The sequence below is a fragment of the Phaseolus vulgaris genome, chromosome 9 (assembly GCF_051622355.1).
Source record: "Phaseolus vulgaris cultivar YP4 chromosome 9, ASM5162235v1, whole genome shotgun sequence".
In the NCBI taxonomy this organism is placed as follows: Eukaryota; Viridiplantae; Streptophyta; class Magnoliopsida; order Fabales; family Fabaceae; genus Phaseolus; species Phaseolus vulgaris.
Window position 1 is genome coordinate 15874211 of NC_143506.1, and position 60948 is coordinate 15935158.

At 31.6% G+C, this 60948-nt stretch overlaps 5 protein-coding genes across 22 annotated transcripts; 1 reads left to right on the top strand and 4 right to left on the bottom strand.

The window, feature by feature from the left end:
- The first annotated feature begins 856 nt into the window (after window positions 1-856).
- KCS10 (3-ketoacyl-CoA synthase 10) lies at window positions 857-6860 on the top strand. Its single transcript, XM_068623935.2, has 3 exons — window positions 857-1584; window positions 3541-4169; window positions 6040-6860. Exons 1-3 carry the CDS (start codon window positions 1174-1176, stop codon window positions 6602-6604), a joined length of 1605 nt encoding a protein of 534 aa, XP_068480036.1. The 5' UTR covers window positions 857-1173; the 3' UTR covers window positions 6605-6860.
- Window positions 6861-11693: 4833 nt separating this feature from the next.
- On the bottom strand, window positions 11694-20803 carry LOC137821010 (hydroxyproline-rich glycoprotein family protein). Its single transcript, XM_068625397.2, has 3 exons — window positions 20488-20803; window positions 13075-19573; window positions 11694-12030 (listed from the first exon to the last, which is right to left on the bottom strand). Exons 2-3 carry the CDS (start codon window positions 14178-14180, stop codon window positions 11982-11984), a joined length of 1155 nt encoding a protein of 384 aa, XP_068481498.2. The 5' UTR covers window positions 14181-19573; window positions 20488-20803; the 3' UTR covers window positions 11694-11981.
- An 11918-nt stretch (window positions 20804-32721) lies between these two features.
- Window positions 32722-35372, bottom strand: LOC137822015 (F-box only protein 13). 2 transcript variants are annotated; one of them, XM_068626888.2, is made up of 2 exons: window positions 34565-35372; window positions 32722-34028 (listed from the first exon to the last, which is right to left on the bottom strand). In XM_068626888.2, exon 2 carries the CDS (start codon window positions 34015-34017, stop codon window positions 32773-32775), a length of 1245 nt encoding a protein of 414 aa, XP_068482989.1. In that variant the 5' UTR covers window positions 34018-34028; window positions 34565-35372; the 3' UTR covers window positions 32722-32772. The 2 variants fall into 2 exon arrangements, with proteins under 2 accessions (XP_068482989.1, XP_090150881.1); XM_090294755.1 differs by lacking the exon at window positions 34565-35372 and adding an exon at window positions 34114-34507.
- A 6394-nt stretch (window positions 35373-41766) lies between these two features.
- Window positions 41767-51089, bottom strand: LOC137822001 (DNA polymerase alpha catalytic subunit). 17 transcript variants are annotated; one of them, XM_090294762.1, is made up of 22 exons: window positions 50713-51089; window positions 50144-50216; window positions 49502-49615; window positions 49344-49416; window positions 49197-49235; window positions 48968-49060; window positions 48427-48549; window positions 48292-48333; window positions 47999-48053; window positions 47817-47898; window positions 46994-47102; window positions 46444-46514; window positions 45553-45588; window positions 44816-44902; window positions 44148-44174; window positions 43956-44017; window positions 43675-43863; window positions 43488-43546; window positions 42933-43114; window positions 42382-42513; window positions 42136-42303; window positions 41767-42044 (listed from the first exon to the last, which is right to left on the bottom strand). In XM_090294762.1, the coding sequence occupies exons 2-7, from the start codon at window positions 50167-50169 to the stop codon at window positions 48445-48447; spliced, it is 450 nt and encodes a 149-aa protein (XP_090150888.1). In that variant the 5' UTR covers window positions 50170-50216; window positions 50713-51089; the 3' UTR covers window positions 41767-42044; window positions 42136-42303; window positions 42382-42513; window positions 42933-43114; window positions 43488-43546; window positions 43675-43863; window positions 43956-44017; window positions 44148-44174; window positions 44816-44902; window positions 45553-45588; window positions 46444-46514; window positions 46994-47102; window positions 47817-47898; window positions 47999-48053; window positions 48292-48333; window positions 48427-48444. The 17 variants fall into 17 exon arrangements, with proteins under 17 accessions (XP_090150888.1, XP_090150882.1, XP_090150887.1 ...); XM_090294756.1 differs by having other exon boundaries at window positions 43451-43546; XM_090294761.1 differs by having other exon boundaries at window positions 43451-43863; window positions 44816-44897.
- A 1529-nt stretch (window positions 51090-52618) lies between these two features.
- LOC137820275 (ubiquitin carboxyl-terminal hydrolase 18) lies at window positions 52619-60668 on the bottom strand. The gene is made up of 11 exons (XM_068624260.2): window positions 59964-60668; window positions 59569-59770; window positions 59102-59190; window positions 58931-59016; window positions 58686-58848; window positions 58444-58567; window positions 57791-57948; window positions 56403-56487; window positions 54429-54641; window positions 54252-54313; window positions 52619-53531 (listed from the first exon to the last, which is right to left on the bottom strand). Exons 1-11 carry the CDS (start codon window positions 60239-60241, stop codon window positions 52808-52810), a joined length of 2184 nt encoding a protein of 727 aa, XP_068480361.2. The 5' UTR covers window positions 60242-60668; the 3' UTR covers window positions 52619-52807.
- Between the last annotated feature and the right edge of the window lie 280 nt (window positions 60669-60948).

The following is a 60948-nucleotide window of genomic DNA, read 5'->3' on the forward strand; positions in this document are numbered from 1 at the left end:
AATACATGGGACACAAATCTATATATTATATAATTATGAATTATATAAATCGCCAATAAAGGTTTATGTGTACAAGTATGTTTTAGATTATTTTTTGGAGTAGAAATAAGTTTTTCATGATTGATTCACAAGAATTTGTTTCTTATTTTTTATAATCATAATAACAATTTATAGAATAAAATTTGATTTTTTAGAAAATTAATATATTTTTTCTTTTTAAAATTGTGTTAGAACCGTAATAGAATTGTCAGAAATCTAACAAATACTTTTTGAATTGGACACTTCACGGATACATATCCTACAGGTGTCATACGAGTGTCGGTGTCCGATACGATACGTTATTTATGAGGAGTGTCCGAGCTTCATAGATTTTAACTGATGGATAAAAGAGAATGAGAAATTAGGTTAAGGAAAACGTCAACGAGAAGTCACGTACAATTTGTTTGTACTTAGGCAGAGAGAAGGAAGAAGAAAACAAAACTAGTCCAATGATCAAAAGTGAGGAGGACACATGAGTTATATACGAAAATCCAAGAAGAAAGTAACATGAGTTATATTTCTGATAAGTTACTGTGATGAAATTATACAAGAGAAGGAGGGTGGTGTCAACATCTATGCTGAGTTTGTTTTGCATAAAGGTAAGTGACGAGGAGAGGAGAGGAGAGGGAGAGGAAGAGAAAGAGAAGGGTATGGTAATGAAGAAGGTAGGCTAAACTGCACCAACTGCATATGTTTACACGTGGAGGGCCAGTTCTTCCAGCTGGTGTGACCAATTAGATCTAACATTCATTGTTCACAAGAGAGTAGAGAAACAAGTTGATTGATATAAATGTAACAAAATTTCCCTTTTCATTTTGTTTTTGTTCCTTGCACAAGAGGAAGATAGAAAGAAAGAAAAAGTTAAGAAACAGTAGTGGATACAATGACCCCTCTGGTTTAGGACTGTAACTGAGGCACCCACTTACATTAAATGAAGAAATTAAGGCCGTTGAAAAGTCTCAACTACACAAACATCAATTAGGTGCTGGCATTAACTCTTTTTCACCCACCTTTTCTATGATCAATTTCCTACTATAAATATAAATACATGTACACACAATCACAATCCCACATAAATTGTGAGTATATATCATACATATATATACTCACAATATTGTACCATCTCTCTTAATCATGGCCAGCGAACGTGATCTCTTCTCGGCGGAGATTGTGAACCGTGGGATCGAATCATCTGGACCAAACGCCGGCTCCTTGACCTTCTCCGTTAGGGTTAGGAGGCGTTTGCCGGATTTTCTTCAATCGGTGAACCTCAAATACGTGAAATTGGGTTACCATTATCTGATAAACCATGGCATATACCTGTTGACCATACCCGTTCTTCTGGTGGTGTTCAGTGCTGAGGTTGGAAGCCTGAGCAAAGAGGACCTGTGGAAGAAGCTCTGGGAAGATGCGCGTTACGACCTTGCCACTGTTCTTGCTTCCTTTGGCGTCTTCGTCTTCACCTTGTCTGTTTACTTCATGTCACGCCCACGCCCCATTTACCTCATTGATTTTGCATGCTATAAACCCGATGATGAACTCAAGGTAACTAACACTTTCAACCATCTTTTTGCTTTTCTTTCTTTGGATTCATTATCACCGTGCTTGTTTCATTCATAAATGCTTGATTATACCCAAAAGAATTTTCAGCACCATTGGTCCATTGATTCACTACCCTCTCTCTTTTGGTTTATCCAAACACAGTGCTCTCATTGGTTAGCTTAAATTCCTCTGGATCCGTTTTAAATGTTGTCTCCCTAATAATATATACTTAATTTGTATTTCATTATTATAAATTTATTATTTAGTTAGTATATATATTAAAATAATTACAAACAACTTAAGGTAATCTGAATATATATTGGTACCATAGTATTTAATAGGTTAATGCATTTTATGTCTAACCAAAATCACAAGAATTTATTACATTTTTGTGGTAGGTGAAGAAATAATTATCCTCTTTAATTATCTGAGATTTTTAAAAACATGATCATATTTAAAAAAAAAAATTAAATTTTACCCAACATGTTTGTTTTATTTTTTTAGAATATTTATCATTTTAATTAGTTAGATTTATTTGTAAAAGCAAACTCATACATAAGGATGAATAGGATGTCTACATGATTTATTTTTTAGTTTATATGATGTTGTTTTATATTGGATTTGGTTTTGAGATATATAGTCTCTTTTTGTGTATATTGGTTCGAATATTCTTTAAAATATTCTTTTTCATTTAATTTATTTATTTGTCAATAAAAATATATTTTTTAATAAAAAATAAGGTTAATCTCAATATAAATATTTTTTACCTAGTAGTTTGACGTTTCTAAATGAATCTTAGAGATTTATTAGAATTCAAAACTGAAACAACTCAAATAGAAATACTTACACATTATTCATTAACAAAAATATTTATACTAAGAGGAGTTGAACTCACCTTCTTTTGGAATATGAGCTTCTTTCTTTACCAATTGTATCGACCTTTATTACTTATTGTTTTTTCAATTTGTTTTTCTTTTTATAAAAAGTTGTTTTTCAAAGGAAAATATTTACTAGTTTCTCTCTCTCTAGTGTACAAAGACACATTTTAGCTAATAACATCAATTAAAAAGTTAGTTAAATAACATTAAATGTATTAAGAAAGTTTTACTTTCATAACATTACCTTTAATATTATAGGGATTCATCAGATCACTCACTCTTTCCATTTAAAAACTCAGGGTGCTTAATCTTTTCCAGGTAAATTAAAACTTGTTTAATTTATTTCTTTCATACTGTTTCAGTATTTCTAACTACTTGATTTATATTTTCATGAAATAATTTTATATACTACATAAGTACCTCGAAAACAAAGTACCGATACTCCGCTAAAAAAAAGTCTCAATCACTCAACTAAGTACAATTTCAAAAGTCTTTATATTGAAAGTCTAACCAATTATCTTGAAACAAAAATCAAAAGTTTTAAGTGGTAAAAACGATTAATTAACTTTTGTTAGTCATTTTGAAAAATACTTACAAGAAAAAAAATTAAGATTATATTAAGAGTTTATAATATTTAATGCTTATTGACTGTAAAAATTACAAAACAAACAATACTACTTTGCTAAAAAAAAGTAATGTAAGAGATAATATACTTTAAAAAAGAAGACAAAAAAGACTTATGAGAAAGAATCGCGTAAAAGTTGAAGTTAATACTTTAATAATATATGTTGATTTTTAAATCTTTAATAAACTGCATGGTTTTATCAAAATAAAACTCAAATTTTGATGAAAAAAGAATATATTACAGAAAATGAGGAATTGGAGATATTTTAGAAACTTAAAAATTATGGTTTTTTAAATTAGTTTTTATTATTGATAAATAGTTTTTTTAATTAATATCTTATTATTAAATTTAGAATTTTAATAATTAGTAACTAATTTTGTTGTAGTGAATGTTATTTGAGTGAAGTGAGTGTGAAAAATATGAAGTAACATTAGTATACGTTGCATGGCATGGCAGGTGTCAAGGGAGGAGTTGATGGAAGTAGCAAGAAAATCAGGGAAGTTCGACGAAGGGAGTCTCAACTTCCAAAAGAGGATGTTAATGTCCTCCGGCATCGGAGACGAGACCTACATCCCCAAAGCCGTCGTAGCCTCCACCGAGAACACCGCCACCATGAAGGAGGGTCGTGCAGAGGCCTCCATGGTCATGTTTGGTGCCCTGGACGAGCTCTTCGAGAAAACTCGCGTCCGCCCCAAGGACGTCGGCGTTCTGGTTGTCAACTGCAGCATCTTCAACCCCACTCCGTCGCTCTCTGCCATGATCATCAACCACTACAAGATGCGGGGGAACATCCTCAGCTACAACCTCGGGGGAATGGGGTGCAGTGCTGGAGTCATAGCCGTGGACTTGGCTAAGGACATTCTGCAAGCAAACCCTAATAACTACGCGGTGGTGGTGAGCACTGAGATGGTCGGCTACAACTGGTACCAGGGGAAGGACAGGTCCATGCTCATTCCTAACTGTTTCTTCCGAATGGGTTGCTCCGCCGTCATGCTCTCCAACCGCCGCCGGGACTACAGCCGCGCAAAGTACCGTCTTGAGCATATTGTTCGGACACATAAGGGTGCTGATGACCGTAGCTTCAGGTTCACCTTCTCACTCTTTTAATTTTCACTCTCAATACTTGTTTAAACAAGATACCTTCACAACACAAAATTAAATTAGATTATAAAAAAAATAAAAAGAAAAATAATCTTTTGATTATATAGGGAAATATGGGTCCATGTAAAAAAATGAAAAATTATTAAAAAATTGTATGTTGATGTATTTGATTTTAGAGTTGTCAAGGTGTGATTTTTTATTAAACAAAATAGTTATAATTATGGGAATGGAATAGTTTTGATCTAGTTGGAAATGCATAAAATTTTCAGTTTTTTAGGGTATTAGGTTTGGTATGTTGATTGAGTTTTCTCCATGTCAGATTATGCAGGAATTACTAACTCGTATGTCATGATATTATCTCATTGTTTTTTGTTGAATCTCATAACCTCAATATTTGGTGTGATAGATATTGGTTTGGAAATTTAATAGTATATTCACAATCATGTTAATTATAGAATCAATTAATAAACACTACATTAAAATATTGTTTACTGACTTAAATTTTACTGTTATTAATTGTATTATTAAAAAGATATTTCCTTTTAGTGATTAACTTCATAGGAATGATAACTTACACTAGTTATATTGACACTAATAAATTATTATTTTATTATAAATATAATATTTTATTTTAAAAAATCCTTGTTTTTCTTATAAACTTTATTCTTATTTTCAAGTTGCTGAATTGTGTGTTTACCTTTTTTTCCAAACCAATCAAGAAGAAAATCTCCTTCTCTTTTTTCACTGGAAAAAGTAACCTTTTTACTTTTTATTTCCTTTTCTTACTATGATAATCACTCTTTTTCGTCTCAGTTTCCTCTCTTATACTTTCTTGAAAAATAAAATAAAATTAATCAATAGCACATAATATTGTTTGTTGGCTTGTGCTATGACACATAATTTTCGCATAATTATAGTTTTTTTTGTTTATTTTTTTACACATACACAATATATATATATATATATATATATATATATATATATATATAAGATTACTGTGCCATTTTCCAAAAGAATGTTTTCAACTTTTATCTAATCACGACTCTTTAATATAACTTTGTATATTCTTTTCACAAGTCGTTATGTTTTGGCTAACGATAAAAAGATATTTTGCAAGCCTTTTGTGTTTAAAAAATAAATATCATTACAAAAATTTATAAACATATATTCCAATTTAAAAAAAAATCTTTAAAAAACAAGCAAAATATGATAATTTATTTGATTAAATTGAATTTTTGGAAAATACACTTACTTTCAATCTGGAGCCATGAATAGAAAATGCCCAGAAGAGATGAACTGAAATTGCCGAGACAGAGGGTTGTTTGGATATATCATTAAGACTCTGCCGTCTAAATTTGGACTCTGAAGAGCTTCTATAGTATTTAATCTTCCTTAGGAGTCACAAATTCCGTTTGTTTGTGTTGACCAATTCTAGATAACTCGTTACACTGGACTTATGAGTAGAAAGTTTCGGGTAATTTGCATCCCATATTAAGTTCAACATCACCATCATCGTACACCAATTCTGACTGAAAATGGAGATTGAAACATGACCAAACTAGTGGCTTGAATAAGGTTGAGCAAAAATATGTCGTAGATCATTAGATGTCGTAGTGTATTTTTAAGAGGGTTGACATTTTAGTTCCATCCTCCAACCGTCTAATAATAACTGAAGGGACACATTGGACCCCTCCTTTAAACAAATTGTCCCACAAGGAAAATCCACTTTAATGAAAATGGAAGACTTGCCAAATTGTTCATCCTAATCAATAATCATCATTCCTCAACTATATCAGCATTGCTTTTTTAATTTAGATTTTGGTGACTTATAATAAATATCTGTCACATAATTAGGTGTGTGTACCAAGAAGAAGATGAGCAAAAACTAAAGGGACTAAAGATCAGCAAAGACCTGATTGAGATTGGTGGTGATGCTCTAAAAACCAACATCACCACACTAGGACCCTTGGTGCTACCCTTTTCTGAGCAGCTTCTCTTCTTTGGCACCCTTGTGTGGAGGCACCTATTTGGGAGCAAAACTGATGGGAGTTCCCCATCAATGAAGAAGCCATACATTCCTGACTACAAACTGGCTTTTGAGCACTTTTGTGTGCATGCTGCAAGCAAAACCATTCTTGATGAGCTTCAAAGGAACTTGGAGCTGAGTGACAAGAACATTGAGGCCTCAAGAATGACACTGCACCGCTTTGGCAACACCTCTAGCAGCAGCATTTGGTATGAGTTGGCTTACATGGAAGCAAAGGAGAGTGTGAGAAGAGGGGACCGTGTTTGGCAACTTGCTTTTGGGTCTGGATTCAAGTGCAACAGTGTGGTGTGGCGTGCCATGCGTAGAGTCACTAAGCCTTCAAGGAACCCTTGGCTTGACTGCATCAACAGATATCCTGCACCTCTCAACTGAAGCCAAATTTGAGGGCACTGGTATCATGAATCTATCAGTGAGGTCATGCATGGTTAGGATTAATAAGGGTAGTTCTAAGTTGGTCTTTAAATTTTACAACTACTTTCAGTTTCTTTCTCATTTTATTATTCCTCATTAGGCACATGGCTGCCTCCTTGCTTAATTTCTATGTCTCCTCATAGGATGATATGATTGATATCAAAGTTGATGGATGACTTTTACTTATAGTCAATGCAACATTGTTCCATGCTTTTAATTAGTTTCTCTGCCTCAACTTCTGAGGATAATTTGAAAACTGATTGGTAATACCTTTTAAAAGTTCAATGGTTATGCATAGTTACTGTGAATGACAATTGATTCAAAATCATAGTAAGCATACATATATATAACTCTTGAAGTAGTCATGATCAAATCAATATGCATACACTATTTTCTATGTATCAAGTTATGCTACACAGATCATGAATTATAGAAGATCCTATCCATTTGTGATGATATATAGATAGTGTTTATTAGTCAATATTTTAATTGGGTGATTGGACAAGGAAGCATTATCAGTTAACTGTCACCATGCAGGCTGAAAGTGAAAGCACCTCTCTTATCTGTTCTAGAAGACTTTGTTGGTGTTGTTATAATAAATGAATGTTTGGACTTTCACCAATTCAACTCTCCAAGCTCAATTCCAATTTGACACAAATCGTAATCAATTAATACCATCCATGTGAGTTGAGTGCAGAATCTGTAACAGGGGAATGGATTTTTTGGTGGATATATCTTCTTGTACTGCAAAGTAGTTGTAATATCTTCTGAATTGAAAGCTGGTTTTGGAAGGAAATAATTTGTGTTTAGGACTTTAGTGTGTGGAAACTGGATAAGAATAACAAATTTTTTTGTAGGATATGACAAGACATTTTAGTGATGCTGTGAAACATAACTTCAACGAAAATATCTCATTGTATTGATTAATATAACAAAGTATGCAGGGAGAAGTGTTTGCATATTCTATTTTATTATTAATTGTTGTCAACAACAAATAAACATTTCTAAAACCTAATTAATTCATTGATTAATTTCAACTGACTGATACAACTAAACATAGCTGATTAATATCTTAACTTCTTTTTTATTATTAATTGTTGTTTTGAAGAGAGCTTTGGCACACTGGGGCAACTTGCTTTAGATGCCATTATTATCATAACCATAGGTGAAGTTATTAATGCTAAATTGAGCCTTAATGGGTTTGACCCCAATGAAACATTAAAAAGCTTAGGAAATGTGTAAAGGAAGAGCTGGTGAGAAATTTATTCAATTTATGTTTAAAATTTATGTATTCTTTGACAATATTTAAAATTTATTAAGAACTGTCAAATTGTGAATAAAAAATAACATGTAAATGACATTCTAAATATATTTGTATCTCATTGGATTCGGCCCAACTCAGAATTATACGATCCAAAAATATATTATAAATTCTATAATTTAAATTATATTTCTTTATTACAGAATTGAAAGATATATAATGGATTGTAACATCGATAATACATTTTTAAATTTTAAATTTGAAAATCTAAACTATTTTTCCAGCATTCAAATTGTTTACTGCTTACAAAAAGATTTAAACTTTTTTCTCCATAGGGTTAATTCTTCCTACATCATATCAATTCAAATCCACACCAACACGCAAAATGTCCGTTTTATCCTTAATAATTTTAAATTTTTTATTTTGTGAATATTCATATCTGTAAGTCAAATCATAAAGTACTGGATATATAAATTTAAAACTAATATGTCACTTCCAGATTTTGTCACCTGGAAGTTTATGTGGACAACATAAATGACTTCGGATATCAAGATCCGTAAGCAAACATAAATTAAATCCGGATCTTGATTCTTAGTATTATTTATAACACACCATTCTGGATATGAAAATCCGAAACTTATAACTTACTTCTGGATATGGTCATCCGAAAGTTCAAATGAAGTACGAAAATGACCTTATGGATATCAAAATCCAGAATATATAATAATCATTTCCAGATTTCTGCATTCGTAAGCAAAAATGAAACCAAAGATAATGTTGGGTTTTAAACTTTTTGTTGGGTGCATGTCTTAAATAATATATGGTGGGCAATTTCTTCCTACACCATATCAGTTCGAACCTACACCATATCAGTTCGAACCTACACCCTATCATTTTTCAAAATAGTAAAAATAAGAAAAAAATACATTCCAGATAAAAAAAAATCCAGAATGCAAATTAAAAATGAATTTCAGATAAAAATTTCCGGAATTCAAAAATGTGTTATGGATATCTAAATCCAGAATATTTCCAGATAAAAGATCCTGGAAGTAATTTTTATTTACACCCTTATTTTTTAAGGTTATTTTCGTCATTTTGAAAGGGCGGTTTTGACATTTTTAATACTAGGTTGGGTGCATGTTAAAATTGATATGGTGCAGGGAGCATTTGTGGTGGACAGCTTCTTCCTGCACCTCCATTTCTTCCGGCACCTCCATACTAAATAAACATTTACTTTTATACCCTTCAGTAAAAATATTAAAATATTAATTTAACCTACTTTAATCTCACTTTCTCTTTCTCTTTCTTACCTTCTTTGATTTCACTTCTCAGCAGTCGCAGCCCCAGTGCCGCTCCCACCCCCTCCCACCTCTTTCACCTTTCTCCTTCCCCAATACGTTTTCCTTCACACTTCCATTCCATCTCTGTTAAATTCTCATTCTCCATCATTAACGATGCACAATGCTCTCTTCATAGGTGAGTAATTTTACTGATTTTAATTTTAAAATGTAATTTGGGAAGCATTTGAAATGCATGTATGTTCTTCACACAATAGGAATCGGATTAATTCGGTGCCGAATTACGTAATCCGATAGGTTATGGGTTTTTCAGAAATTCTGAATTACATAATCCAGTAGAGTTTTTGATTTTCAGAAGTTTTGAATTATATAATTCGGTATAATAGAATATAATGAGTTATAGATTATGTAATCCGGTATAGTTTAATTTCAATGATTTTCGGATTACGTAATCCAGTGTGTATGATTTGAGTTTCGGATTACTTAATCCGGTAGGTTTGTTTTATTAGGTTCCGATTTGTGCTAATCCGAAAGTTGTAATATTGGTGTTTTATTGAAGGACAATTTTGGAATTCTAAAATTTTATGGAGGTGCCAGAAGTAAGCGGGTTGATCCGATTGGAGAAGAAAAAAAGAGGTGCAGAAAGAAGCTGTCTTTGTGGTGAAGGGAGAAATTGTCTTTCCATAACTCTAATAAAAGGCCTGACATATATATCTCAATGGGCCTAGATTTTTTGAGACCGAAAATGCACAGACAAGAACAAAATATAATATTACTAATTATTTAAGAACTGAAGAGAATAAATAAATTAATTAAAGTTTAAATTCACTTTTAGTTATCAAAGAAGTGAGTTTTATTTTAATTCTTATAAGAAAAAAATGGCACAATGATTCTCTTGATCTTTGAAAATGTAAGCTGCAAGTTAATTCCTTAATGTTAATAAATTTAAACAAAACTAAAAAATAGTTCTTGTTTTATACATTCATTTATTGTTTTAAATAGATCTTTCCATACACATGGACCAACTTGCATTTTAAAAATAATATACAATAACTAAATTATATATTAATGATAATATTATAAGAATTAATCTGAAATTAAATACAAATATAAAATTGGAATTTATTTTCAAATATTTTATTTAGATTTATTTAAATTTTTAAAAAAAAACTAACTTGAAACTGCCATGCATTTTTAATGACCAAATATACCCTTCAATGAAAAAAGATTCTTTGAAACTCAGTCACAAAACCAGATCATTTTTTTCCTAATATGTGAACTTGTTAAACTACTTTATGTGCATATAATATTTCAAAAAAATATTTTTAAACTGTTAAGGTAAATATTATTTATCTATTTAAAAATCAAAAATAATAATTTCAGATTTAATGAGGATAAAAATCAAGGAGTTCTGTATATGCACTAAAACTAAGATTTATTTATTTTATAAAAATTAAAAATAGTAATTTTAAATTTGTATTAAAATGAAAAATGAGATGAGACTAAAAAATAGAAAATGAAAAAATTGAGATCTAGTGGAGGGTAGTCATTTGATGAAGAGTTCCCTCATTTAATATGCTAGCCATTACTTCTCCAAGGTCCCCTACCTTGCTCATATTTCAATCATTTTTTGGTTTTCTTTTTTCCATTTAACATTTTTTTTAATTTGGGTAAAACTATGAATATTATTTAAATTTATCATATAACATAAACATTTGTATACCTATTTTTAAAAACTATGAGAATAATATAGGATAAATTTACAAGGTATTTTCTACTTATTTTAATAACTTCTGTGAATTGAAAGGTCTAAGCAATTAATGTTTGACTTTATAAGGTTCGCTTATCAATTTCAGGTCTACATCTCTTTTTTCTCAACCATTAATTTCTCTTGGTTCATTGAGTATTCATGGTGTACTGGTATTCTGCACAAGAACTTTCAGAAAAAAAAAATAGTAAAAAAAAAATTATTTTTATCAGGTTAAAATTAGATTATATAAAAATTAATTTGTAAATACTCCTTTACATAAACTGATTGTAATTTATAAAAAAGGTGAACTTCATTTTTTATATTTTTTCTCCTAAAATTTCTTATGGAAAAACTCATTCAGATACACCTACTAGAAAAGTCTGTTTAAAAGTTTTCTTTAATAAAACCATTTATAAAAGCTAAAAAAACATAATATGTTTAAGTCAATTTGCGCCTTTAAATAAACTAACAAACATATTATCTTATATGTCAAGCTATTAAGTTAGAAAAAAAAATTCTTTCAAATGATTTGACTTTTGTAACAATAGACAACTAGCCTTGTTAGCCTGTATACTGCGTTTGTCTCTGTTCCTATTGCCTCACTTTTTCTTTTTTTTTTGTTAATACTTTCTTTTCACTTGCTTTTGAAGATGTTGCAGAGTGGTCCCAGGGGTAAGATTAATGCTGTCTGTAACAAACAATTACACTTTCTAAAGTAGAAAATTAAGAACCAAGTATCTGTTTCACTAAAACATTTCACTTTCTTTTACTTGCAAATTAAATAATAGAAAGAGAATCACACATACTGATACTGTTCAATACTGAAAAATACAGTGATTTAAGAGCAATGGGTGTATAAATGTTCTTCACTCAAATTGATGGTACCTGCCTCAACTGATATTTTGGAAGCTTTATTACTATCCAAAAGAAAAAGCAGTGAGATGGGGCCAGGAGGGGGGCTATGGAAGAAATATGAAATTGAGAGCATCACATAAATTGACTCAATGAAAACAACTAATCCTTGCAGTGTCACGCTAACCAATCGTCGTCCATACTGTCAAAATCTCCAATATCCATGCTGTTTGTAGCATTGTCAAGAAAGAAAGAAGAAAAAGAAAAACTATCAGTATGAAGCATATATATAGATTGGAAAGTCCAACCAAATCAAAAAAGGCATGCATGCACTATTTGAATTGTCGCCGCCACAATTCACATAAATAAGAACTAGATATACTTCTAGCCAAAATAATTATTGTGGTGGGCAAATCAAACCTGTTCATCATAAAGACTAAAATCAAACTATAATAACAATTTTTTTTAAAAAAAATACCTTTTAACATTAACAATAGTAACATAGTATATAACATGGACTACGACGTGCATCAAGAATGACTGGACCATGCCTCAGATTGAGAGATCTACAAGGCCTACCAGAAGCCCAAAAGAAGGGAACATACCATAAACATGATAGCGTTTGCATGACCAAGAAAATGGTACACTAAGATACAGAGAAAATTGCCTTTAAGGGGAACAATTCTATATATCATTTGAAGGTTTCACATAGGGCTGTAAAGCCCTCGAAGCTACTCGAGTTTGGCTAAAGATGAGAAAATAACTGTTTCAAAAGAATCAAAAATCGAATATGGGGGATTGGCAGAAAAAAAAAAGATATAACTATCGGAATTTTGACTGACTCGTGCTCCATAACCAAGTTTAGCACAAAACCGACCAGGATAATTACTATTTAATTGTATTGTAGTGAAATTCAATCAACAGTTCAGTCTGAGCAAGCTAGATCACATCACAATCTAAGTATCAGTTGGAATTAGCATACAAATATCTCTGTAAGATCCAAAAGAAGAAAAAGCATAATGAACTAATATACAAAATTATCCCACCAAGAATAAAAATAACAGTAACATAGATCTCTAATTCTGTAGGAGTAAAGAATGAATCTTTGTGCGCAAAGAAAGGTGAAACCTAATTAAATTTCCCTAAGAAACACTCCACCAAACTGCAAGCTGCCCTGATCCTTTTCCTCAGTAAGAGAGGTACAGACAAAAAACACTTCACAAACAAAATTCATTTTTTTCAAAAATTAAGAAACTTATCTTCAGCTTACCGAGGCAAGGAAGAATCCTGAAAATAATCCACAGAGCACTGCTCTAAGCAGCTCTCGTTTAACCAAGCTGGAAACTCCAGAAGTTGGTCAAAATTATGGTATGCATCATCTCCGTTCTTGGCTTCAGGTGCCCTATGTTCCATGTTTTTCAAGAACTTGAACCAACAAGCTGATTTGACCAAATTCATGGTGTCATTCCATTCCATTTGATATTGCTCTCCCAACGATCTGATCTCTGCCATACCCTCATCATCCATGGCTGTGTGTAAGCCTACAGTTACCTGTGTTGCAGCATTGGATTCAACAGTATCCCCCATTGAATAAAACCCCTCTCCCTGTGATATTCCAAGGGAAGGAAGTTCCTCTGGAGGAGAAGACGAGGTTGCAGATGAGTTAGAGGATGATGATGAGTTATTGAGGAGAAAGGTAGCATCTAGGTTGTTGAAATCTTGAAAGTTGAGATTCAATCCCAAAGTCTGATTTGGAAGTATGAAATTGGGGTTTTCAGCCATAAGGTGTGGTGGAGTGATTGGGGAAGCAGAAGGCCAGGTGTAAAATTTTGGAACCGAAGGAGGAGGTTGGGATAAGCATGAATAGGATAAATCATCCTTGTAGCCTGAAAAATTGGACGTGCATGCAGGATAAATTCTTTGATTTCGCCTGGACTTGAATTTTACATCTTGGTCAGGCCGGAGGGATACTGATGCCCTTCTCTGCTGTTCTTGGGTCTGTTTCTGCTGTTGCTGCTTCTGTTCGCTTGCTTCTTTCATAGCTGCCCTGTGAAATTTCAAGGCAGTGACAATCTCCCTCCGAGCCTCTGCCATATTCAAAAGCCTTTCTTGATAAGGCCTACTGGTGTGGAGTCTCCTCCTAACTTGTTTTTTATGTTGTTGAGGTTGTGTGGACTGTGTGGCCCGACAAGCATCTGCAACTTTTCCATGTTTTGAATTATGACCGTGAGAAACCCCACCGTTCACAACAAAATTTTGGTCTTTCGGATTCACGGAGACTTTTGTTCCAGAGGTGGTTAGTTGTTTCACTAGGCTGCGGATGTATGCGCTAGGGAGAGGAGGTTGTTCAAGCTTACTGAGCTTATCTAATTCCATTCCTCTTTTTTCTTTTTTGCTTCTTACTTCAAAGAAGATCGGCCTATCTATGTGTGGCTAGGTATCAACTTCACTAAAAAGATTTCAGAAAGGTAATAAATTGGAAGAATCATATGGGTCTTCTCCTACAATTGTGAGGGACAAACAAAGTACACAATGCAGTGGCAGATAGTGATCAGAAGGAAATCCTGGTCCTCCTGGATGGCTAATGAGCATTATAAATAGTTGGGGACAGCCTAGTAGGGCCTTTAAAATATTTTGGACTTTATTTACAAAAACAAATGTTGGACTTTTCCTTGTTTTGGCAAACTACGTTTATTACCAATTTATAGCCTGCTTTAAATAAATTTTAAATGAATTCTTCTGAGTGTTGGTCTCATCATGCCATATCTTCAACAATAATTCTAACTCGTTTCACTTCCGTGAATAGCTACATTGCTTTTTTCTTCTAGAATAAATAAAGGTCTTTTTAATAGCTTACAATAGCATATCAGCGTAACGATCAAGTTTTCACATTCCATTGGAAGAAGATATTTAGAAAAATTACCACACGAGAAAGATAAAAACAAAGAAATAACAACCACTTATAAAAGGACAAATAAGGGCTCTTAACAATGTATGTTTTCCTTTTAAGCACATGCACTAAAGATGAACATAAACATAATATTACTGTGGTTTGAGCTTCTAAAATATATCATGAAAAACTTTCAAAATGGAACGACACGAGTATTTTCTAAAATCATAAAAATAAAGCAAAGCATGATAAAAATGGAGATTTCAAATGTAACTTTCATTTTTAATACAAATTTTCCTTACTATGAAATCATATAATCAAACAAGGATGATCAAAATTAAAAGTCATATACACACTTTATATGTCATGTTTAGTTTTATTTTAATCTTACCATTCAAATCCAATCTAGTAGTCTATATTTATATTTAACAATACTCCACAATAGGAATTCTTTCTCATTTGTTACACTCCTTTGTTGTAAGTAGGACATGTTAAATATTAATTACTAATTGTGCTAGAGATATGATTCGATTACGTTAAATAGGGAGATATGAATGATTTGATAGGGAAATATCTTACCAAATATTTCCCATTATTGGATATTGATTGTGTTTCTTACTATTGTATTCCTTCATTATAAAAAAAAAATCTATGTGTCTACACAACACACGAAATTCAATATAATCCTTCTTGGTTTCTATCTTCTCAACATGGTACCAGGGTGGTATCATCTTCTATGACTTGTTTGGTCACCAATCCATAGAGTCTAACGAGAAGGGAATTCCAAATAAGTTCTTTCCCTATGACCCAAAGCTCATAGGAGTAAATGTTAGAAACCGTAAAAGGTTTCTAGATTTTTTTCCCATGTCATCACTACTCACATTGATACACATTGTTCAATGTTACTCTCACAATTCACCGACAGTCATATTGTTTACCGCCCACAAATTTATAGATAGCCTTTTCTTAGCATTATTGTTTACCATAGACATTATTCTGACGAGTATCTTTTGTCGTCAATGTCTTTTCAGTGAGTCAATGACATTTTTCTAGCAAGTACTATTAACCACTAATTTTTTCTAGCAAAAACTATTTGCAATCGATGTTTTCTAGTGAGTACGATTTATCATCAACGATTTACTAATGAGTTTCTTTTTCTATTCGGCAAACTATTCACTACCTACGTTTTTTAGTGAGTACTATTCATTGCCGATGAGTTTTTGTTTTCTTTTTTTTTGGGCAAGCTTTGCCAGTCAAATACCGCCACCAGTGACATCACCTTATTGTGACCCTATTTGCTTTTTGACAGTCGTCACACCTTCTAAGCATTTTTGCTTACCAATGGTTCTTGTCTTATGAGCAATTTTACTTTCCAACAGTTGCCTTGTTCTATAAGCATTTATTTTGTTTTTCGACAATTGTTGTGTTCTCAAAGCATTTTTGCTTTCTAGCAATTGTTATGTCCTCTTATCAATTTTGCTTTCAAGCAACCCCCTTGCTCATTAAACATTTTGTGTTTTCTAGCGGTTGTTGTGTCATGTTATTTACCCATTTGTACTCTTCGATAATTGGCATGCTCTCTGACCATTTTTAACATGCTTGACTCATGATACATTTGTTTCAACTTGGAGGGGGTATTAAAGATATGCTTTGAAAATGAAAAGTCATGTTTAGGAAATATCCACCAACTTTGCCATTATTTACTTTGTCAGCTCCGACAACCAACTGATTAACATGTTCACTAAGTCTCTTAAGGGGTCTTGTGTCAATGACATTTGTAACAAACTGGTCTCATATGATACATATGCTTTGGCTTAAGTTAAATCATTAGAGATATGATTTGATTAAATTAAAATAGGGAAATATGATGTGATTTGATAGGGATACCTCACCAAATATTTCTCTTTATTAGATATTGATTTTGTTCCTTATTGATGCACCTCTTCTTCATTATAAATAAGAATACTTATGTGTGTACACAACACACAAAATTCAATATATTTCTTTTAGATTTCTTTCTTCTGAACATGGTACTAGAGCGATACCATCTTCTGTGACTTGTTTGGTCACTAATCATTTCAACAAATTACATAGAACATTAATATTCTAAAAAACAAAATGCAATAAATGGATAAATCTACCCCAAATATATGAGAACCTATCTTAGAACAACCCTTACATGAGTAAGAAGCAATAAGTATGCTACATTTGCGAATCAACAATATGTTAATGATAGTAATCTTATGGTGAAACATCATTTTCCAAATGAAAGCTTTTACTATAGTGGCTTCACATTTTCATACATGATCTCAAGAAAGAACATCTCTTAATTTGGAAAATGAGTATGAAACACAAAAAATAACACTAAAACATAGATCAAGACTCGAATGATTAAAGGACATGAGTATATACAATAAGAGAATAAATTATTCCAATTCATTCTCTCTATATATTATCCTGTGGAGAAGGTTCGATTTGTTTTTTTTTTTCCAATCTAGCAACTCATAAAGAAACTGAAACCTATAAGTAAAAACTCAAACACTTGGTGTAAAAAAATTTAGGACGGTTAGAAATCTCACATCGACTAGGAATTAGGCTAGATTATAATATCTAAGTGGGGTGCAATCCTCACCTTACCGACCGGTTTTGTGAGATTGAGTTCGACATAAACCCATTTACTAAGATGGTATCAGAGCCTATCCTAGTCAAATTCTTTGGGACTATTATGTTACCGTTATCGGGCTCCAGTTAGACCACCCATAAATATCTAATTCCATGCTTTAGATATTCATTTCTCGGCATGAGGGAGTGTGTTAGAAATCTCATGTTAACTACGAATTAAGCCATATTATGATATATGAGTGAGGTACAATCCTAACCTTACAAGTCGATTTTGTAAGGTTGAGTTAAGCATAACCTCACTTGCTAAGACAAAATTGATATATTGTTTAAACACCAATTCTTTAAATGCTATGTTAGTAAGTAATATTCTTTTGAAGCACATATTACTTTTACTAATGATTAAATAAATTTGAAATAATAAGAATGGTAGGGTTTAGATCTCCTACTATAATATTTTATATAGTAAATGATTTATTAAGAACAAATAATTTCATGACACGCACCTTAAGCATACCAAATTTAGCTTCCTTGCGGTTCTACTCTATTGAGCAAAACAATGCAAGAAAAGACTAAACCGATATGGGTAGGTGAATGTTATATAACTTTAAGTGCCAACCAATAGATCCTTCATAGCATCAAATATCACGTGTTTCTACAACAAAGATCAACCCTCTTACAAGATCAAATCTCTTGATCACGTTGTATTAAAGATCAACTCTCTTTATCACATTGTATTAAACTTCAACTCTCTTAATCACATTTTATTAAAAATCAATCCTCTTAAAAGCTTAAATGGTTTGATGAAGAATCAATAATAACTTCATGATTTACATCTAACTTAATGGTTTGTTGTCTGAACTACAAATTCCATACTTAAGCAAGAAAGAAAAGTCTATACATGAACTAGAATGGAATAAGTAGGATTTGTGAATTATTCATGCAATAGTCATAGGCATGAATTATTCAATGTGTGTACCCTAAAAAATGTCAAGGAATATGAGAGAAATCTCCATGACATGCCACAAGTGAAGTTGAGACGTTATCCAATCCAAAACCTTGAGACATTAGGTTTGCATGTCCTTCTTACTTACAAGGGCTCAACTTGTTTATTTCTTCCCAATATAGGACTTTTTCTTTAACACTTGTCACTTCAATAATTTGTCCAGTATGTGAGTCTCTTGAGGATATGTTCTCCCTCAAGGAAAAGTTTCATAAACACTAGAGAGATCTCCATTAACAAGTCACAAGCAAAAAAAACACACAAATGAAGTTGACTTTCCATCAAACCCAAAGCCTAAAGGCATTATGATTGTGAAATCCTCTAACTTTATAAGTTCTCAACTTGCTCATTTCTACCCCTCGTAAACTTCTTTGTTCACACTTGTCACTCCAACCATGTTCCCTTTAATTGAGTCTCTTCCACATGGTTCTCCCTTCCAAGTTTCATAATTACAAGGGACATCATCAATAGACTACAAGAAAGCCACACAACTGAATTTAACATCATATTTAACCCAAAATATCTTTACATTATACTCGAGGATCTCTCTCACTTATAAGTTGCTCAACATGCATATTTCTACCTGATGTGAGACTTCTTCACTTACACTTGTCTTTCAAACAAAAAATGTCCACTCACATAATCAAACAAAACAATCCTACCAAAATACTTTTCAAATCAAATGAGAGAATCCTTGTTTTAACTTTAGTAAGAATTTTGTCATCAATCTAATTATTGTGACATTCCCAACTACATTAATATAAAAGTTTAAAAAATATGAAAATTATCTATACCGTTAGGAGTAATCAAATATTATTGTATCCACTATGGATACAAGTTTGACGTATTCGGTTACTGTCTTAAAGCTACCATTTTTCATAAAAGTGAAATGGTAGAGGATAGGCAAAGGCATAGGGGTACTTAAGGCGTTGAACAATTATTGGCATTTCGGTGCCTTGTCCGCAACTGCAAGTATTATGGGACCAAGCTTCTAAAACGTCAGCAAGGCCTAAGCAGAATAAGTGAAGAATCTTCATCACTGCTGCAACCTTGTCTTGTATTTTCTACATATTGCATGGCAAAAGGAGGGAAACTCCAATTTTTCTGTTTAATCAAGTTGAACACCATCTGTTTAAGGGAACAGAGTACAATGACAAACGCATAGGTTAGTAAAGACAAAAACACTCCATCCCCATCTCCCTCTCCTACTTTCACCTGTATCTGTATGTACTCTTCTAGCTATAGTCAGCCTTTTTCCTACAAAGAATTTTCAGTTTCATTATTGTACCTAGAAATTACCAAAAAGTGGCTTCTATATTTTTTTCATAATATCATTTGGCTAATCAAAATAAAGACAACAATTCACTTTAAATGATAAAGTAAATAATCTCATTTTTTAATGAAAAAATCAACTGACATTTCTAGGTATGCTTACATAAATCATACGAGTTAGACTACTATTGGTAAAAAAAAAAATCATCAAAAAACAAGATTGCTTATTTTATCCTTGTTCACTTTAACATAGTGTTTGGTTGGAGGGAAATTGAGAAGAGTGGAAGAGCTTTTTAAAATCCTTTTTGTTTGGTTAAATTCTTAAGAGGGATGAAAGGAGAATGGAAGAGAGCAAAATCCCTCCTCATCCAATTTCAGCCCATGTAAAAAATTCTCCAGTCAAAACTTGTTATTCTTGTTAATGTACATAAGCACCAAATTGGCATGTTTTTTTTATTCCCGCACCATTCACATGAAATGGTGCTAGCTAGTCCACATTCCCGGATTAACAGTTAAGAAAGCAGTGATTGTGCAGAGTAAATTAGTTGAAAAATGGTACTGTGATTCCAAATAATGCAACTGCTAAACTCGTCACAAAAAGGGGGCATGACATTTGACATGAAGATATTCAATCATACAAGTTGCACCAATTTTAACGGCGCCATACATCCCTCCCACGCGATAAGCTTCACATTGTTTATAATAATAATAATAATAATGATGATGATGATAATAATAATAGATTGGTGACAGAAGAAACTGTTGCATAGCTAAAATAGCGTATACACAAAAAAATCCCAATTCTAACACTCAATGCATTATGGTGGAATATAAAATAGAATGGTAAGAAATGGATAATGGAAAAGAGAGAGGGGTAGATAAGGGAAAGGGAAAGAGACCTGTTGGTATTTGGATAACAGCAAAATTGGATGGCCGTGGTTGTTGTGTGCGTTCTTCTTTTTCAGTTGTGATCAGAGATAAAACCAAGGGAAAGGCAAGTAGCCAAATTCCGCCAATCCCAGCACACGCACGCAGGTGCAGATAAAAACCCTCTTCGCGAATCATACGCTCCCACTTTACTTCCTTTCTCTCTTCTCTCACACCCCTTCACATTTAATTTCCCCATTCTCCTCCAACTCTCTTTCTCTCCCAACATAAACCCTATTTACTCTTCTCTTCCTCATTTTTTTCTCCCACCATTACTATTCTTCTTTCTTTCACCTCTTTTACATTTACTTATATCAATAATGTCTCATGCACGCCCTTTTAATAATTAAATATAGTCTAATTTAATAACTTCAAAATATTCAAAAATATAATCTATTTTATTGCAAAAAATATTTTTAAATTATGTATATTAGTCCTGTGATTTTTTTTTTTTAGTGGATTAAACGGAAATAAATGAAAGTAAATAAATACATAACATTTTAAATTAAAAATAATTGTTAGGGTTTGTCGCATGAAGTGCTGGTTCTAATGAGACGAGAATAAAAAATTTCAATTTTTTGGGTATCTAAAGCATCAATGTTGTTTTTCGCTAGCCAAAATTATCTTATGTGGCTCAACTTAAGAAAAAATATATATTTTTATATAATTTTTAAATAATATTTGTGATATTTCTCTTTCACAATTATTTTCTCTTAAAAAATATTTGATATATTAGATTGATGAAGATGTCTCTCATTTCAAATCTAGAACTAATATAAGTCCTAAATCAATTATTATCAATATTTAGTTTTACATGATTTTTTAATTTAAATAATGTTTTTTCATTGTCTTCTTGTCTTTTTATTTCATTTTTCATTTTTTTTTTATTTTAGTCCAATTTTCCATATTACTTTTATGCTAATTTTCATGGTACGATAGGTAGCATGAGTTTTTTTTATAATAAAATACATTAATTGGACCGTTAAAAACCATATTTCAATATATTCTAGATTTAATTGGAGTGGAAGAAATAAAATAAAAAATACATTAATTCCATGTTATTAATACTTTTGTTATTTGTTGTTGTTTAATTAAAATTAAATTAGATAAAAAAAGTTAAAATTGTTTACACGAAAAAATCTTTCGTTAATTTATTAATTAGTTAAGTTCCGAAAGACCAAAGAAAACATCCATATTAAAAGCACCATAATAGTAAATTATAAAAAAAATTACAAGAATAAAAATGTAAACATGTTCTTCTCACGATTTAAATATTAACCTTCTTTTTTATGGATTCATTTGCCAGCTTTCAACTTAAGTAGTCAACATTTACATCTTTAGTCATCAACATAAAAAAAACTAAACAACTGTAAAACTTCATTTGTTTGTTCCAAGCTTGTAACCATAATGACATGTGAAGGAACATCAGACATGTGTGTTTTTAGAATTACAAACAACATCAGTTTGACCTCCAAACATTGGAGTGAGTTGTATAATATATAAAACATGTGTTTATCAGTGTTTATGTTGTATGCTTATTGGTTTGGTGTTGTATCTTAATGGTGTTTAAACTGGCAAAAGGATTTGAAGTGTTTTCTAGTTACTTTTGTGGCCAGTTTGAGAGGTTATTTTGTGTATAATGTAGGGTAAAATTGGCTTACGTTCTCTTCTAATAAGGGTCGGTTTTTCGTTGTTAGTACTTGGGTCTTTGGTATAACTCAGTCTATTACAAAGTTATGACTTAGTTGTTGGATGGTGTGTCTTGTATTTTTGAGTTTGTCTCTTGGGTAAGGTCCTTCAGCTTGATGACAATGATCTTGTTTTGTTGTTGAATGCATGCCTTTATTTGAGGGTGTGACCGCTTTGGTGGGGTGAGACAACTGTATCTGGTGGGTTTCTATATCTTGGTTTGGTTTTTTACCTTGATATGTAGTACAATGTTTGTCGGATCCTTAGTTGGTAGGATTCTAGGATCATGTAATTTGGGATTTTGTATAAGGGTTGAGACACCCCTGAAGTGTCTCTTTTTATTTTATTTATTCTGATAAAAAAAAAATTAGTGCTTGATAAACTCTTTAAACTTATTCTTTTGAATAATATTCTTATGTATAACTAGAAGTATATGAGAAGTAAAAGGAAGAAGTAGATTTTGTTACCAAATAACAGAGAAGTGGTTGAAAAGTGAAGTTCATAGTTTCTGGTAAATTTGACAGAAAGAGAAGAAAGTAAAAGGGTGTGTTGAAGTCTGATACATAAAAAGTGTGGTCTCCACTTGAGATTAATTACCATGAATGTGTGATAGAAAGATTGTAACAGTGATTCATGAATTGTTTGTCTGGTTCAGTTAACCGCCCAAAGGTTGTGTCACTTTCAGCTATAAGTAGGCATGGCGGTGCATGGGACCACTTTCATGATCTGCCACCAACATACCCTCCACCTTTCCCTTAAACCAACCTTCATTCACATTCACACACACACACACATATTTCCAACTTTCTTCCACCTTTTCGTTTTCAAATTATTTGGCAACTTGCCATTTGCAACCGATCAAACTCCACAAACACACAAACCCTTCTTCGTGTGAAATTACTATATAAGCATGCATAATCATTCTTCGCATAAGGACATGATCGATCGATAACAACAACTTCTGAATAGCCGACTTGTGTGTTCTGTGTTCTGGTTCCATGCACCCACAAATTCTCTAAAAGAATAACCATATGCTAAAGTTATATATTCTGGAACAAAAAGTGGATACTTCTTCAAACAACACAAAAAGTTGTACACCAGAATATCGTAGTTTTACAATGCATATATTACAATAGAAACATTATCCATTAACAATCTATTTTTTTCTACCTCCATTATGCAACTCACAATATTATTATATATTTAATTATAAATTTATTTTTTATTAGAACTATCATGTCAGATGTTGTATATAACTAGAGTTATCAAAATTATCACTTTTAATAAAAATAATTATATTTAAATTTTGTGATAAGTTTAAAATTTAGAATTTAGATTCATGGTTTAGAGTTTAAGATAATTTTTTAAACACTATTTTTTATGCAAATAGGTTTCATAAACATTGTGTCTCTTTATAGTGAATTTTATTTAGGAACAAACTTACCTACTATATTTTTCTGGTGAAAATATTTTTAAGAGGAAACTCACATGGAACAAAACACATTCATATCAGACAAGGTTTGCTTTTATCTATGATAAAATATAGTAGATAATTTTTAGTTGTTAATTAAGAGATATAATAATCATACAATGTATAGGCTATTTTCAACTTGCACTACTACAAGAAAATAATCAAATAGAACCAATTTTTAGAATAATTGGTTATCATAGTAACTAAATTAGAGACATTTTAGAAAACTAAAAAAAAATTGGTTTCTAAATTAGTTTTTATTATTGTTAAATAGTTTCTAAACTGTATCTAATTAGCTATCAAGATTTTAACTACCAATTATTTAGATTTTAAATTTGGTAGCAAAAACTTTAGTTGCTAATTAGATACTAATTTAGAAACCATTTAAAAATAATAAAAACTAATTTAGAAACCAAAACTTTATTTAGTCCCTAAAATGGTCTCTAATTTAGTCATTATACAAACTAATTATTTTTTTGTCTCTAAAATTAGTTTCTATTTCATGATTTTCTTGTAGTGTTGATTGAAGATATTTAAAAATGTATTATTACTTGAATATATAATATAAAAGAATAAAGATATACTTAAGATATTTTAATTTTAAATAAAAAATAGAATTACGAGTTCAAAATTAATTAAAAAATGATAATTACAATTAATCAAAAATAGTTTTAAAAATAAAATTTATATAAAAATGTGATATAAACCACACTAATGTATGTCATTTTGCATTTATGATCAATTTTAATAAATAATTTTATTAAATACTAATAATTCAATTACCAATATTTAGTCCACATCTTTTTCATGTCTACTAGTTGTTTCAATTTTAAATAACTTTTAGTTTATGAAATATTTTGTTGAACATAAGCTTGATCATTTTGCAGATTGTAATTCAACATTTAAAACTAACAAATGTTTCTGCTTTCGAATTTTTTGTTTCTCGTTTGAAATTTATAAAATTTACAAATTTACTTCATGACCAAACTCCTATTATTATAATTAATCTCCATTATTTTATTTTATTTTGTGAATTTAAGACATTTCTTAGTTAACAGCTTAGAAATTAATTTTCTTAAATATGTGTTTTCATATATATCATCACTTTGTTGATTACGAGAAATAACTAAATATAAATTAAATCGAACTCTTAGTCCTTTTTTATTCTTATACTATATTAATTGTCTTTAACTTCCGATTATAGTAAAACCTTTCTAATAATATGATTTTTGTATATTTTCATAGATACCACTTATGGATATGTAATGCATCATTCTGGACTTTGCTTTTATTTCCTTGATTTTAAATTTTTTAAACAATGGTGAAATTTGTCAAGTTATGTCTTCATATTTGATAATGTTAATGATTATGTCAATTATCAAGTTCAAATTTCAATTTAACTTACAAAGAATTTAACTGAGGATATAGGGAAGGAATTAATTTTTTATTATAAATATTGAGAATATACTGTTAGCATCTCAGTTAAAATGTTTTCCTTTTTCAATTAACAAGTATGAGAACATTGTTTAATATATATATTTTTTTCGCCTTTAAGAAGTTTATTCAAACAGCAAAAAAAAAATATTATTATTTTTTGACAGATATTTTGTAAACAGTATAAGTTAATATAACAATTTATAATAAAAAAATAGAAGTAAAAACTGCTCTTATCTTTCTTTTAACTTGTTTTTCTATTCCAAGATGACTAACTCTGGTGAATAAGTTATGCCTTATACCTATTCCAAATACAACTTTATTTAGATGTAATTTTAATGTCACCTAATTCTGTTTTTTACTTTAAATTATCCTCGTTGAGGCCCATTGGGCTGAATGTAGGCCTATTAACTAAGTATTACAAAAGGTAATTACTTCCTGCACACCCAATTTCAGTGAAAAAGACGAAGATACCCTTAAATAAATAGGATTATACATTATGGATCATTTTTTCATAATGTTTTCGGATTTTTTTTTCCAGAACGAATTTTATGTATTATGGATTTTTTTATCTGGAATGAGATTTTGAATTTTGAATTTCGAATATATTTTTTTGGAATGCATTATTTTTAATTCTGGATTTTTATTTCTAGATTGAAGGGCATTTTCGAAAATAAAAAATTATGTTGGGTGCAGGCTAAAAATGATTGGGTGTAGGAAGAACTTGTCATTACAAAATGTTGCAATGTGACAAATTCTCCTTACACCATATCAATTCCAACATGAACCCAATTGAAAAAAACGAAAATGCTCTTAAAAATGACAAAAATAACCTTAAATAAAAAAAATATGGATACAAAATTACTTTCAAAATCCTTTTTCTGAAAATATTTCGAATTTAAATATCCTGCATTTTCAATTTTGTGTTTCAGACTTTTTTTCTTAAATGTATTTTTTTTTTACTTTAAATTATATTTATTAAATTCTGGATTTTCAAATCTAAAATAAAGATAATTTTGAAAATTTCAAGATAGGTATTGTTCCTGTCGGTTGACTTGGATCACCTTCGTGCGTAGCTACGAATTGCGCTTCTAGGACTCATTCGCTCCTGTTCCAGCTTCACCTTCTACCGCCCGCGAATACCTAAAACAGAGAGACAAATGGGCGCCCTTGCGATCGTTTGCACTCCGACGTTCAAGTCAATTATGGCAGAAAACACCGTGACACTTCTTGTCGCAGAACACCACAAGCTCAGTGCTCAAAGAAGTGCGTAATTGAATTCTCTCTTTCTGAGTTCACTTGTGTGTAAAGTATGAAAACGTACCTCATTCTGCTTATGGCAAAGCCTTATATACCTTTGCCCATGTTTCTGCCACGTGTCTACCTTTGACTTAAGCCTATCTGTGGGTGCAACCTCACGACACTGTAGCCCAAACTTAGGGAAATCCCAGTATGTAAGGTAATTCTTCCGGAGTGCATCCCGCGTGGGGGTGACTGCTTGGGTGCCAACTAATGCGCTCATCATCCGCCCTAGGAGCTCTTCGTCTTCCTCACGTACCATGCATGCGGATCGCCTCCTGGGACGTGACCCTCTCACGGGCCGTCTCTGCCCCGATGGCTTCCCAACGGTGGTGCGTACTTGCCGCGTCTCTACACCTTATGCACGGATCCCTCGTGAGTGGGGCTTCTTCTTTCTGGTGCTGGAGGTGTGGCTTGAAAACCACCTTTCCTCACCTACTATTGTTGTTTGAGGTACCGAAGCTCGAGGCATCTATGCCCCTACCGTGCCGCCTCCTCCACGGTCACCCCTGCCTGGGGTATCGTGAGGGACACCCTTCTGGCACAGGCACATTCCTGGTACTAAACCTGGTCAACGCCCGAGGTTGGTCAACTCCCCTGCCTGCTTCATAGCACCCTTGATGAGTTTCACTATGTTGATTTTCATCAACGCCTGACGACGGGTCGGTACAGTTACATTGATATGGCTAAAAAAAGAAGTTTTCCAAATATTTTTAGGAGAAGTACTAAAGAATTTGGATGCTGCTCTACATAGAGTTTAGTACAGCCCAACTACTTTCGGATCAATCCCAGGTATATCGGATGGTTTCCAAGCAAACAAATCTTTGTTGTTACGTAACACTGTGATGATTTTACTCAACAATTCTTTGGGTAAACTTCCACTTACATAAATGCATTGCTTCTCGTCTTGACCCAATACCACAGTTGTGGTCTCTTCTTTTGGTTCTATCCTTTCGTCATTTATTCTTGGGTCCAAATCGACCATTGCCACCAATGTTTATTAAGATAATATTTTTTTAAACTTTTGAGTTTAAAGTAATTTTATAAAATTAATAATTTATTAGCGTTTTTTACTTAATCAAAATCAACACTCCTTAATTTTATACCGACTAAAAACATATTTAAGTATTTATTAAATTATTTTCATTAATTTTATTTCAGCTTTTTTAATAATTAAAATCTTCAACTATAACTATAAGAAAGGAATAATACATGGAAATTTCCAAAATATTCATTACTATTTGTTCAAACATGATCATTTTCATGTTTTTTAATCATTTGGGGTCAATTTTTCCAAAATGTCCATCATTATTATTGCGGCAACATTTGTCATTTTATTAATTTATTTTTGTCATTTATTTGACACTCTTTCTATCACTATCAACAAGCAAAGTTCCCAAGACAATAATAAAAAAGAAAAAATAATGAAGTGCTGATAAATTTGTTCTTTGAATCTGTGAACATTTTTTTTTTAAATAGTGAACAAATGTCAATTTGTATAATATTTTCATATATATAAGTATTATTAGTATTATAAATTGTGTAAAGTTTGAGTTAGTTGTTTCTTTATTGTAATATTAAATTTTAAAGTTCAAATAAACTGAGTTGTAATTAATGGACATAAAAGATAAATCATAAATAAATAGTTTATTAAAACAAATCAATTACTTATTAAACTTAGAAGTTATTAACTACATGGAGTAATAATGATTGGTAAATATTTCAACAATTATATACATAGAGAATTTTTAATCATAAATATTTTATTTACAATTAATTGGGTTACTATAGATTACATATAATTAAAAATAACTATATAAGCAATTCATTTTATAAAATAAATAATTAAATTTATTTTTTTATACTAATTAATTTTATATAATATTTATTATTAAAGAAATATATATATATATATATTAATTTATCATTTACAAATGTAAATTTAAATAGACTAACAACGATTAATTAATTGATGTTACAATTATCTTAAATATATAAAGCACCACCAATTCAGAAGCAAAAATGATATGCACAGAATAGAAAGCATACATAACCAACAAAAAAATAATGTAAATAAACTTAATAATTGTACTGTTCATGCATTTCTTACTATAGTAAAATAATTTTAAAAGACAGATAAAAAAATAGTGAAAATAATACTATGATAGTAAAAAAATTAAGAAAAGAGAGAAAATTAGTTTTATAAAAAAAAAGTTACGTACTTTTGAAGGAATAATTTTCTTTTTCATGTAAATATGAAGTTTTAAAAATTTACTATAATAAATCAAATTTGTTCAGAAAATGAAGGAGAACTTTACTAACTTCACCATAATTTTTTTTTTCAACTGTTAGTACAAATATTAATCTTCATTAAATTTATTTTTTTAAAATATTTTACTCATGCTTTATCTGTAAATAAACCAAGTAATGCCAAGTCATTAATGCCATCTAGGAAAAAACCCCTCCAATATTACATCAATATAAATGATACATCTAAGAAAGTGAAAAGCAAATGGAATTGTACTACCAGATGGTCGAAAAGCCGACTAGACGACAAAATTGACTAGACGACAAGATGCGAAGCTAAACACGTAATTAGGTACAAACAACCCAACTTAAATGATAAGCACGGTTAAAGCACAATTGGGCCTTCGTTTGGACCCTAAAGCAGGCCCACAGCAGTCATAGTCCACCTAGAGCAGTATAAATAGCAGAAGAGGCACAACACCCAAGGTAACTATTCATTCCCCACTCTTCTGGTACTTAGCTCTCGGTCTGACTTGATCGTCGGAGTGTCTTCGCAAGTACTCCCCCCATCGTGTCCACACCAAAGGAGATCCAGCTGAAAGAAGACTAACCAAAAGGCCGGAAAGACGAGAAGATCATCACAAGAAGTGTTCTGCAGGGTTTAGATCTTATAGAAACAGGAATGATTCTTGTTACATTGAATATGCTGTTCTTCATAACTTATCTGTTCAAAGGTGTTTTAACTCAACAAATATAAAGTAATTTTGATTTCTTTTAAGAACAAATCTAACCTGAAAACTGAATTGAATAAACTGACACATTCTAAAATAGACAGTAAATTCTAAACATAACCCAATCTAAAAAAAAATAACTTTAGAAAATTTTAATCAACTTACATGCTATTGGTATATTTTTTGTTGATGTGCAAATTTCAGCTGTTCATAATCAACTTGGTACAATATTTACGCCCCAATTTAAACTTTAACAACTTGTTTAAAACAATTTTATCCATAAGTTTGTCAATTAGATAACAAGAACTTGAATTTGTTAAAAAGCCTCAACTGTGAATTTGATGTCACATTAACCCTTGAGTTTAATACACCGTGTTAACCTTCTCATTCAGAATACTGAAGCAACTCAAGATGAGCGTGGTGGTAAAATTTCTCTTGATGATCGGAACTCAAAGCAATTCCAACAGTGAAAAATTGGATTCCGGTTAACAATGTACTATGTAACAGCAAAAAATGATTTGGGTGGAATGCTGAAGATTACAAACCGTTGAACTATAAGCTCAAAATATGAGTTTTACGGTTTATAGTTTATGATTTTGTCTTAGTTTGTGCTGTGTTTTTATGTTAGGATTACTTTTTCTTAAATATTTTGTAATAAGTGGAATACTTGTCTTAATTACTGTGAGAAAATTAAGTTTAGAGTTTCTCACATTTTTTCGTGAAAAGAATATGTTGATAAGTTTAATAACTTAAGTTTTATCCATATAGAGTATTTTCATTGATATAATAGACTTTCATCTAATATTTTCTTAGAGTTTTTTTATTAATAGGTATAGATTACCCACTTATATATCATTTTTGTTAATATATGAGTTTTGGGGGTAAATTCCCTATCTAGCACCATTTACACTTTTATTTCCCTAACTAGCATCCTTTTGATTTTATTTCCCTATCTAGCACCCTTTTGTTTTTATTTCCCTATCTAACACCCTTTTATTTTTTATTTCCCTATCTAGCACCATTTCAAAAATAAATAAATAAATTATTATTATTATTTTGATAATTTTAATTTTGAATGCATTAAAAAATAAGTATTTTTAATGTTTAAAATAGTTAGAAATATAATTAATAAATAAAGAAATGATTTTTTACAAAATAAAAAAAATTAATAAATTAAAAATATTTAGTTTAAAATTAATTTTTTAAGAATGAAGAAAATAAGAAATTAAACCCTACAACAACAACATAAAAGTTGAATCTATAAACATAAATTAGTATTTATTTTTATTATTATTGATGATGTAATCATGTTAATTTAAAGTAAAAAAATACAGGACATAATTATAAAAAAAACAAAGTCAATTAGTATTAATTAATAGTGGACACACAAATAATATTGAAGTGTCTACCCTAAATGCAAAATCCTAAAAAAAAACTAATGCAAATGCTACACTTAATGCTTAAAAATGAGAAGAAAAAAAATGCAAAAATAAATAAGTATAGAAAATAAAAACAACAATAATAAAATAAAAACAAAAAACAAAAATAAATAAACAATGACAGAAAAAAATAATAACTAAAAACATATAAGATATAAAATAAAGGCAAAACAAAATAAGATAAATATACAAGATATAAAAAAAAAATCCAAACAAGATAAAGATAAGATATATAAGACGATACTAAATAAGTAGATGTTGATCATAAAAAATAAATAAATGAAAGATGATCATTCATTTAATATTTTCTTCAATGGTAATAATTAATGATGAGAAGTGCACAATTCAATAATATTAGGACATGTTCTTTTTGTGTGTCCTGATGTTTGACAATATGAACATTTTTTTGTTCAATTATGTTGTTCTCTTATGTCCATATCAGTTTTTATTCGACTTGACTTAGGTTTTCCCTTTGAGGTTATTTTCATGTCAGGACTTGGACATAGTATTTGACCAGTGTATGCAGACCAATACTCTTCATTTATGAGTTCCATCAAATAGTGTTTCATAACATGAAAGATATGTTGCAATGTTGCTGTTTTTATTTTCTATATATATTTATTTTTACATTTTTTTTCTCATTTTTAAGCATTAAGTGTAGCAATTGCATTAGTTTTTTTTGTAGGACTTTGCATTTAGGGTAGATAGACACTTCAATATTATTTCTGCGTTCAATATTAATTAATACTAATTAACTTTGATTTTTTTATAATTATGTCCTGCAATTTTTATTTGAAATTAACATGATTACATTATCAATAATAACAAAAATAAATACTAATTTATGTTTATAAATTCAACTTTTATGATGTTGTAGAGTTTAATTTTTTATTTTCTTCATTCTTACAAAAAAAAATTAAACTAAACATTTTTAATTTATTACTTTTTTATTTTTATTTTGTAAAAACTCATTTCTTTATTCATTAATTATATTTCTAACATTTTAAACATTAAAAATACTTGTTTTTTAATATATTCAAAATTAAAATTATAAAAAAAAATTAATTTTTTATTTATTTTTGAAATGGTGCTAGATAGGGAAATAAAAAATAAAAGGGTGCTAGATAGGAAAATAAAAACAAAAGGTGCTAGATAGGAAAATAAAAGCAAAAGAGTGTTAGATAGGGAAATAAAAGTGTAAATGGTGCTAGATAGGGAATTGAGCCGAGTTTTGGTCTAGTTTTTCCATATTTTATTATTTTTTTTTTAATAATATTTTTTTCATGTGATAACAAATGATTATTATTATTTGATGTGTAATTCAAAGTGATGCTGAGTACAAAAGCTTTAAAAAAAACAAAACTGGTTAAGCACATTGCATGTCATCATTTAACTTTTCTTTACAGATTTTACTCAACGTGGGTAGTTTCTTTGAATGTGGTTACAGCTACAGTTTCTTTATCATTTTGAATAAACTCGTGAAGTTCCCAATAATCTATGCTACACATAGAGCAGCATATGTGCAAGAGAAAGTAGTTTGTTTAGAGCACTCGCCGTTTTCCCATGTGAAGCAGGTACCCGTCAACTTCGTTCACTATCATTGCTTAAATTCAGCGGTAAAGCCAAGAAAAACGAAACCAACCAATCATCAGCATGGTCATATGTGTTGAAAATTTCATGTGTTGAAATCCAATACTGTAAAGAAAAGTTAAGTTGAAAAACGATGTTACGAATATATAAATCTATTATCTCAAAATTTTGGATTAGATATGACAGCAAGTTTTCTTATATGCTTAAGTCATGATACATCAGTCAATATCTGTCTAGTTTTTTTTTCCCATTATACACCTATTTAATCAATGGAAAAAAAACCTCAATTAGTAGGAAAAAATGTGCTAAGGGAGCAGAAAAGGAATGGTGATTATCATAGTCAAGTCCTCTTGGCTGTCATACAGAAGCCTCTATCCGAGGCTCAAATGAAAAGGCAGACATAAAGTCTATGACTTCACCATTTATGCAACATTTTGGCAATTCAACCCACTTGTTGGTTTCCAAATCACACATAACATAAGTGCATAGATCAGGGGAGCTCAAGCATATCAATATTTGGTTACCAGCCCCAACACAGTTAATATCTGCTTTCTTTCCATACCACTCATGAGAATTTGCTGCAGGCATTGCGGCAATCTGATGCCACCCTTTATTAGCCTCATCATACCTCCACACCCTAAGAGTTGCAGTTTCCAAGAACTCTGATAACAAAACAACTAGCATCTCCCCACTGCACTCTACAACATCAATGGAATACTCACTAAAAACAGGCAACAGCCTGGGGTACTCAAAGAAGCACTTGCAAGTCAAATTGCAAGCTACTACGTTTCCTGAGGAGCTAAGAAAATACACAATATCTTGCCCATCTTTGTTGGTAATAACTGATGAATACTGCTTAGAGGGGCTTCTCTGCATGTTGCTTGCCACAACAATTCCAGCCTTGCTGAGGAAGTACACAACATTGTCATCAGTAGAATCATGTTCCATTGAATTGTCTTCTGTCTTTCTCCTCAAAGCAATCTCATCATCCCAACAGCCAGATCTTGAATCGTAGACTTTAAACAAGAGATTTGGAAGTTCACCAAAGACTAAGACAATTTTGAAGGAGAGTTGGTCTTTGCAAGCTGTGCTCATCACAATGGCATTGAGAGGTTGGTGCTGTGGGGCATGAAGTGGGGGGAGTTCTGTACAAGATCCTGTCACGGGGTTGCTCACAATGAAGTTTCCAGATGATTTTCGGTGGCAAATCAAGCCACCAGAGGCTGCAACTGGCATGCAATTTTGGTTAGATTCCTCTTGCAGAAGAGGTGGGTGGTTTAGTCTCTTCCAAGAGCTCTCAGAAGAATCGAAGATAACAGATTGATTAAGGTTGGGAGCAACCATTAAAAACCAAGGCTCCCTCGAGGAAATGCGAGAGCAGGCAAGCTTGAAACTGGCAGAATCAGCAACTGATTTCCATCTTTTGCACACAGAATTTAGGCGAAAGAATGTGGAAGTTGGAAGCCATGAAAGTATCCTTTCAAAGAGATCTTCATTAAGGTCATCCAGAGAAAAGGTGTTGAAGAGTACATGATCTCCATCTTCTGGCAACTTTCTCTTCAAGCTTACAACACTTTGGCCACACTGATAATTACATTCCATTGGCAAACAGTCTGAGGAAAAACAACAAAGAAACAAAAGGTTACCAAGCAATCAACTTTTCCACTTCCAAGCCAATACCATACCATACTAAATTACCATTCACAGACGTCAGAAAAAGGGAATGAAGTTTTCCAAATTGAACCATACATAAGAGGGGTCTTGAAATAGTTAATAATCTAAATGGAATCTACCAGGCCAAAAGCAAAGAACATCACGACCCTCTCCTACCATGACATTATTTCAACATAACGAATCTTCAGCTGTGCTACCGAAAATTGCAACACTGGCGAGTTAGGAAACAGTTAAAAGACCCCGTCGTATACTGCCCATTAAAACATTCCTTAAGTTCGAAAACACCCCTCAATCACTATACCTCCTTCACACTGTTCTTTGAACTTAAAACAAGAAAAAGGGAGTAAAAATACAATCTTGAAGTGAAATCAAACACGATCACAGCAAGACTAAAAGTAAAACACAATGAGTAGGACACACAAATGAAAGGGTCGAATCAAAATGAAAAAAAAAGGAAGCAAGAAGTAGAGGGTACCTAGTAGAAGTTGAAAGTGGTGCTTGGTAGAGTAGAGTGGGTAAAAAAAGGAGGGAGCGTGTTGCAGAATAGAAACAAAAGAGAGATATAGGGATGGAGACGGGGTTGGATTTGAGGGCGTTTTGAATTAATAGGAGTGATGGGGAAAAAGTGAAGTGAAGGGAGCTGAAACAGTAGCAAGTATGGAGGAAGCTTCCTTCGTTGGAGTAGGATGCTTGACACTTCACACACCTCACACACGGCCTAAAATGTCAAATAAAGTAAATACATATTTTTAATTATTTAATATTGTAACAATAGGAAAAATGAAAAAAAAAAACACACACACACACAACAACATTTGATTAGGTTAGGTTACATAGAAAATGAGGAATTGGGAAGGAAGTAGTTGACTCTATACTCTGAAAGGAATCTAATGAGGCGAGGGATTGGGGGGGTTGGAAAATGGAAAGAGTTGGTGAGTAGAGTGCAGACACAGACTCACACATGATATGAGACAGATGAAAAACAGACAAAAAAAGTGGTGGCACATGTACCCAGAGTGCATAAAAGAAAGAGAAAGGTGGAGGCAGTGAAAAAATGTCAAAGGGGGGTGTTGTGTTTTGTTTTGTTTTGTCTCTGATTGGTCTCATTTTTGGGCTCCCAAACCCAAAGAAAACAATTACCAACCCTGTATTTGCGCTTCCTTTGGCTCCTCGTTTAACGAATCTTTGTCTTCTTTTGCCCCTCATCGGACGGACCCTACTACGCTACCTCAACAACTACAAGTCAATGCTCTTTCTCCGATGCCCCCTTCACACCCCAACCCAACCCTTTCTTTTTATACTATAAACTTCACGGCTTTCGAATTCAAAATCAGTGGCTGAAAATATTGAAATATAAAAGCCCTAAATTCAGATCTTTTTCTTTTTCTTTTGCACCACCTCGTGTGCTATGTTGCACCTGTTTGTCTCCATTCTTCACATTTCTCATTGCAAACATAGATGCAGTTGACATTAGTTCTTTTCATGAATTGTTGCTTTTAAATTCGGCGGGGTTGTCTTTTTTTCTTTAGTTTTTTTTGTTTTGAGAAGTTGTTTTATGTGGTTGTAAAACATTACTGACGTGAACAATAGAAAAGTTACCATAATGATATATTGAAAATATCTCATAGTAAAACATATCTGACGTTGTAGGAGTGACAATAATGTGATAGAGTGAAATTGCACACGAAAAAATAGGATAAAAAAGAATATATTATATTGGTTCTTAGTAATAATCGGTGTAATATATTTTTTTTACTCATAAAAAAATTATTATTTTTTTCATAAAAAGTGGATGGGGTCATAAACGTCACATAAGTAACCATTTACAAACACATAGGTAACCAGTTTTGCGTGTGTCAGTATATGTGGAAGACTAATAAGGTTATTACACCAGTTAAGCACCTATGAATATAAAATTATATAATAAAATTTAATTAAAATATATATATAACTTTTAAGGTAATCAAATAAAAAAAAATCAATTAAAAATTAAAAATATTTAATTTTATGATAACACTAAAAAAAAAAACTAATTTTAAAAATCAAAATAATTAATTACTATTTAATTAAATTAAAAATTATTTTATAAACTAAAAAGATTATTGATATATTATTAATAAAAATTTATAAAATAATTTTTAAATTAGTATTTAATCATTAATTACTAAAATTTTAATTAGTTACTACTTTTAAACACTAATTTAAAATTTAAAATATTAATTATTAAAATATAGCTAGTTAATTTAAATATAAATTTAGATTATTTTATAATTTTTTTTAGAATAGAATTATTTTAAATATAAATACTTTTTTAATCTTTAAATTAATATCTAATTTAATTAATATAATAATTAATTATTTTTTATCTAAATTGAATTATTATTTAATAAATTTTTATAGTAAAATTTAATTAATTTAAAATTTTCTTTTAGCGACCCACCTTTCCTCATCGGTTCAAGGAAATGCGAAAAGAAATGAGTAAATTGAAAAATAAAAGCCGTGGGAAAATCAGAAAGATGTTTCAGTTACTAGTCCCTTTCAAAATCTTACAGAATTTATGTTATTTGTCTTTTTCGAAAGAAACTCAAATACTGCAGTGTCTTTATGTTTGTTTTTGGAATAAGCCACCAATTAAAGTAGTATTGTTTTTTTCTCTTAAATACATTTTTTTAAAATGTAAACACAATATGAAAATAATGTCTTAAATATTAAAAATGATATTGAATTATTTTTCAAGTTTTCCCACTTCAAATTAATCTCTAATTACTAGCAAAATAGATAATCATAAGGATTTTATTTGATAGATATTCAATACTTTAAGCACTACTTTCTAAAAATTCTGAGACAAAAAATATTATTAAGGAAATAGTTTGTCCTCTGTTTTTATTTTCAAATTATTTATTGATTTTATTAAAAATATGAAATTTAATAGAAATTATTCTGGTATTTATTATTTTCACATGATAGTTCTGCATATCTAATAAATGTCTCTTGTTTACTATTTAATAATTCTATTTTGATAAAATTATTTCATTGTTTGAAAATATAACTTTTAAAATAATTTTTAATTTGATTTAATAAATTATTCACATTAGTATGTCAAAATAATTTATCGACCGAAACTAAAAGTTGAATATGATTGTATTACTAAAAATATCATCTCTTCTGTCTTAAATTTTAATAAAGTTTTTGAAAATATCAAAATATTATTAATATCATTGTTATTAAACAAGTGTATATTGATTCTTTACAAAACTAGTTATGAGGTTTCACAAAATCGAAATGGAGATCGATATCCATTTGAACTTATTATGCAATAAGTCCAAATTAAACTTTTAATATAACTAGGTAATAAGTTAATCTATAAATTACTGGGTGAAAATTGAAATCTTATAAAGAGTTTTTAAACTCAAAAGTATTTAACAAAATTAGCTATGTGAAAACTAATAAATGTAAAATTCATAACAAATGTATATTCTTACATATTCAAATAAAATTATAATTACAGATATTACATTTTATACATATTTAATATTTAAAATAAATTGTGAGGATAACGTTAGAATAATAATAATAAAGTTATTGAAATAACAATATTTATAAGTTGATTTAGTAAGAAGTTTTTTTTATGTACTCACTCATAAATATATATAGAGAAAAAGAAGAAGAAGAATTTCAGATATTTAGAATAAAATAATATTTTTTTCTTAATTTTAATATAATGATGAAATTATTTATTTTATAGTTTTATAAAACAACCTTTGGAACAAATAATGTAAAAATATTTATAAATTTTTTGTGGAACGAATTTTTGAGACTCAAATCTCATCCACAACTCAATACACACAATAAGAAATGTGTGATAAAAATTTTAGATCAAAACATCCGAGTAGTAAGGCGTAATAAGTCTCAGATCGGGAGTAGAGAAAAACTTATTTTTTTTGAAAACAAAATGTCATGCATTTTCTTCCTTATATCTTTTTTGACGTGCCACCTTAACTGAGTGCAAACAACATATGAAAGTAATCGTGTGAATTTGTTCGGAATTTTTCAACGTAATATGGACCCAGAATAAAATCAGATAATAACGCAAAAAAAAAAAAAAATTTAAAAAGAGGAAAGTCTTAGAATGCACAACATTTTTGAACAAATTTCTCGAAAGAATTTTTCTTGAAATTTTAAAACCCTAAATCCTAAACCTTAAACCTTAAACCCTAACCCTAACCATAACACATAAACCCTAAATCATAAACCTTAAACCTTAAATCATAAACCATAAACCATAAACTCATAAACCCTAAAAGCATAAACCATAAACCCTTAACCTTAAACCATAACCCATAAATCCTATACCATAAACCACAAGCCATAACCCTTAAACCCTAAACAATAAACCATAAATCATAAAGCATAACCCATAAACCCTAAAACTGAAAGAATTTTTGTTGAAATTCTAAAACAATAAATCCTAAACCCCAAGCCCCAACCCCTAACTCATAACTCATAACCTTAAAACAATAAACCCTAAGCTCTAAAGTATAAATCATAAACCTTAAACACTAAACCCTAAACTCTAAATCCTAGCCCATAAACCATGACCCTAACCCATAAACCATAAACCCTAAACCATAAACCGTAAACTATAAACTATAACAGGTAGCGGGTAGCAGGTAGTAGGTAGATGGTAGCAGCTAACAAGTAGATTGTTGTGGGTAGCAGGTTGGAGGTAGCAAATAGCAGGTTGCAGGTTACAGGCAGAGGTAGCAGGTAACAGGTTGCAGGTTGAAGGTTGTAGGTTGTAGGTACTAGGTTGCAGGTAGCAAGTAGAAGGTAGCATGTAGCAGGTAACAGATAGCAGGTAGCAGGTTGCATGTTGCAGGTTGCAGGTTGCAGGTAGAAGGTAGCAGGTTGTAGGTAGCAAGTTGTTGGTTGCAGGTTGTAGGTTGCAGGTTACAATTAGGAAAATGAACACTGAGATGATGAAAAATATAGACTGATTGAAGACTGACGATAGACCGAGCAGGTAGAGAGTTGCAAGTGCAGGTTGTAAGTAACATGTAGTAGCAGGTTGCAAATTGCATGTAGCAGGGAGCATGTAGCATGTAGTAGATAGCAGGTTGCAAGTTGTAGGTAGCAAGTAGCAGGTTGTAGGTGGCAAGTTGTAGGTGTTAGGTTGCAGGTAACAGGTAGCAGGTTACACGTTGCACGTTGCAGGTAGCAGGTAGGTGATAATTGGTAGCAGGTTGCAGGTTCAAGGTAGCAGGTAGCAGGTTGCAGGTAGAAGGTAGCAGGTAACAGGTAGTAGGTAGCAAGTTACAGGTAACAGGTAGCAGGTAGCAGGTAGCATGTAGCAGGTTGCAGGTAGCAGGTAGTAGGTAGCGAATAGCAGGTAGCAGATAGTGAGTAACAAGTAGGAGGTAGCGGGTAACAAGTAATAGGTAGCGTGTAGCAAGTAGTAGGTAGTAGGTAGCATGTAGCAAGTAGTAGGTAGCATGTAGTAGGTAGCAGGTAGTAGGTTGCAGGTTGCAAGTAACTGGTAACGGGTAGTAAGTAGAAGGTAGCATGTAGTAGGTAGCAGATAGCAGGTAGTAGGTATCAGATAACAGGTAGTAGGTTATAGGTAGCAGGTAACATGTAACAGGTAGCAGGTAGCGGGTAACAAGTTCTCTCTATGGTGAATAAACCCTTCAAATCTTTTAGATCACATTTTAGATAAATCCTTGTCTTAGCCAATAATGATTGCTTTTAAATAATACTTTGTGAGTTACATTCCAAAAGAATACTTGGATTTTAATCGAGAGTGATTAAGTGTTCAAAGAATACTTGGTGGATTAGCCAGAAATGAAAATATTTCAAAATAATACTTGACAAATTAGCCAAAAGTAACTATGTTCCAAACGAATACTTGTTTGTTACTTACAGCGGTATACGTGGTTTGTGTTATTAAATGAACTAATATAAAAATATGAGAGTAAATTTTTCTTTCCCTTATCTTGTTAAGATTGCATGTTATTAAATTTGTAACAACTTAAGAAGGAAAAAAAAAATTCAAACTAAGATTTTAAAGATCTTTGACAAATCGTCTATCAAGTTAAAAACTATTTTCTGATTGTGTATCATGACATGATAATGGCGAATATTAGCAAAAAAATCTAGCACACGATTAAACCCTCTTTTCTTGTGTATTTGACAAGTTTTCACACTCTATAAGTAAAAGATGTCTTTGAAGAAGAAAGGTTACGATCATTCATACAAACTTATAATTTGTGTACAAAATTGAAATCTTAAAGGTGCAAATCCTAGCTTGTTCATAAAGCATTGTTGTGTTCTTTTTTACCTATTTAGAATAGTGAATTTCATCATGTATACATTGGAAGACGTAACACCTCTTTTAGTGAGCAAACTTTTGATTTTTTTTATCACTTTCTTTGTAAACATTTTTAATTACTTTTAACAAAAAATAAGTTTTTTCTAAACGACTTTTATGATTTTTTTTACCTGGGTATACGTGGATCTTATGAAAAAATCATAATAGTGCATTTGTTAGATTAAAATATCGTTTATATACTTTCATCATATTGACATTACAAAAAATATATACAAATAATAATAATTTGCCCATTTACAATTGTGGATTTTGCCTTAATCTATCCATAAACATGTTTTTACTATTAAAATAAATAATAATATTTATTTATCATTCTTAACTTAAATAACCTTAAATAAAATTATTTCGTATTTTATTTATTTTTTCACTCGTATTTTCTCTCAATATCAAATTTAATTTTAAAATATAAAGCTTCTATTTAGGAACAATTCATATTTAGGGTTTAGGGTTTATTCATCAATATTCAATTACATAGATTAATTTTCTCACTTTTATTATGAAGAAGAAAAGAAAGAGGTATAAAGACAAAACACATTTTTTCACGTGTCCATTATTTCGTAACTTAATTCAAAAGAAAACAAAATACCTAACAATCGCAACATCCATTATCCTTAAATCATAAACCCTAACCATAAATCCTAAAAACGTAAACTCTAACCCATCAATCCTAAACCTTAAACCATAACCCATAAACCTTAAACCCTAACCCATAAATCCTAACGCTAACCCTAAACCACAAATACTAATGTATACTCATTCTAAGCAAAACTAGTTTTGAGGGTTCACAAAATCGAAATGAAGATTGATATCCATTTGGACTTATTAGATCAAGCAGTATAGTGTAATAAGTCCAAATTAAACTTTTAATATAACTAAACAGTAAGTTAATCTATAAATTATTGGGTGAAAATTGAAATCTTATAAATAGTTTTTAAACTCAAAAGTATTTAACAAAATTATCTATTTCAGAACTAATAAATATAAAATTCATAACAAATCTATACTCTTACATATTCAAATAAAATTATAATTTTAGATATTACATTTTATACATATTTACTTTTTGAAATCTTTATTAGTTTTAAAATATAATTAATAACTTTATATTAAAATAAATTGTGAGGATAACGTTAGACTATAATGAGGTTATTGAAATAAAATAATTTTTTTTTTTTTAATTTTAATATAACGATGAAACTATTTATTTTATAGATTCATAAAACAACCTTTGGAACAAATAATGTAAAAAAATTTATAAAAACAACATGGGAAGATAAAATCTACCTAAATAAAACAAGAATTATGACCATTTTGTTTTTGGTTGCTTAGAGGCACACCCAAAATAATATTCTCCACTACACTATTGGTACAATAATAATAGATTATTATTACATTTATGATGATATGTTTGGAGATTAACAAACACAGAACAAGAAAAATTTGAATAATAAATTTCATTGTTCCTTCATACTCTTCAGAGGCTTCAGGCTTATTCCTTGATGATGGCCTGCAGTCTTCTTCATCCTCCTCCTCATCATCGTAGTCAACCAGCCCACCAGATCTTGGACTGAAAATCACGAGAAATGCATTATACCTTACAGAAGATGATGTTTTCCAAATTAAATAGACCAATAAAATACAATGAAAAACAAGTATACCTTAACTTTGAGTAACTTCTAGCATTTCCATTGGATAAGGCAAGTTGCCTTTGTTTCACTTTCTGATTATGTGAATTGGATGCTGAGGTTGTATCCTCCTCATCACTGATTCACTGACTGGTCCCAGAAAGAATCAACTATATACTTCAGCAATAGTTTCATATTCTCCTACATTATACAATATTATCAGTTCAAAATTGCTCGAGGTAATGATATCCACAATGAATACATATAAAAGAATGATACCTTACGAATATACTCAAAAAGTTCAAGAACAGCTGAATTGAACAGATTGGAGCCATTACCATTAGCAACAAAGGCATCTACAATTGGTTTCAGAAGATCACTTCTAACGAAATGATTTATAAGATGCTCATCCTGCAGGGCAACACTCCAAACTGTTACATGTACCGCAAGAGACAATTAACCATTTTCACAAACAAGAATCATACAAGGTGATTAAAAAAATAGAATCAAGCAGTAATATCCTAAAACAAGATAATTAGTTTCACATAAAAAGATTCAACCAACTATCTTAAAGGTTGAATTTCAAAAATAATACCATGAGAACAAGTCATACAAAAGAATTTAGTGATAACAACTTACATTAAAGATACCAGCATAAACAACTTAATGAAGCTATAACAAAGTAAACTAAATTGCCCAAAAGTTACATTCTGGCTAACTGATGATATTTTCCACCCGCTTGAAAATGAAAGGTTAGAGAATAGCCTGATTAAAAAGAAAAAATTACAGGTACTTTTACATTTATAGCATCTAAAAATCACTATCTTCACCTGCTGATCATATTCTGTGTAGTTATAAACAGAAAGAACAACTGCAGAACTTGCCAGACTTCTGCATGTTAAATGGGGAAATTTGAGGAAGAACCATGCATTGACAGCTCCAGCATAAGAGCCACCAAAAAGGACCACAGGTTTTCAATTTTTGTTCCAATAAGCTTTGCATGTAAGGAATTCTACATGAAAATGACAGCAATAAATCAAATAAAACGAGTAGTAATCTAGTAAACACCATATACAACAATGGATTATTTAAAAGTGACTTATACCATAAAAAAACTAGAACTGAAATAAAAAAACAAAGGAAAGATGTCGCATGGTTAAAGATTTAGTTTTGCTATTTAAATAATACACCTATGGCACACTTTGAAGAAGGTGCTGTTGCATTGCATGTCAAATAAATGGCACACTTGTTATAGCAAAAACATATTGAGCAACTGAGTGGGTGTGTTTTTCTGTTGTGGCAGAGTGGGACAATAGAACAAAAACTAAAAATATGATGCTACGCATACTTGAAGTTGTCAAGCCTGTTTTAGAACAATTTGTAACCTTTGCCTGCTTGCTCCTCGCATTGGATCAGAAATAACATTCTTGTCAACTTTGTTACTCTGTTATCAAATTAGATGAGTGGGGTATACAGAATAACAATGTATTCCCATTGATCTTAACAGTAATGAACTTTGAAAAGAAATAGGCAGAGATTACAAAAGAACTCTAACAATTTCTGCTATCTTACCACCCAAAGGTGCTAACTATGGAGAATCTACGTTTTTTAACCAACAATGTGGATGTAATCCAATAAAGACAAGTTATTATTTTTTGTAGAAGTTTTCTTCTGTCCATTGTAACATAGCAAGCTTTTCATTTACTCCCAATCTGGATTGAAGCTTAGACCTGGTTAGGTTGTTGACAACCTCATTACCATCTGCAAGTGAAAATTCACCCACGTAAATTATGGTCTAATAAACACTTGTTCTCCGCAAGAGTAAAAACACAGGCAACCAAAATAAGTTCTACCTTCTGAATCAAATTTAGTGGTTGAAGATGTACATGTGTGTCGGTGCATTTGTTCAAAATAACTAAAATATTCAAAATAAGTATATTTAATAAAAAAAATTATAAATTTGAAATTAAATGTAACATTTACCAAAAATGAGAAAAAGAGTATTCACAAAATAATAAACAATATACAGAAAAAATGAAACTTGCCTTGTAAAAGGACGTGAAGAAAAATGCCTACACAAAAGAAAAAAAAGGTTCAGTCAAATACTTCACAATTAATAAGGCAAATTAGGTATCTTTACTAACAATGATATTTATAGTATTTACAATGAGGAGTTACTTAAAAATATTAAATTAATAAAAATAAAATATCACGTGCACTTATATGCAGTTAAAAAAACACAATATTCAATAAAAATAAATTTCATAGTCAACTATAAGTACTATATAAGGCGTAAGTTTCTTAGGGAGGACAAAATGCATAATAACAATTTTCTCCTAATGTCATGGTGTTAGGAAAAAACACAAGGAAATTCCCTTTCTTTAGTGTCATTCATACAAGTGTATTTGGGTAAATAACTCAATTAAACACTTATTCAGCAAAAGCTTATTCGTAAGTATGACTATCAAAGCTTATTGAAATAAGTTGATAAACTTGATTTGTTAAGCTTCTCCACAAAACTTGTTGAAATGAGTTAAAAAAGACCTTAAAGGAAGTCCGTGAGTCATCTCTACATGTACTAATCAGCTTCTTTGAAGCTATATTGAAACAATCCCCACACAAGAGAAATGCCTTCATTGTAATAAAAACAAGAGCAGTAAAATGACCATATACATGGTTAGAGATGCAAAACTTGTACACAGGGATGAAGTACCTTTGCCCTGTGTTGTAAAAGTAAACTTGTTTCAACACTCTCACGCATTCCAGAGGTGCTACTTGTTTCCTTCTGCCGTGAACTAACCTAGAAATAGATAGCAAGATGAATATTGAGTAAAGTATGGGATATGAGATGATACAATGTACATAGTGCTAAGATGAAATAGAAACATGTCATTTACAAAAAGAATAACATGGCATAGACATATTAAAAAACAAAATCAATATCTAAATTTAGTATACTTACGATTCAATAATAGATATATGTAGGATACATTAATAATACAAAAAAAAAATTACAAAAAAATGATACGATATCAATAATAATGAAGCATTTTAAACTGTTCTGCTTCATAAATAATGAAAAACTCAATTGGGAAAATTAAAAGTGAAGCCAGCCATACAAAAATGCAAAAACTTAACTTATATGCACGGTGCTGCAAAAAATTAATAATACACTATATGAACAAACAAAGTTTAGAGTTCATTGACGGGTAAAAACAAATAAAAATTTCAAGCATATGGAGTTCTATGATATGAAGAAAACACATCCAACTGATAACTGATAATATGATTATTATCAGGTTGACGAACTGAGAAATCATAACAAAAGTGTTTCTGTAGGATAAATAAGAACATTAAATGAATAAAAACCACCAACTTCAGTAAAAAAAGTCGATACCAAAGTGAAGTCACATTACACAAATAAATAATCAAGATTAACGTGTGCATTACCAAGGCAGGCAAAACCCGCAGCTGATGAAGCCAGTCCTGCCACAGTGGGAAAATTGTTGTATGAAGCATATACAAAAAGATTATACAAAAATGTTATAATTTATAAAAAACTTCAGTGGAATTTAAAAGATTCTACAAAAATGTTATAATTTATAAAAAAAAAAATTATTATCAAGATTTTGTAAGTTGAATCCAAAAACATAATTATAACAACTTCAAAAATATTTAAATTTCTGCTATGAATTTATAAGATTTTACAAAATTGTACAGTTTTTTTAAAAAATAGAATAGTTTAAAATAATAAAACAATATAAGATTTATGCATGAAAAAACATATTTATTAACAATTAATTTAGAAAAAAATAAATTATAAAATATTAATATTTAAAATAGTTTCTATTATTAATAAAAAATTATAAAATAATTTTTAAATTAATACTCAATATTAATTATTACGGTTTTAATTATTAACCATTTTAAAATATAAATTTGTTTTAACAAAGATAAATTAGTTTTAACAAAATTTTAAATTTTATAAATTTAAAAGTAGATCATTTTGATAGAATTTTAGTTTTGAACAAAACATTTATTTATTCTTTTGATGTTTAAATAGCATAGCTTTTTGCACAGTAAATTTTATGTTGTGCAATTTTTCAAAACTTCAAAGAAAATATTATATTGAATGACTTTTTGATTTTTTAATAAGGGTTGAGTTATTTCTGAAATATTTTTTTTATTAATAAAAAACATATTTATTTATGTTTTGGTATTGTTCATAATTATTTCCTCATAATTATAATTATATCCTCTGAAGATTGGAAGATTGGAAATTGTTGTATGAAGCAATGTGGACATGCAATTTGCTCCAATCCTCCTTTCTGATCTTAATACCCTTTTTCTCATCCTCTACATCACAATCTCCCTTAAACAGTTCTGGAACCTGCCTCCGAAAGAGAAATCTCCTACATTAACCAGCATAATCAAATTCCATGAATCAAAAACAAAAACCCAAAACCCCAGAACGCAGAAGCAAAGAAATCATCACTGCATAGGCAAAGCGAACTCCGAAAAGAAAAACTGAAAATCGCAAAGATTGGTGTGAAAGAAAAGGTTAATAACTACTGCAAAAAATTTGGCTACTAAATTTATAAGACAGTAACACTTTTATATCCAGCAGAGATTTTTTGTTAGTTATTTTACCAAAACATAGAAAGGCATTTCTTTATTATGGGGGAAGGGGCTGACAGTAATCATAAATTCACTCTAGAATTATAAAAAAAAAAGTCTGCTAATGAGAAACACTGATGGTGTGTTAAATATATGCTGGGAAATAAATGTCTCAATTGCTATTTTAAGTAGTTGACAAATAAATGTGAATCCAACTTCTTAACAATATATAGCAGAACATAGAAATGAGCCATCAAAGAGTGCTTGTCCGTACCTTTCACCCCCTCTGTCATTTTCCCGTTTACGGGTTTACGGGCCTCAAACTCCTCTCTACTCATAACTGGGGTGGAACATTCATTCCCATACCGCAGTCAGCAAGATCCCTGAACATAAAGTATTGTGTTACAATTAGACATTCTAAATAACAACACATCGACATTGAATCGGATAAACATGCAACCAAATTCAATAGGAGTTTCAAACTACAACTCTTAAATCCATAGAAAAACGTGCAAGAAAGTAAATGGCACATAAAAATCCATAGAAAAGAGCAAAATTGAATAAAAAGCACATACAGTTTTTGGTTTTGCTGAAGAAACATCTCCAACACTCACTTCCTTATTCAAGAATTTAGTAAAACTATACCAACACAAATGTTGTTGTAAAACTATTAACCTAAAACACAAATCAAAATCTAAAGCTAGTCTATCATATATAATTAATCATCCAAGACATATCTTTTAAATACACTCCTGTAAAATTAAGATAGAAAAAAAATCATCTTCATTTAGTTATGAGTGTGCATCGTCACCACTTTATCAAGATTTTTTTCATTCTTAGTACTTTCATCCTTATTCATTCGGACTAGTTTGACTCAAATACAAACAAGATTTCAAGAAAACAACGTTGTTACCAATAGGAAAGCCAAACAGAGAAAAGAAAAACAGCATTATCATTTGGTAGTTCAATTAGAGTTTCAAGTAACTCCAGTATAATATCAATCTATTTAAAGAACCATCTGAAGAATAATTTCTGTCAACAACAAAAAGGTAACTATATTATTAACATTGGTTGGTAGTGAAGATCCGCAGACGTACCTCTCCTTTTCTCGTCATTAGCAGCGCACAAGAGTGCATTTCTAGAATCATCATTAAAAGCTTCACTTGATTTATGATAAAACTGTAAAACAATATAGTTTTCCAATTCAGATAACTGATACAAAATATAAAAGTAAATACCTGCATCTGAATGCTTAGACAAACTAGGAAGTATATTTTACCTTTCTTTGACGAGTCCAGCCCTAAGCAATCCGCCAGTCTTTCTGGGCTTGTTCCCTGAATTGATGCACAAAGACGTGATACGACGGGTATGGATCAAAAAGAGCATAGCCATTGTTGTTTATAAAATTAGCCACTACATTCTAAGACTTGTTGTGATAAATAGTAATCAATGTCAATCAGCCATGTCCCTTGTTGCCGTTTAAGTTCATCAGGATGTCTAGCAAGTTGAGCAATGCCACCTGCACTGCCTGAGAGAGTTGTTATAAAGATACTTCAAGACATCACAATTTACCTGAGAGAGTTGTGGATTCACTCCACTACATCTTCGGATGATCTGTAAGCATGGGAGCCACAATATAACTAGTTAATAAAAAATGAGTAATCATGCGTCTAGGTAGGCAAATTGGAAAAAAGGCAAGTAACATACCCTTCGGACAAAATTTGATTAAACAACATCTTTACAGCTGCAAACTTTTTTCTTCTTGAGAAACAGCATCCTTTTATATAAACCATCAAGATCAATTTCCAAGTATTTATATTTCTTATTGACCTGATGACAAATTAAAGCAGAAAACACATATCACGAGAAGATAGATGACAAAAGAAAACTAAGGAAAATCACCATTTATTCTTGAAATATGGAAAGATTCCAGAATTATCTGTAGTTGCACACAGTGCAAACTAAACATGCTAAGAATATGTTGCAGTAGTGTCCAACTACTAAAACAACCTAAGCAACTGGTTAATGACAGAAAACAGAAAGTATAAACACATATTCATATTATCTTTTAAAATCAACTCTAAGAAAAGAATCTTCAAATATATTTTATCGGAGAGATAACAAGGCTGAAAAACTCCATTTGTAGCTCTAAAACACCATGTTGCACAACATAAGAACAGAGGAAAGGATATGCAAATCTAAACCATCAAGAATTAAGAGCTTTTCACTGCTAATAGTCAAATCTTACTTCTTGAATAGCTTTTACGGCAATTTTATTAGCTTCCTCAATATCATCTAGCCCACTGTAAATCATTATTGAATCAGTATCGCCATAGATCACCTATAAAGCAAAAAACATTGCAAAAATTAAGAACTAACATTTGCAACCAGTTACATCAAACAAATATAATTCATAAGATGAACAGTACTAGAGATAACATCTAAATTCAAGGCATTCTGAACTAAATCAACAGTACTTTGCAGTATTTCCTTTCCCTGTATGGCCAATAGACGCCCTGTATGGCCAATAGACGTGCAAATGCAGATGTGAGCATTTGAAAATATCTTTCAGAGTATAGTAATCAATGGTAACGCTGAATAAGCAAGTGCAAGTATATTCTTACTTGTAAAGTAATGAGCTCAGCCAACTGCTTAGCATAAAATCTTGAACTGGAAAATCTCAGGCACCCATACATACTGCATATCACACCATTACATTTAACACAGAAGAAAAATCAGCATTAAATTTTGGAAGATGAAAGGAAAGAAGAAAAAATCACACCTGTTTGCAGTAACCTTAAGTGTTTGCTGCTGAATATCTAGTTGTTGAATTCTAATAGGATCAGCTTTTTCATTCTTCTTTTTTACATTCTTCATCCATGATTTTACCTTCCTCCTAACGACAAGATTTTTCAGCACTTAGTGCGACAAACATACACAATTATACACGCATCTAAACTCTCTAGTCTACAGGAGAGAAAATGAAAATAGCCTTGTACATTAATAGTCATATAATTTTGTAAATAAATTGATAATTCGCATGAGAAACAGACTTGCCACTTTTACTTACTTCACAAAGCAACCAAATATAGAAGGACCTTTTTTGTGCCCATGTGCAAAAACTAAGTTGCGTTTGTATAAGGAATTCTCAGACAATATTATTTCTTTTGAGGCAATCTAAAATGAATTGTTATAAATTGCTGTTTTGAAATAAATATGCTTTGTAGGTGAAATAAACAGCCATGGCTTGCCCTTAATGTGCTATTGCTTTATTGTACCTCATTAAGTAATAGCAAAGGATATATCATATCACCAGTGATCACTGATCAAATCGTATTTGGATGCAGAAAATTATAGATAATGATGGTTGAAATCAGAGAAAAAAATACATAAAAGAGAGCAAAATTGAATAAAAAGCACATACAGTTTTTGGTTTCGCTGAAGAAACATCTCCAACACTCACTTCCCTACCAAAGTCTCGATCTTTGGAGAAGTCCCTGTTCATGAAAAAAAATATTATACCAACACAAATGTTGTTGTAAAACTATTAACCTAAAAAACAATTCAAAATCTAAAGCTCGTCTTTCATACGATTATACACAAAATATAATTAATCATCCAGACATATCTTTTAAATATACTCTTGTAAAATTAAGATAGAAAATCATCTTGATTTAGTCATGAGTGCACCTCACCACTTTATCAAGATTTTTTTCTTTCATCCTCGTCCGGACTAGTTTGACTCAAATATAAACAAGATTTTAAGAAAACAACGTTGTTACTAATAGGAAAGCCAAATAGAGAAAAGAAAAACAGCATTATCATTGGAAAGTTCAATTAGAGTTTCAAGTATCTCCAGTATAATATCAATCCATTTAAAGAACCATCTGAAGAATAATTTCTGTCAACATCAAAAAGGTAACTATATTATTAACATTGGTAGTGAATATCCGCAGTTAAGAGATTTTTGATAATTTAAAAACGAAGACGTACGGAATAGATCTACAAGAGTGCATTTATAGAATCATCATTAAAAGCTTCAGGGGCTTAGTCAATGTCTTCGTGATGACATATTTCTCCCATGGTACTCGTCCATTCCTCATTTCTTCTTGTACCTATTAAGATTAACATCTATCAGTTTGCATGAAAAACAAACCTCAAACTCAATATAAAAATCATTAATTAAAATGAAAGACAGAAACAATCCAAATCAGGAAAGTGTCATCTTTAGGCGGAAACCCAAAACCCCAGAATGCAGAAGCAAAGAAATCATCACTGCACAGGTAAAGCGAATCTAAACTCCTGGAAAAAAAAACTGGAAATCACAAAGATTGGTGTGAAAGAAAAGGTTAATATTTACTAAACAGAGTTTATTAGAGAGTATTGGGAGACCCAATTAAATAATGCAAAAATTTTATTTTAAAATTAAAACTTCATTATTTTTGTTATTTTTATTATATTTTTATTTATTAACTCTTAAAAATGTGTTATAATTGAAGAAAAAACTGATGTTATTAATTAAAATAATTAACTTTAAATAAATATTAATTAACTCTAAGTGTTTTATATTTAAAAAAAAAAAGTGAAATATATTCTACTCTAAAGTTTAAAATATATTTGTTAATAATTTTTTTTCCAAACAAAATTTAAACAAGATCCAAAATATATCCCTTAAAATATTAGAATTTTAATTATTGTTTAAATATAAATAAACACTCCATAATTGAAAAAGATAGAGTATATATTAATTAAAATAATACAGTGAGACAAATTATAGAGTAACTAATTAAAGATAGAGTATATATTTCCTTAGTCTTCATCTTCCAAACCCTTCAGTGTAAGATCCTCTTTTCAAGTTTTTTTTTTATGTCAAAGTGTGTTGCATTTGAACTTTAGAAACCTATTTTTTATATTAAAAACTTGAATTAAAGAGATTATACAAAAATGTTATAATTTATAAAAAAAAAGTTATTATCAAGATTTTGTAAGTTGAATCCAAAAACATAATTATAACAACTTCAAAAATATTTAAATTTCTGCTATGAATTTATAAGATTTTACAAAATTGTACAGTTTTTTAAAAAATAGAATAGTTTAAAATAATAAAATATAAGATTTATGCATGAAAAAACATATTTATTAACAATTAATTTAGAAAAAATATATTTTATAAATTAAAAAATATTAATATTTAAAATAATTTCTATTATTAATAAAAAATTATAAAATAATTTTTAAATTAATACTCAATATTAATTTTCATGGTTTTAATTATTAACCATTTTAAAATATAAATTAGTTTTAACAAAATTTTAAATTTTATAAATTTAAAAGTAGATCATTTTGATAGAATTTTAGTTTTGAACAAAACATTTATTTATGCTTTGATGTTTAAATATCATAGCTTTTTGCACAGTCATTTTTATGTTGCCCAATTTTTTAAAACTTCAAAGAAAATATTAGATTGAATGACTTTTTGGTTTTGATAAGGGTTGAGTTATTTTTGAAATATTTTTTTTATTATTAATAAAAAACATATTTATTTATGTTTTGGTATTACTCATAATTATTTCCTCATAATTATAATTATATCCTCTGAAGATTGGAAATTGTTGTATGTAGCAATGTGGACATACAATTTGTTCCAATCCTCCTTTCTGATCTTAACATTAAAAAGTATGTAACTATCTAACATTAAAAATGTGATTTAATAATTAATCATCTAACTCCTCTGTCAAACACTTGTGGTTTAAATTCAGTTTTAAATTCAGTTTTAGGCTATTTTACCAAAATAACTTTCATAAACTTGAGACGTAGATTATAAAATGAAAAGATAGTAGCAGTAGTTATATAGATTGGGAGCACTTGTTTTCTTTACTTAATGAGTAGAGAAAAGGCAGGAGTAAGGAGTATGATATAATTAGAGAATCCACGTAGAAATGTTACAATAAGATCCTTAGGTTCCAACAAATAATGAAACCTTAGACAAAAAAATTCCCAACTCACCTCCTCTTTCCGATGATGGGATAATCAAATTGATATTAACAAATGACAAAAACAGCTGGACCTACATTATCAATTTATTACCTCATATTTCCACTTTCGTAACTCTGTTTCCCTTGTCACCTTCATAATTGTCGGAACCCAATCTCCCCTTAAATTGATGCTTTTCAGCTGAGGGTGTTGTTTCAGTGGAAAAAGAAACATCACCATCTTCGACTGGGACATCATCATATTTATTTGCACTGACATAACCATTGCTATGATTTGCAAAGCCATTTGCTGTTACTCTGCTTCTGATCGCATCTACATCATTTGAATCTGAATCTTCCCTTGCGTTTTCATAATCCACTGAAACAGAAGAGCCATTAGGCAAACACGAAGTAGGACTCGACTTGGCCAAATCACTATCATCTTGCTCTTCCATGCAGACTGAAATCTCTTCTAAAACAGATGAGCATGTATTTGATTCATCTGAATCTTCTACGTCCCCCAGATCTTTGACAGCTTCAAAACCGTGCATATTAGATGTATCGACACCATTACATACAGACCCATTAGCATTTACATCAATTATTTCAACATCCTTCAACTGCTCTCTTTTAACTCCAGAGTCCATTTCTGTCAAAGGCATGTTTTCACAGAGAACCATCACCTCTGGACTACTGTTAGATGGAGAGGACTCACATCCTCCACTGTAAGTGTCAGTTTTCAGTTCCAGGAGGCATTTAGCTTGTTTGGTTGGGCTAGGCTGCACCTCTGCTGTCTCTGACGAGACGATGCTTTGAAGCCCTGATGCTCGAGCATGAACCCTGTGTGGGAGCAAATCAAGTAATATGGGTGTTACCTCCATTGAAGAGAGTAATTGGCACAAACTATTCAGCACAAAAGCAAAATGTATTTGCCCTTGATTTGACTACTGGAATCATTCTTTATCAAACCTTGGATGGTATAAATAATCTCACGAGGCACAGGACTAAAACTAATTTAAATGAGGTTCCATGATTTATGATCTCACATAGAAAGAAAAGAAAATACACTACTCGTTGGAATGCAAACACACACTCTCAAGTTATGAACTAGATAAAACAGAATACATCACCAAAGCAAAGGGGGGAGAGGTTCCTCAAGTAAAATATGAAACAGACAACAAGGCCAAGACATATTGCACAAACAAATTAATGCTAACCAGAACTTAATTTTCTCTTGGTCATGCATATATCAAAGGGTTCTAGCAGTTCTGGACTGGCCTTGAAACCCACTACTACTAAGACCAAAAACAACAAACAGTTTAAACTTGTGACCATGAGGACAAAACCAGCTATTTGGCCAAATCGCTAGAATAAGGCTCTCATTAAAACCAAAGCCCAAAATAATGTCAATGAACCATAAAGAATAAACCTAAAATATTAAATGTCAAATGAAATAAGCAGCCAAAACATATATTTATTATATAGAAATAAAATGAGGTTATTTAGGCACCACAAAAGAGGCAGGAGAGTCGCCTCTTTAACTGATGGTCATAAGGATACCTGCTATACAACAGCATATAAGCACCCTGAGAAAGCACCTCTTCCAACTCCACCCTAACGACCTGAGCATCATAATCCAATTCAAATAAGGGTACTTGAACTTCAAACACACCACATAGAGTTCAGTAAACAAAAAGGAAAATGTTCAAAGTTGCATGGAGAGACAATGAAATTTACCTTCCAATCATCTATTCTATACCAGTTCCCACAGAAATCCTTGATGTAGCAGATGTAATGACCAAAAAATGAAGCATTTAGCATATCAATATGTACCACAACAGCATATAGCTTATACATATCAGATCCATCTCCAACTTCACTCATGTAAGGACAAAGGTCTAAAGTCTCCGGGAAAGCTACTCTCTTGTTAAGTTTTCCAAACCTCCCACTCTGTTTGTTCACAACAACCCAGTAAAACTAAATGAGAAAAATTGACAATTTTAAGAAATATTCAACTCTTAATGTAATGAAAAAAGTATGATACATATGTTGGGTGGTCATGGATTCAAAATCCAATCTAGATCCAATCCAAATCCAAATCAATGGATTGGATTTAAAATCCATATCCATTTTAATTAAATCAAATTTATTTGAATTTTTTTAAAATAAATTTTAATTGGATTAAATCTAGATTAAATCCACTTCGTTAATTAGATTAAATTCACTTTGTCAATTACATTAAATTCATTTTGATATGGACACAGACTAACTTGGCTCGAACGGGCCTAAGCCGACTCAACCTGGACACGAACCAACTGAGCTCGACAACGGCCCAGGCCCGGACGACTCGAAATCGGCCCGGGCCTGAACGACTTGATATTGGCCCGGGATCGCTCGGCTCGACATTGGCCTAGGACTGCTCGACTCGACATCGGCCCGGGCCCGAACAGCTCGACATCAGACTAGGCCCGAACGACTCGACATCGGCCCGGGCCCGAACGACTTGACATCGACTCGGGCCCGCTCAACTCAATATTGACCCGAGCCCGCTCAGCACGACATTGGCCTGGGCCCGCTCAACTCGACATTGGCACGGGTCCGCTCGACTCAATGTCATACCTAGCCCACTCAACTCGACATTAACTCGGGCCAGACGGCTTAACATCAGCTCGGGCCAGACGGCTTGACATCCGCTCGGGACCGCTCAACTCGACATCAGCCCAGACCCGCTCGACATCAACCCGGGCCTACTCGACTCAATATCGGCCTTGGCCCGCTCAACTCGACATCGACCCAGGCCCGCTTGGCTCAATGTCGACCTTGGCCCGGACGTCTCGACATCAGCCTTGGCCCGGACGTCTCGACATCGGTCCAGACCCAGACGACTCGACATCGGCTCGGGACCAGACGTCTCGACATCGGTCCAGACCCGGACGACTTGACATCGGCTCGGGACTGCTCGGCTCGACATCGGCTCGGGCCCGAACAACTCGACATCGGCCCGGGCCTACTCAGCTTAACATCGACCCGGGTCTGCTTGGGTCAACATCAGCCCTGGCATGGTCTTCTGGATATCGGCCCGGGTCCGCTTGAATCGATATCGGACCCGAAAGACTTAGCTCGACATGGGTTTGGACCGGCTCGATTAGACATTAGCCTGGGCCAACTCTTCTCGATATCGGCCCCGAACGACTCGAGTCGACTCAATATCGGCCACTCAGCTCGACTTGGCAGAGGGTTGACTCGACTCGACTTTGGCCCAAACCAACTCGATTCGACTTGGGCCCGGACGACTCGTCTCGACGTGGACTTGGGCTGACTTTGCTCAACCTGGATCGGGCCAAGTCAAAATTCAACTCAAAATGCAATTTGGATGATGCAAAAATGTATTCAATTTATATCTAATCCATATCCAATTAAATGGATTGGATTTAAAATCCAAAAATATGAATTTGGATTTGAAATAAATCCATTTAAATGGATTAAAACTAATATGGATTTGGTTAATTATGGATTGGATTTTGTAATTTGGATTTTTTGCCCACCCTTAATACATAGTCATAGTACACTAAAATCCACACAATTTACACCCCCACATGAGGCACATTTTGAGAAGGGGAAATTATAACTAAACATAAGAAGTGATATTTATATTGCCTAAAGCATCTCTCCACAACTCAGCAAAACTATTTAGATAAAATTTAGTGAGACCTGAAATCTTTTCAAGGCAATTGTAAGAATATTTGGTGCTCGTTTAACCGTAAGACGTTTCCATGCCTTGACATAGTCCTTGCACCTGCAAACAGAAAAAACACTCGGTTAAAAAGACAGGATATACCTGCCAGACAGCAAAAGCATATTATTAAACACTAACATTGGCATTCTAGATTTCATTAAATAGCCAATTTTTACCAAATAAATTCCCTACTTACAAATCACTCTCCATATTTAGTGCCTCGGCTCAGACATCAGAATATATACACAAAAATTAAAAAACAATGATAAATAATTAACAAAGACACAATTAAATATGAAATAATTTGACTAAAAATCATAGTATAATCAAGACAAAAACAGAAATAAAATTAATACCAGGCTTTTTTGCAATTCAAAAACATTATGGTTAAAGTTGACTAAAAATTATAGTATAGGACAAAAACAGAAGTAAAATTAATTTCAGACTTTTTTTTCAATTATGGTTATTGAGAAAGAATGAAGCAGTGAGAAAATTTGTGTTAGGCTACATATTTGCAGGGGTGTTTATTGATCGATCTGAAGTCAATTATAGTACAATACCAATAGGCTAAAAACTAAGCTCAAGCCTATTAATATAAGTAATTGATTATTCTAAGACATGTGGATGGTCAACCATGTTTTCTACCATTGATTTAGTATTTTAATATAGGCGTTAATATTCTAACAATGATCACTTTTGAAGCATAATCTCTATATACATGCTAATAAAATTTATCATACTGGTACATATTTTTCCAAGCAACCTTACTTACAAATAAATTCCCTACTTACAAATCACTCTCCATATTTAGTGCCTCGGCTCAGACATCAGAATATATACACAAAAATTAAAAAACAATGATAAATAATTAACAAAGACACAATTAAATATGAAATAATTTGACTAAAAATCATAGTATAATCAAGACAAAAACAGAAATAAAATTAATACCAGGCTTTTTTGCAATTCAAAAACATTATGGTTAAAGTTGACTAAAAATTATAGTATAGGGCAAAAACAGAAGTAAAATTAATTTCAGACTTTTTTTTCAATTATGGTTATTGAGAAAGAATGAAGCAGTGAGAAAATTTGTGTTAGGCTACATATTTGCAGGGGTGTTTATTGATCGATCTGAAGTCAATTATAGTACAATACCAATAGGCTAAAAACTAAGCTCAAGCCTATTAATATAAGTAATTGATTATTCTAAGACATGTGGATGGTCAACCATGTTTTCTACCATTGATTTAGTATTTTAATATAGGCGTTAATATTCTAACAATGATCACTTTTGAAGCATAATCTCTATATACATGCTAATAAAATTTATCATACTGGTACATATTTTTCCAAGCAACCTTACCCGTCACATTTATACATATTATCCCCATGAAGCCACTCCTTGGCAGTAAACTGGTCTAGACATTCCTCCAAGGAAGCAGCATCTCCATGAATTTCAACCGTCAAGTCCATCATATTCTCATATTGATTTGAATTCTTGTCACATTCGGTACAAATCACCTGTTTTTTTAGCAAAAAGGAGAAGATGACAGATGGCCATGTCAGCAGCATTGATTAATCACTAAAATAAAAAGGAAGGCTTCAAAGTTTCAAAATGTTCAATATGCACAAGACTAACCCCTGCGGAAATTAAAACATGGAGCGCATGAGAAAGAAAACCACATTACAGGTTGAATCTTACCCATGGTTAGTAGAACTCAAACAGACAACAGAAAACTATCCGTCTTTGAAGTCACTGTTCAGCTTTTTTCACTCACCACAATTGACCATTACACTCCTTTATGAATTGTGCCATAAAATGTGTCCCCGCCCATTTTAAGCTTCAAATGCGGCTAAACAATTTTTCTAGGTTTACGCTTTTATTGGCAAACATACCCAATTTTTTTATAAAGCTTTGAAACATATTTACTTTAAAAATGACTTTTCTTTAAAATATATATATAAAAAAATAATCAAACCAGAAAACTTAGATTTTAGTCTAATCAGACGTCTAACCTCAGATTGAAGGTGGCCACCAAAAATGTGTTGGATAAGAGTTGTTTCTTGATGCTTCGGAGGAACAGCTTTTTCTCCACCAAATTCATCAAGGCAAACTGATTGCATGGCATCAATGGAAAACCTACAAACATCATTAACATATTGGGAGGGAACAAATTAAATATAAGACAACCGCCCAAATAGTCAATACACGATTCATTATGGAAAGTCAGATAACATTGATTCAAGAACAAAGAAACCTCATGAACTCGTGAGCATCCTCTTGTCTTCCATAACCCAGTGTACCACCAATATTAGGCAAACGAGACAGAATATTCATTGGAGAAAACGCTTTAGAACTTAGCCTTGCCTTTTCAACATGGGTTTCAAATTCACATAGAAAGCACCAATCGTTATGACAGCCTATAAAGCCATATGCAACCAAGTAAGTATGAGGAATAATCAAGATACACCAAGACTTAAAAGGTCTAAATTGTGACATTACATTCGCTGCGGTGCCCCTTCTCCAATAGGTAGGCAACAAGTGGCCTTGTGAAAGAAAGACATTGGAGAACCACATTTGCAAAGCAGCTGCACAAATTTGCATTGTAAGTTAAATTCCACCGAATCCTCGTATTCCAATCTATCAATAGTATAGCATGTAAAAAAGGTGAACCTGTTTCCACAATTCAACAGTCCACATGGAGGAAATCCTGGCTTGTCCCAGTTAAACAAATTGACAAAATCATCATAAGGAAAAAGAACCTGGAAACCCAAAAACAGATTATTAGGGCGCAAAGGGCAGAAAACATAACGATTCAACTTGGTAAGGAATGTATCATGTAATCTTACCAATATACTCGATTTGAAAAACAGAGAGAAACCTAGGTCGTGTTTGATTTCCTTTTTAATTTTTGGTTTTAAAAACTGTTTTCTGAACCAATTTCACGTTACTCAGCAATAAAATTACTGTTCAGACTCTATTTTGAAAATTATTTCCAAAAAACAGAATTGGCCAAGAGACGTTCTTTTTTCCTCTTGTTCAACTTCACACTCTACTTGTGCCTTACACCACCCTCCACCACCTGTCTAAGCAACCTCATTCAATCGCATTTTAAAAATAGAAACCAAACACACTCTTACATCTTTAGGCTGCTTAATAGGCCTGGAAATTCCGCGACCACATTCAGGAATGAGTGCAATTGATGTCGTACTTCTATTCACTGCAGCAGAAGCTTTGAACCCTCGATTAGTTAATCCAGTTTGTGAAACTCCTTGCATCTGAAACTCCTTGCATCTCATCTTATGCTCGGATTGCCAGTGCGCCTGTTGGCACGCTTGTGAACTGAAAAAACCAACCCAAAGTAAATTCTCCTTTCAATTTCATTCAACTCAGAGAAACACAAACACACAAACAAATAAATAAAGATCAGTATAAAAGGTCAATCTCAAATTGGAAGCAGCACTGAAAAAACCGACAACAAGAACAAATCAAACGTGGTTAACATATTATATTATAACTGTTGAAATATACGAACCAGTAACGAACGGATTTGCATCGCGAACACTTCTTGCTGCCGGGGTTGCGACAAACGGCGCATACAGAATCGTCCATGGGAAGACCGGGCATGGCGTCGTGGCGATGGTGGTGCTGCTGGTGGTGTTCCCCTTCGAAAGTGGCGTCAACCTCGAAGTACTTGGAGGCGGTGTTCTTCACGAGCGCGTGCAGTCCCATCGCCAAGACGAACGCGGAGAACACGAATTGCAGGAGCCATTTGAGATCCCATGATGGTGAGGACACTAACGAGGCAAGCATCTACGATCACCCTTTCCGCGATCTCACGCCTTTTCATTTTCCTCTCTCCATCACTGAACTCCTCTTCCTACATATGTAGAACGCGCGATTGGTTTAGGGTTTTTTCGCTTCTTCTTCTTCTTCTTCCTCTTCTTCTTCTTCTTGGTGTGATGCTGTTGTCTACCAGTTTTGTTTAGTTTCCGTTCTCTTGGTTAGTTTTATTTTGTGAAAGAAACGGAACAAGTGGAATTGAGGAACAGAGTTTTCTTGGCCATTTTATGCCGTTGTGACGTGCTTATGGGGTTTTCTAACTTCCTTGCCCTCTTTCAATAATTCCTTTTTATTCTTCTTTCTCCAAACACCAACTTATTCGCTGCACATTGGGCGGTGCTATATCTTAAGATTAGTTTCGATTTTATGCAAAAAAAATCTGTTAAGATAAGTGCGTGTTTGGGTACTTGATAGAAGGATACTTTATTTGATTTTCCACGTTTCAACATTAAATAATTTCTTTTAGTTTCTACATTTTTTTTTGGGTTTTGTTGTGATATTAACCTATGGGTTCTCTTAAATGGCGTATCCGTATCAGACACATGTATTGGTGTCGACATTCATACTACACTCGTAGGACACACTTATCAATGAAGTGTTCAATTCAAAAAATATTTGTTTAATTTTTTAAAATTCTCGCACGATTCTAACACAATTTTAAAATGTATAAATACAAT

Excerpts from the sequence above, each read along its gene's own strand:
- KCS10 (XM_068623935.2), top strand. The coding sequence starts at position 1,174 with ATGGCCAGCGAACGTGATCTCTTCTCGGCGGAGATTGTGAACCGTGGG. Across the intron at positions 1,585-3,540 it reads AACCCGATGATGAACTCAAG|GTGTCAAGGGAGGAGTTGAT; the intron begins GTAACTAACACT and ends ATGGCATGGCAG. Across the intron at positions 4,170-6,039 it reads GCTGATGACCGTAGCTTCAG|GTGTGTGTACCAAGAAGAAG; the intron begins GTTCACCTTCTC and ends TCACATAATTAG.
- LOC137821010 (XM_068625397.2), bottom strand. The coding sequence starts at position 14,180 with ATGGAATTAGATAAGCTCAGTAAGCTTGAACAACCTCCTCTCCCTAGC. Across the intron at positions 12,031-13,074 it reads CAGGATTCTTCCTTGCCTCG|CATGGATATTGGAGATTTTG; the intron begins GTAAGCTGAAGA and ends TGCTACAAACAG.
- LOC137822015 (XM_090294755.1), bottom strand. The coding sequence starts at position 34,162 with ATGGTTCAATTTGGAAAACTTCATTCCCTTTTTCTGACGTCTGTGAAT. Across the intron at positions 34,029-34,113 it reads TTTTCTGACGTCTGTGAATG|ACTGTTTGCCAATGGAATGT; the intron begins GTAATTTAGTAT and ends GTTTTTCCTCAG.
- LOC137822001 (XM_068626867.2), bottom strand. The coding sequence starts at position 50,169 with ATGTTTCTTCAGCGAAACCAAAAACT. Across the intron at positions 49,616-50,143 it reads CTTCAGCGAAACCAAAAACT|GAGGAAGGTAAAATCATGGA; the intron begins GTATGTGCTTTT and ends TCTTGTCGTTAG. Across the intron at positions 49,061-49,196 it reads GGGAAAGGAAATACTGCAAA|GTGATCTATGGCGATACTGA; the intron begins GTACTGTTGATT and ends TTTGCTTTATAG.
- LOC137820275 (XM_068624260.2), bottom strand. The coding sequence starts at position 60,241 with ATGCTTGCCTCGTTAGTGTCCTCACCATCATGGGATCTCAAATGGCTC. Across the intron at positions 59,771-59,963 it reads TGCAAATCCGTTCGTTACTG|TTCACAAGCGTGCCAACAGG; the intron begins GTTCGTATATTT and ends TGGTTTTTTCAG. Across the intron at positions 59,017-59,101 it reads CTGTTGAATTGTGGAAACAG|CTGCTTTGCAAATGTGGTTC; the intron begins GTTCACCTTTTT and ends AAATTTGTGCAG.